This window comes from Heloderma suspectum, chromosome 2 (genome assembly GCF_057233095.1).
Source record: "Heloderma suspectum isolate Gila_16-S chromosome 2, 16-S_ref, whole genome shotgun sequence".
NCBI classification, from domain to species: Eukaryota; Metazoa; Chordata; class Lepidosauria; order Squamata; family Helodermatidae; genus Heloderma; species Heloderma suspectum.
In genome coordinates, this window is record NC_139459.1 from 346,137,336 (window position 1) to 346,209,424 (window position 72,089).

A 72,089-nucleotide genomic window follows, 5' to 3' on the forward strand; every position below is an offset into this window, starting at 1 on the left:
AAAGAAGTGGGGAAGAAAGTAAGGAGGAGACCCTAAATGCCTCCTGCTGGATTTCATCTTTTTCTTAAAAGCATTGCTTGAGATGTCTGCCACAGTTTTTGAGTGCAGCAAGGTAAGAGAAAAGGGACAAATACCATTCTAAACCAATGGAGGAAGGTGTTATTTTAAATATCCAGCATCATATATTTTAAGAAGCAATACGGATATTCTAGAGCAGGGTTGGCAAAAGAGAGATCTCCAGATGTTTGAGACTTCAACTCCTCAAAGCTGCTGCCAGCATGATCAATGATCAGGAGTGCTAGGAGTTGAAGTCTAAAACATCTGGAGAACTAGTTTGTGCCCACCCCTATTATAAAGCCCCAAATTTTGATTTTTCTGAGAAGGGAGGAGAAGACATTCATCCATAGATCCCTACCCCAGCCAGTAGGTCTCCAAAGACAACACACATTGGCTGCAGTTTCTCATCTCATCTGCCGACCACTGCTAAAGATTTCTAAGCCCAGCTGACTTCAACAGGAGGGTGTTACTTAAATGTGCTTAAACCAGATTATGCCCAGTCTCCTGAAGACTGTAGATTCTGTCATGCTTGGAGAGGGCAGAAGAAACATGTCTGGATTACAATTTCCTCTTAGCTTGCATACCTGCTACTGTAATGGAGAGCAGCAGGCTTTGGTGGCTCTAGGAAACTAAGGGCACAATCCTATGCATGTTTAGACAGAAAAAAATCCTACAACTCCCAGCAGGCATGCTGGGAGTTGTAGGACTTTTTTTCTGAATAAATATGCATGGGATTGTGCCCTAAAACATACTTTTAAAAAATGACAGTGGGATTTAGAAGCACCCTTGGGAATATAATAATAACTCAATTTTAAGAATCACGATTATAATCATGCCTAAAGGTCGAATACCACAAAGACCTGCATCCCTGATTTAAAGAACAAGAAGAGAGAGACAAGGTGACCCGCTCCCCTTCCTAAAGGTTACCCTGGTTAAAAAAGAAATTCAAGAAGCAGAAGGTGGCTGGAGGACATCCCCTTGATTAAAAATCGGGAGGGAGAGGCTTGTTTAGGGGGCTCTTCAGCTTGAATGCATTGGGTGGCCCATGACTGCAGAGCTGGATGTGGAAGGGACAAAGGCGTCCCCTTCATGAAACTGGGGGAGGTACAGGGTGGTGAATGCAGCCGTATTGTAGCCCTGGGGTGGAGGGGGGAGCTGGTGGTGGGCGGGACTGAGCCCAGGGGGCGGGGCTTGGAGTGGGCCATGAGGGAAGTGTGCTGGTAGAGCAGGGCCATCATATTCTTCCCGAGAGCCAGCTCCTAAGTTGCGCTTGCCCTTCTGGCGGCGATTGCAGAACCAGACACGGACAACCTACAAAGGGGGAGGGCAAACGGGGGCGGGGGAGGACAAAGACACACATATGTTATTGCCAAAGCAACTCTCGCCATCTACACACACGGATGTGTGCCAACACTCCATCGTAGGCCTTCTCGACATTTCTTATCTCCCCGGTCACCCCCAGAGAGGTCTGCAAGCCCTTTCTTCAGATGTTGCACCAACGGCAGGGGAGCAGAGGCACAAGCCTTCAAATCCCCGTATCTGGTGAGTGTCGCTGGGTGGCCTCGGGAAGCTGCACTCTCTCAGCCTCAGTTCCCATCTCTAAAATGGGAATAATTGGGGTTGGGGCTTGTCAGGCACTTTGCATGTTAAATTTGGGAGCTGCACATTATTTCACGGCTCACGTAAAAACATGACATTATAAAGAAATGAGAGAGCTGTGTGGCGTAGCAAAAAGGGGCCTGGCAGGCCAGGTCATCATCACCCTTCTGTCCCCAAGTGGTCCTGGGTGACTCACTTCTCTCCCAGCTTAACTAACCTCAGAATTCTGGTGACCATAAGATGAGACATCCCTGTATATGCCCGAGCTCCTTGGAACATACCTACATACCACACACAGAGATCGTCTTCTGATACTGGTATCTGAGCACTCCACCATGTGAGAGCAAGCAACAAGCACACCGCAGCATTAACCGAGATCTTAATAGAGTTCATTTGGAAACATCTCCTGCCCTAACCCAAATGCTGCATGTAGAGCTGATGGGGTCTAAATTAGTTGCAACTATCCAGAAATTATCTCAGGGGATCACTGAAAAAAACATCAACTCATAAGAACATAAGAAGAGCCCTGCTGAATCAGTCCAAAGGCCTGTCTAGGCCAGCATTCTGTTCACCGTGGCCAACAGTACTAGATGCCTCTGCAAAGCCCACAAGTCGGACATAAGTGCAACAGCACCCTCCCACTCATGTTCCCCAGCAGCTGACATACAGAGCGTATACTGCCTCTGAATCTGGAGGTAATATAAACCCATCATGAGTAATAGCCATTGATAGCCTTGTCCTCCATGTACTTGTCTCGTTCCATAGTTTAACTATGCACTTTGTAAAGAAATATCTTCCCTTGAATCTCCCACCAATCAGCTTCATGGGACGACCCCAGGTTCTAGTATTACAAGAGAGGGAGAAAAATGTCTCCCCATCCACTTTCTCCACACCATGCATAATTTTGTACACCTCGATCAGGTCACCCCTTACTTGCCTCTTGTCTAAGCTAAATTGTCCCAGACATTCTACCCTTTCCTCGTAAAGAAGTTACTCCAGTCCCTTGATCATTTTATTTGCCCTTTTCTGCAACTTTTCCAGCTCTACAATACCATTTTTTTAGATGCAATGACCAGTACTGCATACAGTATTCCAAGTTTGGTCACCCTGTAGATTTGTATGCAGGCAGTATGATATTGTCAGTTGTATTTTTAATTCCTTTTCTAATTATGCCCAACATGAAATTTGCCTTTTTCACAACAGCTGCACAATAGGTCAACATTTTCATCAAGCTATCCACCACAACCCCAAGATCGCTTTTTAAGTCAGTCACCACCAGCTCAGATCCCATCAGCATATATGTGAAGTTGGGATTTTTTGCCGTAACTTGTATAGCTTTACACTTGTTTACACTGAATGGCATTTGCCATTTTAACATCCATTCCCCCAGTTTGGAGAGATCATTTTGGAGCTCTTTGCTGCCCCTTTGTATTTTAACCACCCTAAATAATTACTGTCATCAGCAAACTTGGCCACCTCATTGCTCTGATCTAACTCCAGAGCATTTATAAACAAGTTAAAAAGCACCAGTCCCAATACAGATACTTGTGGGAGCCTGCTGTTTACATCCCTCCACTGGGGAGAATTTACCATTTATTCCTACTCTCTGCTTTCTGTTCTTTAACCAGTTATTGATCCATAAGAGGACCTCTCTTTTTGGAAGTCCAAGTAAACAGTGTCTACTGGGTCACCCCTATCCTCAGGGATGTCCTGAGACAATGAAACAGGCAAATTCAAAAAGGACTGAAAATTAAAAGCAGCAAGTAATAATAGTGACAGCATATAAAAGTCTATGATGCAGCCACATTTGGAATATTTTGTACACTTCTAGTATCCTCTTGGAGAAGAAAGAAGCAGAACTGGAAAAAGGTACAGAAAATGGACACTAAAATATAAATCAAGGAATTGGACCACCTTTCCTACAAGGAAAGGTTAAAGCATTTGTGGACTGTTAATTTAGGGACAAAAAATATGATTTAAAGGGGGACAGGATGGCAGTTTATACATTATGAAAGGCACAGAAAGGGTAGATAGGGGGATATTTCTACTAGTGCTGAGGTTCAACCCATGAAATCAATTGGCATTAGGTTCAAGAATCAGTTTGCTCAAGCCCCAACTACCGCATGGAGTTCATTCAAAGTGGTGATGGTGACAGCTTAGGTTAACCATCATAGCTAAATGGACCCTTCACATACAAGTGCATTTAGACATGTCTGAATATCAGATACTGAGGACAGTATCCTATCATAGAGGATAAGGCTACCAATGGCTACCAGTCAAGATAGCTATGGGCCACCTCCAGAACCAGATCAGCACATCTCTGAATACCAGTTGCTGGAAACCAACAGTGAAAAAAGACTATTTCCCTTCTGTCCTGCTTGTGGGCTTCCCATAGATGTCTGGTTGGCTGGACTAGAATGCTGGACTAGATGGACCCTTGGTCTGATCCAGCAGGGCTCTTCCTTTGTTCTTGTGACAAGCCATGAAGGAAGAGAGCAGGGGAAGTGGTTGCCTTCATGCCACCCTCGTGGGCCTTCAGAGGCACCTAGCTTAGTTGCTGTTGGAAACGGAACACTAGGGCCTTCAGTCTCATCCTGTGAGGGCTGGAACTTAGGCTCATACAGGCAAGATGCAACCATTTTAAGAGCCAGAAGCATTAATTCAGCCTTGTACACTTAAGAAGCTACAGACAATAAGTTAACAATAAGAACATAAGAGCAGCCATGTTGGATCAGACCTACCATCCATCTAGTCCAGCATTTTGTTCACACAGTGGCCAACCAGATGCCTGTGTAAAACCCATAAGCAGGACATGAGCACACCCTCCCACTCAGGTTCTCCAGCAACTGGTGTACATAGGCATACTGCCTCTGATACTGGGGATAGCATATAGCCACCACGACTAGTAGCCATTGATAGCCTTCTCCTCCATAAATTTGTCTAATCCTCTTTGAAAGCCATCCAAATTGGTGGCCATCACTACACCTTGTGGTAGCGAATTCCATAGTTGCAACTATGTGCTGCATGAAGAAGTCCTTCAATCTGCCGGCCATTTGCAATCCCATAGGGATAAAGGTATCCACAGCGTCCCAGTACTTTTTATCAATCTTAGCATGGAAAAGTGCCTCAAAGTGCTTTTCCCTTTGGTGCACTATGACAAGATTGCGCCCGTCGCATAAGGCATCAAGACTTTCTCCTTGCGAGGGCGAAGGCTTTGCTTCCAGGAGCAGCGAGGTGGCGGACACCGGGGGAGATGGCGCAAGAGGAGTTCACTCACATCCTTGTCCAGGCTAAGGTCCTCAGCAATCTGAGAGATCTCCTGCAGGTTGGGCTTGGGGCAGCGCTGAAAGTAAGTCTCGAGCGAGCCCCGCACGTTGTTCTCAATGCTGGTGCGCTTGCGTTTCCGGGCCTGGATCATGGCCGTCTCCATGGAGCAGAGTTGCTGCACAGAGGAGGAGAGCGGTGTTCGGTGACGCTGCTTGGAGACCCCAACCCACCGACCCCACCCCCATAAACAAGCCTTTCCAGCCTTTCACATTCATAGTGGCCACAAGGAGGCACTGGAAGCCTCAGTAACTGTCTTGTATCTTTCCGATGCTTCCATTCCTGAGGCCCTTCAAACAGCTCCAGGCTGTGCTCTCCTGCTCTGCTGTGGATCCAGCCAAGCAACATGACTACATCATGCTGATCTATACCCATTCTGACAGTCCATGGAGCCTCTTGTCTACCTCTGAAAGGTGTCACTAAAGCCTGTCCCTCCACTCTTCACCCACCTTTCCACCCAAGAAATCCCTACCTGAGAAACTGAAGTGATATGCATCCCTCTCTCTGCCTCCTTCAGACGCTCCACACTCCTCCTCCATGTCCCTCAAACACGGCTGGCCGCTCTACTCCGGTCCTCATCTAACCTCTCCACATGTCCCCTTGATCCTATTTCTTTGTGACTCCCAATTACCTTCCTTCCGTCACATCAACTGATTCAAAGTAGGCTTCAATCTCTCACATTCCCAAAAAACCCTTCCCCTTGTCACTCCTTAAATATTTCTTGATTGGACTGGATTTGTTCCCCGCCTTTCTACCAAGAAAATGGCACTCAAGGCAGCTGGAATACTGGCCGGTCTCGCTTCTTCCTTTTGCCTCCAACTCTCGGAGCTCTTCTTCATTTGCACCACCGTGATTTTCTCTCTTCCATCTCCATTCTTGAGCCAATCTGGCTTCCACCCTCACTCTGCTCAAACTCCACTCGCTAAGGTCACCATCTTCTCACCGCCAAATCCAGAGGTCTCTAATCTGTTCTCATCGTCTTTCACCTCTGCTACATCTGACCCAGTTGATCACTCTCTCCTGCTGGTCTCCCTCCATGCCTTAGGTGTCCACAGCGCCGTCTTTAGTCAATCCTCCTCCTATCTGCCAGAATGCTCGTCCAACATTTTTGTGGAGAGACGCTCCTCTTCTCCTCTCTCTCTGCTGGCGTCCCTCAAGGTTCTCTTCTTGGTCCCCTACTATTCCCTCTCATTGGGCAGTGTCTTCAAATCCCATATTTTAGTGCCACCCATATACTGATGACACCCAACTCTCTCTTCTCCTCCTCTATCCAGTTCCTGTACTTCTACCTACCCACCTGACATATGCACTTGGATGCCTCCATCACTGTCTCAACATGAGATTTACATTTTTACAAGTAGGACTTGTAACAAACTACTGCAATGTGGGGAGCTCCCATTCACTGTCCTGATCAGCCAGCCACAACAATCCATTCCATTCCTCCTCCCGCAACAGTCAATATTCCATGGTCACTTATTGGCTGTTGTGGGGGCGGGGATTTCCCCACTTGGCTCCCCACTCCCCACTAAAGTGTTTTTTTTTTTTTCTACTACTGCAAACCTTGGGCTCCCTGCTCAGGCCTCCTGTTATCTCCCCCTTTTGTGCATGGACAGTGCCCTTTTGGCTACAGAAGGAGCAGAACATGGAGAACTAAGATCACTGTTAGTACATATTATTTGTACGCTGCCTTTTATTTGATTTTAATCAATGGAAGGTGAGACATAAATGCCAAAAACAGACAGAGTTGGAAGGGGCCATTTAAGCCATCCAGTCCAACCCCCTGCCCAGTGCAGAAATCCAGTTTAAAGCATCGCTGACAGATGGCTGTCCAGTCTCTGCTTGAATACCCCCAGCGACGCAGAGCCCACCACCTCCCTAGGCAGTCAGTTCCATTGTCTGACTGCTCTGACAGTTAGGAAATTTTTCCTGATGTTAAAAGAAAATCCTTTACTTATTGATTGATTGCTGCTCCAGAAGCCTTTTTTGGGCTGAGATGCAGCATAAAAACACTTTAAATAAAAACATAAGGATCTGCCTTCCTGTAACTGAAGCCCAGTATTTCACATCCTATAGTCTGATGGGTGATAGACAACAGGTTGCAGCCATCTTTTATGTGACAACCTTTTAGGTACTTGAAAAGTGTTATCACATCCCACCCTCCATCTTCTCAAGGCTAAACATACCCAGGTCCATCAATCTTTCCTTGTAGGACTTTGTTTCTAGTCCCCTGTTCATCTTTGTTGCCCTCCTCTGAACTCATTCCAATTTATCTGAATCCTTCTTATAGTGTGGTGTCCAGAGATATATGGACTACTTATATTAACGTATATATTTGAAATTAAACTATTAATCCTTTCTCTCCCCCTCCGTGTGTGTGTGTGTGTTTTCCTTTTCCCTATAGGTAATGATTACTGTATATTGATATGTTTCATGATATGAATCCCCCGCTTTTGGGGGGCTTTTGTTTGTTTGTGGTTATTATCATTTGTGTTGGAAATAAAGGTGTGTTTTTTTAAACTGTGGTGTACACAACTGGACACAGTATTTGAGATGAGGTCTGATCAGCACAGAGCAGAGTGGAACTATTACTTCCCATGATTTTGAAACTTTACTTCTATTGATGCAACCTAAAATTGCATTTGCCTTTTTAGCAGCCACATCATACTGCTGACTCATATTCAGCTCATGATTGACTATAACTACAACATGTGCTATTGCCAACCCAGGTATCCTGCATCTTATACCTGTGAATTCCTTTTCTTTTTCCTAAATGAAGAACTTTGCACTTGTCTCTGTTAAACTGCATTATGTTATTTTCTGCCCAGTCTTCTAACCTATCCAAATCATTTTGAATTTTGTTTCTGTCTTCTAAGGTATTAGCTATCCCATCAAATTTTGAGTCATCCGCAAATCTGATAAGCATCCCCCCACCCTCTTCTTCCAAGTCATTAATTAAAATGTTGAAGAATACAGGGCCCAGAACTGAGCCCTGCAACACCCAACTTGATGTCTCCCTCCAGCTTTATGAAGAACCATTGATAAGCACTCTGTGAGGATGGTTCTCCAGCCAGCTGTGGATCCACCTAGTAGTAGTGACATCGAGCCCACACTTAACTAGCTTGCTAATCAGAATGTCATGGGGCACTTTGTCAGATGCCTTGAAGTCAAGATATGTTTTGCCAACAGCATTTCCATAATTGCTAAGGAAGCTACCCATTCAAAAATGACAGAAGATTAGTTGGGCAGGACTTGTTCTTGACAAATCTATGCTGGATTCTAGTGATCACTGCATTAGTGTCAAGGTGCCTACAGATACAGCACTTTATAATCTGCTCCCAGGTATTGATGTCAGACTGACTGGTCTACAATTCCTCCGATCTTCTTTTTTGCCCTTTCTGAAGATGGCCAAGTCCAAACCTATTTCCTCTCAAGTCTCCTCCTGTTTGGTCCCGCTCAGTGTCTCTTGACAATACTAGCATTCACCCTGCTGACCTTAGCTTCCTCCTCTCTCTCCTTTGCTCCACACATTCACCAAATTGTACCTCTTCTCCCTGGGCAGTATTGCAGAAGTCCCAGCTAACTTTCCTCTGTCCCTGCAACCTAAAAACCCTGGTCTGTGCTCTGCCCATCTTGACTGATGCAGCCTTCTTCTCTCTGACCTTCTATGCTCATAGCTCAGGCACCTCTATCCAAAACTGCACGGTCAAAATGGTCCACCTTGCTGTTCACTCTGAGCCCTCTTCAGATCCATTGCTGGCTTCCCATCCCTGTCTGGATCCAACATGGGCTCCTTGTCCTTACTGTTAAAGCTTTTCCACAGCCTGCCCCACCCTATCTTTCCGCCTCTGTTTTTCGTCCAACTCCATTCCATCACCTCTGCTTCTCCAGCTCTACCACTTTCACCTGACCAAAGGTTTCCTCATACTTTAAGTAACTCTACCCATTCCCATTTGCTGCCCTAGACAAATGGAACAGCCTTCCTACAAACGTGTACATGGTGCCACCTCCTTCCCACTCCTTCCTCGAAACATGGCCGTTGCCATATCATCCAAACCCACATTCCCAACTGTAACAAAGCTTTATGTCAGGAGTGCAGAACCTCAGGACTGGGAGTCAAAACCGGCCCACCTGGAATCCCAATCAAGCCATACCCCCTGGCCCCTGACCACCAATCATTGAAATGTCTCTCTTAAGGCTTAGTTACTGGCAGTGATCGCTCTAAGCTAAAATATGCTGGTGGTTTTTGTTATTTTGGGCTTGCTCGTTTTGCCTTTGGCCTGTCCACCACTGGAATGCAGCCCCCGAGAGCGTCTCGGAAATGGAATTTCACCCGTGGGCTGAAGGAGGTTCAACACCCTGTGTCAAGTAGATGTAAACAGTATTTGCACAGATTGCCCCTGACCTTCCCTAATTTTTGCCTCCCTCTGACATTTTCCCCACTATCTTTTGGCTGCAGTTTCTGTCAGTGTTGTTTTTATGATGCTTTTAAGCTGCACACCACACCAAGAGTCCCCATTACTGAAGGGTGGTTAATACACTGAATAAAAGGATAAATAAAAATATATATATATTTTAGATAGGAACCTCCTTGGGGCAGAGACCTGTCTCTTGTTGCCTAGGCAATTCTGTAAGGCACCATGTACACTGCTGGCACTGTCTCATTAATAATTCTATTAATAATTCTATTATTAATGATAATTATTTAGCAGCCCAAAAGAAGACTTCTCTCCAGTCTCAGGGACATGCTATCCATCCCCATTCTGGGAAAGCTCACCTCCTGCAAGTTCTCATTGCTGTCTGCCTCTTCTAGCCAGCGCTGGAGGAGCGGCTTCAGTTTGCACATGTTCTTGAAGCTGAGCTGCAAGGCTTCGAAGCGGCAGATCGTGGTCTGGCTGAACATCTTCCCTGTATGAAGGGGGGAAAGGGAGGAAGGAATTAGGTCAGGATTTAAGGACAAGAAATCTGATGGGGTAGAAACAGAAAGTGGGCAAAATTAACACCACAATCCTTTGAATGTCTACTCAGAAGTCAGTCCCACTAAGGTCAATGGGGCTTACTCCCAGGTTAACATGTATAGGATTTCAGCCTTAGTAGCTCAACTTAAAAATAATAATATTACATAACCCCTACTCGCATCCAATGCTTACCCTTATTTTGTTATTACTGGCACTATTAAATACCAATGCAAATAATTTTAGAGTTGGAAGCGTCACTGAAATCCAAAAGGCTTCCAATTTTGTTCCAACCAAAAAAGACAAGAAATAAGACTAGAATCTGTACTTCACTTTATCTCCTCTGCCTTACACCAACAAGAGCAAAATGTAAATTAAGCTTTTAGTCCACAGAGACCCTTGATAGGTGCATAGCCCCTGAAGGCCTATGGTTCTCAATGCAAATTAGAGTTACAGCACTGATTAATTGACAAGATCAATCAATCAAAATATCTGAGTAACCAAATGAGTGCCCAGATAAATCCGTCAGAAAATATCTTTGTATTAAAAACACTTTTAGAAGCTGCAGGCAGGCAGCAAGCACCATCTTAACAGAAGCATTGACCTATTCTCTCACACATCAGAGGAAATGCCTTCTAAGATAAAGCCTAGTCAACCTCTAAAGAATGCTTCTTACTTCGGAACAGTTGCTTTTCCTCATGTGTAAGATTTAATCAATAAAGCAACCCAACAACCAAGACTCATCCAATTAAATCAACTAAGTTTCATTTAACTGGTTGACAGGCTAAACATGCAACACTTTGCACTTTGGGAGAGTTTGCAACAATGCACATGAGTGTTATCTTGTTGTAACCTTACTCCTCCTGCAGCAGGTGGGGAGACCAGGACACAGAGAGTTGAGGCTTGCCCAAGACCAGCTAAAGAGATCAGAAAGATGAAAGATACAAACTGATTTTCTCAACCCAGCCTTCCCTGACCTGGCGCTCTGCAGATGTATTGGACTACAATTCCCATCATGCTGGGTGGGGTTGATGAGAGTTGTAGTCCATCACAACATGGAGGGCACCAGATGGAGGAAAGCTGTCTTAGCCATTACACAGCAGGGTTTTCCACCCCCAAATGCTTCTTAGAATTGAAACAGTACAATGCAAAATTCGGTTAGATCGTCAAAGCCAAATAAAATACGTTGGATTTCAGAGGAAAAACTGTTTTTAAAAATTCAGTTTTAAGGACTACAGAAAAAACATCTTTTGTTTTGTTTACACAGATTTTTTTGCAAACTTCATTTCTGTTTAAGAAAGTCTTAGGAGGCAAGGGTGAAATAGTTCCATACTGGAGCTGTTAATGTTAGTAAGGAACATTTTCTGCATAACTTTATCTTGGCTCTTCTGTGCACTATATTTCTTATTGTTTAAAGAACCTTTAATTATTGTAGGCCAATCTGAGCTTTTCCTTTCATGGTACAAAATAATACGTAATGCCCCTTAAAATTTATAGGACATTAAGCTTGCCAAACCTGATGGTTTACCACTGCTTTTCTGAAAACCCCATATCTGCTGCAGAAGGATTAAAGAAGGGGTGGGGGGAAATGAACATTCAAGGCTTTTGTGAACCAATTCAGTGTAGGGCAATTTACTGCTGAACACCTCAGCCATCCAACCCCAAAACAGCTTCCAATTCTGTTCCCACAAGAAAGAAAAAAGGAAAGCGCATGGCCACAAACTGACAAAGAAAGAGTAGGATCCTGTACTCCCCTATATAAACAAGAGCACAAAATTAAGTATTCAGCCCACAGAAAGACTTGAGGATAGCCCATGATGCAAGGCCTAGGTTCTTTTCCACCCACCTGAGGAAAGAAAAAAACACACCTCCATGCCTCTCTTCAATATTCCCCACCACCACCTGTTTGGGGCAGGGGGAGGATATTCCACACTGGTTTTGGAGGAGAAGAGGTCACTTGTTGTGGAGTATCAAGCCGCTCCCAGACTCCCCAACTCAACACCCTCTAGCTCCCTTTTGTGGTACCCACCATACAGCATACCCAGGGCCAGTCCCACATCTGCCTGAGTAAAGCCCAACGTGATCCTTTTGTGCTTCAGCTCCTTGGCAAACTGTTCCAGTTCCTCCGTAGTAATGGTCTCCTAAGGGAAAGCAGGGAAAAAGATGGCCTTATAGAAAAAAATAATAATCCTGGTTTCTCTGTAGGAAAACACATCAATAAAAAACCCATCACACATTTCTTTCCCAGAGACCCAGATTATTATATATAGCTCTCTCCCCAGGATGGATATACCTATATCCTAGGCATCCATACCCCAAAGCCTAAGCCATTATTCTTTCCTTCCCACCCACCATTCACAATCTCCTTCTAGGGTTGCCAACCAACATTCTGCTGGTCTGACCAGTGAAACAATGTTCCATCAGGTAACCAGTAAAAGCCAGAAAGCACCAGACTCTGACCAGCTCAGCTAGATCAGCAAGAGGCTTCTCATGGGCCCTACTCAAGGGCCAGCATTTTGCAAATTAGAAGTCATACTCCTTGCAAATTAGAAGTCAGCCACCCAAACAGCCTAGGATCCCTGGCTCTTGGTCCCAACGACTTCAATTTCCATTATGCTTCTCAGTCACAACAGTACTGGAACCCATGCCCCAAGGGATGCGTTCCTTGGCAGCTGGGCCGGCTTCCCACAGGTACAGATTGTTGTAATGGTAGAACAGTTCTTTCTAAAAGGACCTTGCCCCCTTGCCAAGAAGTATTGGAGTAAAATAAGGAAACTTATGGAAGGAAGCTTTGGATATCCAATAAAGCCTAGATCCATTAGTATTTGTATTAACACTCACAAAAGATATAGAGAACATTTAAAATTGGCAAGTTATACAGTAGCAGCTGCACACCTATTGTGTGTGAAATATTGGATGCAAGCAAAAGAACCAAAGCTAGATGAACAGATTATTCAAATGTGGGTGCATGCGGTCATAGCAAAATGGACACGTTATAGAAGACTCAGACAGAAAAGACAGAAAGTAGATTCATTTATGAAGTGCAAACCAAACATACAATTTTGCAATCAGAATTCTTTCTTTCCAAGTTTGTATCTCTGTTTTAAATCAATATAAAGGACAATTTCTTTGAGAGTTACTATAGAACTTTTAAGCCAGAAAAATGTGAGAGTCCCCAGTGTTTTTTACCTTTGGAACTGTGACTTTTTCCTCCGTTAAACCATTAAAAGTAAAGAGTGTGTGTGTGTGTTTGTATTCTTAATAATTAAGTTTTAAACAGACAAATTAAAAGGTCTGACACAGTAGTCACACTAGCTGGGGATGTGGAGTCCACCACATCTGGAGGGTGTCACGCTGGGGAAGGCTGCAGTAGAGGAACAAAGAAAGATGATTGAAGAGTGTGATTAGTCATCTAAGACAGTGGTTTTCAAAACTATCTACTGTCTGGGAACCCCTTTCCACACTGTCTGCAGAGCACCACCTGAATGTGACAGAAAGTTCTGGGGAGTGTTCTCAGGCATGCGTCCCACTTATGAAAGGCATCCACTTGTCTCCCCCATGTGAACACAGCATGATCCATGCAAGGGGTCTTTGAAGGAAGCTGGTCCACCATTGCTAGAGGAGCAGGTATAGTGGCTAGAGCTCTGGACTGGGGTGCTTCCAGTTAGGCAGCTCCTAGCGCGATTCAGTCATCACTGTGCTTTCACCCAGGGGTTCTGCCGTTGCTCCAGTCCTCCTCCTCCTCCAGGGGACCCTTCCCCTCCCTGGTCCCTTCAAAGGAAGCCCTTTTGCTCACAGGGGAATTAAAATAATTTCCACAGACGAAATTCAGGGTAGGAAAGGCAATGCTCCGAGAAAGAGAAGTAGCTGGTTTAAAGCAAGAAATATTTGTTTTCTCCTCACACAAGTGGCTCTCCAAACCTGCTGCAGCTATTACCAAACACACACACCCCCGCTCCATTCACTATTATTTTAGCAAGCTAGTTAACAGTTGTCAGGGTTGGCGCCAAATTTGGCAAAGCTCCCCATCACCATCACCATCACCAGGTGGCAGCAGTGAGGAAGCCACCCCCTCCGGGGCAGCATCAACAAAAAGTGAGCCCCTTGTTTTGGGTGGAGGCAACACATGAACTTACCCCTGCTCCCTTTCCCTTGAATCAGGCAGGCACTGGCGGCAGCAAAAAAAAAAAGCACCTGTAGTTGGGAACGAACGATACTGCTGGCGCCTGCCCTCTTGATTTCCCCACAATACCTCTGGGGCCCCGATGGAGCATCGGTCCAGAGTGACTCTCCATCAGAGCTCCAGAGACATTGTGAGGGAATTAAAATGGCAGAAGGTGCCAGAGCAACATTTGCTGGCTATGGCAGCTTTTAGGCTATTGACAGCCCTAGCTTGCCTCAGGGGAAGGGAAGGCGAGGCGATGTGGGCTTGGGTCACCAGTATGTCTTGGATTGGGCTGACCTCTGACTCGGGGCCTGATGGTAGTGACAAGAAAGGGTTCTGCATTTTTTTAAAGCATTAGACTGTTATAGCTCTCATTTATTTCATTAATATTTTGGTGTGTGTTTTAAATTTAATCATAGCAGGTGAAGCTTCTGAATGCCAGTTAAAAGATTAATTAAAAAAACCAGGGTAATAGAATGGTGCCCACTGCAAAGGGTATGCTGAATGCATGCTGGGTTGACAGGTTCACTGGCCTGAAGTGATTCCTCACATCAAAAAAGCCACCCTGTTAAAAAGATGGAAGAGTAACGCTAAGGACATCTACACATGTGGAGAATGCACTACTCTTCCATTCTTCTGAATAAAGCTGGACATTCCGTAGTGCGGTCTGATAAAAGATGGAAAAACACAAGGAAAATACAGGACAAGAGATTGGCGTGACCATCATGTAGATGTCCCGTAAAATGTGAGTGAAGAAAGCATGGCAATTCCTACACTAAACGCTTAGTGTGGAGACACCCAGGATTGAGGAGACCCAGGTTCAAATCCCCACTCAACCATGCTTATCAGGTGACCTAGGGCTTTCCTCAGTCTGGCTTTGGCCAGAAGGTTGTTGTCAGGATAAAATGTTGGGGAAGTGAATCCTGTACACTCCCTCTGAGCTCCTTGGAGGAAGAGTGGAATGAAAATGTAATTCAGAAGGAAACAAGAGTTTCTCATAGAGGCGCACCCCCACCCCCCACCCAAGTGATAGGCCCTTCCAGCATCCTGGTGAAGTTTCTCTATAACGCGGTTTCTCTATAACACTTATCTATGTCTTTAAGCACAAATTAAGCTTGGTCCCACCTATTACTCAAAAGGATGACGACGACAACAACAACAAAAATACAGTGAGATTTAGGGCCCATGCAGGTTACATAAACCCTCCCTCTTATCTGTTACAAATTTGCCAAAACAGATTAACGGTGGTGATTTTCCCTCCAGATGGCATCCAAAGCTACCAGTCTGTCACCTCAAGGACAAACCTACATCTTTCTTTCTAATTGTAAAGGCTGCTTCACATACTGCAAAATGGTGAGCGTGGATTTTTCCTGTAGCGATTCCAACATACACCCACCCAAATGTGCCAACACACCTGTGTCTGCTACCATCACAAAATGTCACAACACATCAAGAAGATAAAGCCAACACCACTCAGTTGAAACTGAATGCCAATATGTCTTTTGTCGCTAGACTTTCCGCAATAGTGATAGGCCTTCCATTTGTTTATTTTTGAAACCATCTTGTTTCTGCTATATATTAATATTACATATCTGAGAATGCTACATTTTCCCACTATTTTTATGAAAGAGAAAATGCTAACAAATGGTTGTTCAGTTGTTAAGTCGTGTCCGACTCTTCGTGACCCCATGGACCATAGCACGCCAGGCCTTCCTGTCCTCCGCTCTCTCCCGGAGTGTGCTCAAGTTCATATTCATTGCATAAGTGATGCTATCTAGCCATCTCATCCTCTGCCGTCCCCTTCTGCTTTTGCCTTCAGTCTTTCCCAGCATCAGGGTCTTTTCCAGGGAGTTTTCTCTTCGCATTAGGTGGCCAAAATATTTGAGCTTCAGCCTCAGTATCTGTCCTTCCAAAGAGCACTCAGGGTTGATTTCCTTTAGGATGGACTGATTTGACCTCCTTGCAGTCCAGGGGACTCGTAAGAGTCTTCTCCAGCACCACAGTTCGAAAGCATCAGTTCTTCGGCGCTCAGCCTTCCTTATAGTCCAGCTCTCACAGCCATACGTTACTACTGGGAAAACCATAGCTTTGATTAGACAGACCTTTGTCGGCAAGGTGATGTCTCTGCTTCTTACTATGCTGTCTAGGTTTGCCATAGCTTTCCTCCCAAGGAGCAAGCGTCTTTTAATTTCATGGCTACAGTCACGGTCTGCGGTGATCTTGGAGCCCAAGAAAGTAAAATCTGTCACTGCTTCCATTTCTTCCCCTTCTATATGCCAGGAAGTGATGGGGCCAGATGCCATGATCTTAGTTTAGCCTTTGGTTAATAATTAACTTTCCATAGTAGATCTTCTTCCTTCAGGATCCTCAATAAGGTACCTTAAATAAAATGTCTTACCAATATGCAACACATATTCGTAACATAAGCAAGGACCTACAACAAAATGTTGCAGTGCTTCCTTGGCCACCAAAGCAAGCACTTCTGTTCAGGTCTCCGGCCAGCCTGGAACAGCAGCCAGTGAGACTAGCTGGATGAGGGAAGGGAGTTTTTGGAGTGAGAGAAGGGAGGTATCCTCCAGGATATTATAAGCCAGGCTTCCCCAGCCTGGTGCTCTCCAGATGTTTTGAACTACAACTCCCAGGATTCCTGGCCATGCTGGCTGGGACCGATGGGAGTTGGAAGTCCAAAACATCTGGAGGGCATCAGTTTGGGGAAGGCTGCTATAAGCTATTATCCATATTGGTGTAATACCTTTATAGGTCCACTAAAAGTTCACAAAAATTGTGCAAGCTTTTTAAATCTTTTGATTAACTTAATAAAGGTAATACACTAATAGGGACTTTGGCCTGCTTGAGCCCCTAATAACTTACTGAAAACAACAACAAAGGTAAGAAAAATTCCACTCTCCAGTCCAATTTTTATGTTCTTTTTTTTCAACTGACACGCTCAATATACCTAGCCCTGGAAGCCCTCAGGCCCTTGTCAAGTTTTTTGTTTTTTTTTTTTACTTGTATCTTTAACTCTCTCTTAAATTTACAAACTAATACACTTCTGCATTCCTGGGGAGTTCCCACCCCACCCCCAAAGATGCTGAAACCACTCCCTTATTCTGGGGTGGCTACGGTTTGCTTCCAAATAGATAGGCATGGGACTACCCAACTCAGTATTGGAGACAATGATTTTTAAGTCTCATCTATTGACCAAATCAATCTGTTAAAAAGTCAGACATTTAAAGAGATTAAGAACCTTTAAATGACTGATAGCCAAAGAATGGACTATTCATTAGACCCAAGAGAATCAAATGGATTTTCTTTGAATCCTGGAAATACTTAACATCTATGAAGCGTCCTAATCCAACAGATCTCACTGCCTGCCCACCCTGAATCAGAAATCTTGGCTCCCACCCCACTCACATTATTCTAATCCATTAGATCTTTCCCACAGACAGAGCAGTCAAGCAAATACACAATCCCAGACTTCTCTTAACATTCTGGAATGTCATCATCTTTGATAAAGAGAGCATGCAGACTAGCATGCAAATACCAGAGAAACCGGACAAGTTTTCTATGGGGCTGGGTGGGTGGGGATAAACAACTGGTTATTTTAGCCTTGGGCAAGGTCTTCCCCATCAGAGTGGCTATTATCCAACTGGAATCAAGCAATGATTTGAGCATTCCCAGCCTGATGGCCCATCAGAGCTAATCACAAGATTCTCAGAACTTCTTCCTGCAAAAAGAGGGCTGAGGAGCCAGGAGGACTCCTATTTTTCTTAGAACACTTTGATTTTCACAAAGGTTTCTGGTTTCAGAAAAGATGACATCATGTCAATAGCAGTACACAAGTTCAAATGTTAACACCTTTTGTGCTGCTGAAAGTGCCATTTTTGCTGTGTTCTGTGAAGAGAAACAGCCATGCTTAGGAGCAACACCAGAACTGCCTTGCAAGATTGGGCCATCTAGCCCAACACCATCTCCAGCAGTACCTAGACATCCAGGGAAGCTTACAATCCAGGAACAGGGATCACAGCGACCCCCCCCCCCCGGCTTTCCCCAGCATCTGTCATTCAGAAATATACTGCCTGTGAACATGGAGGTCCCATTTAGGTATCACCGAAAGTCCTATTTTTCCTATAAGAATATAAGAAGGGCCATACTGGATCAGGCCTATCTAGTCCAGAACCCCACTTCCCAGAATGGGCAACAGGAAGCCCACATGCAAGACATGGAGTACTTATATCCCATCTCAACCTATGCCTGAAGTGATCAACAACCGTCTTTAACATCGCAACCTAACTCCTGGGCAGGACCGGCACCAGGGGTTGGCATCACTGGGCACCTGCCAAAGCCTATGCCTTAGCAGGGGCCCTCTGCCAACACCTTTTGCATTGTGGCTGCTGCTCCTTGCTCTTGCTGCCTTGTTCACTTGCCCTCACTAAGCAAAGCAAGCACACAAGCAGTGATAAAAAAGGGTAGAAAGAGCAGTAACCTCTGCACACTTTGTTCTCTCCATCTGCTGTGGACTGGACACAGAGGGAGAGGTGGCAAGGAGGATGAGGTGGGTGCACTAGGTAGTGGGGCACTGAGGGCACCCAAAGGCCCTCCAAAACCTGGAACTGGCACTGCCTCTGAGAATATGCCAAGCCCCTTTTATAAGCCATGCAAAGCCAGCGGCCGTTGCCATACTACATGGCAATGAACTCTGCAGGGTTTGGCTGGAGGCCTTTATGTGGAGGAGGCCGGGCAGCCATCTGTTGCAGACGCTACGGATTTCCTGCATTAAGCAGGAGGTGGACTAGATGGCCTACAAGACCTCTTCCAACTCTACGATCCTCCATGCCTCTACAGAGAAAATGACAACAAACAACACACGTTTAGAGCCCCATCTAGCTGAGAGAAAGAGAAGAAATACTCAGCCTGCTCATTTCTTTTTAAAAACATCAATATATGCCACATATAGGTGGCACGAAGAGGGGAAAGTGATGGTTCAACAAGATCCCACACACATATAGCCATAAAGCAGTAGATGCCCCAAAAACACTTTGTCTACTTTGTCAAAACCACACTTCTGTACCTCTTACGGCACATTAGTGTGCCTCAGTACTCAGCCTGGGAAACGCAGCTCAAAGATACATTTTGGGCAGGTTTGCACAAGCAAGAACACAGGGATCACATCTGCACTGTGTGCACACATGCAGCCCTATTCAGGCATACGTGGAGAGGGAGCCGGGGCTGCGTGCTCCAGCCCTGGCCCCTCCACTCCCAGCCTCCCCATGCTGACAGCAAAGGTCTGCAAAGGAAATGTAACCAAGTTCAAGCGAATGCTCTGTGTGATTGGGAATAAGGCAGGGTTCCCGACTGCATCTGCAGAACTTCCCCATTAATATGGGGAGGATGGGAGTGGAGGGGGGGTCCCTTTACACAATTTAAAAACTGAATGCCTGAACAGGGCTTTTGTGCATTCCAGATGAGTGCTGCCCAACTGCAGAAAGACAACTTGGACCTGGTAGAGCTGGCATGAAGCATTTTGCCATAAAACAGTACTGTTCCTGACAAATGCTCAAGATATCAGTAGCCTTCAGTCTTTTCAGATCTGGGACAAAGCTTTTGCTCAAAACATGTTTCTTTTGTGTATATTGTCTGTTCTTGTATTTTTATGTAAATGGCTTTTAATCTCTGTATATTGTATTTTTAATGTTTTTAATCTTTGTATACCACCCAGAGAGCTCCAGCTATTGGGTAGTATAGAAATGTAACAAATAACAACAACAACGGAACCACTTCTTCACTTTTTCACCATGTAAGTGTATGGCAGTAATATTGCCAATCAGCTCACCTTAAGTCAGGCTATGACCCCAGCAGTGGGTCCCAGACTGTTGGTTCAAGCCCAATGAGTCAGAGGTCATTTTGAAAAACAGAATCCTCCATCCCTCCTTATTTATTGCAAGAGATTATGAAATATTTTTGTATTTATTTAATATAAGAACATATGAAGAGCCCTGACTCTCAAGTTCAGCACCCTGTTCGCACACTGGCCAACCAGATGCCCATGGGAAACCCACAAGCAGACATGAGTGCAACAGCACCCTCCCACCCATGTTCCCCAGCAACTGATCTACAGAGGCATAATGCCTCCAGTACTGGAGTTAATATGTAGCTATCATGAATAGCAGCCATTGATAGCTTTATCCTCCACGCATATGCATTTTTACCATGCTCTTCAATCAAAAATGGATCCCAGAACGGTTTATACAAGATAAATAAAAACAGTTTCAAAATAAGGCAGCCCCTTCCTGCAACCTTACAATCTAAAAGACAGGACGCTGGGTGAGAGCAGAGATAAACAGACTTAATTTACTCCACAGCAATTCTTCTCTGAAGGAACAACATGGAAGCTTACCGCTCAAGTTAATTTTCCGACACAAAAAGATACGTTCTGCAATGTTCCTTTTGCAAGAACAAACAACCAAGTGCCTATCTGTACATTCACGTTTCCAGCAGGCCTTCTCTCCCCCACCCCCACCCATGCTATCTAAGGAGAGGTGGGGGAGAGGTTAAGAGAGAGAAAACTTTCTCAGTGGTGGAGCCCCCGTCATGGAATTCTTTCCTTAGAAAAGTCAAATCTGGCGTCTACATTATGGTCCTTTTGGCACCAGACAAATGTCTTTTTTATTTGACTGGTCCTTTAAAACTTAATTTTTGGCCTGCTGATTGTTTTTATCTGGCTCTTTAAGATCTTACTATCTTTTTAGTCTTTTGTATTGTATGATTCTTATCTCTATTGGGGAGAGCAATCCTATGCCTGCTAGACTGTGTCTAGGCGGTCATAGGGTTTTTTGGTTTTGGAGAACTGTACTCCCTGCCCCCTCCTCGCAGCGGCACAGTTCTTCCCAGTCTCCATGCTTCTAAGAGCAGGATGGAGCAGGCAAAAAGGGGGGATTCCCAGGGGCAGGGAGGGGAGGAGAACGTGGAAGCGCTATTACGACACCTCTTATGGGCCATCTGGCCTCCCTCCCTCCCACTCCGATGCCCCCAGTTCAACAGCAAAAATCAGCTGTTTGGCCACAAATGCAGGGCGGCCAGAGCATGGAGAAGAGGATCCTCTCCGTGCTCTGCCCGCCCTGGACTTGATAGTCAGTCCCCTCCAAGTGATCCCTTCATGGATCACTGCCTTGTTGTGGCGAAGGGGCTTGCGTAACTCAGTGAAGCCATAAGCTATGCCGTGCAGGGCCACCCAAGACGGACAGGTCATGGCAGAGAGTTCTGACAAAATGTGGTCCACTGGAGAAGGAAATGGCAACCCACTCCAGTATTCTTGCCAAGAAAACCCCATGGAACGTATCACAAGGCTAAAAGAGATGACGCCGGAAGATGAGCCCCTCAGGTCGGAAGGTGTCCAATATGCTACTGGGGAAGAGCAGAGGGTATTTCCAAGTAGCGCCAGAAAGAGTGAAGCGGCTGGGCCAAACCCGAAAGGACACTCAGCTGTGGATGTGTCTGGTGGTGAAAAGAAAATCCGATGCTGTAAAGAACAATATTGTTTAGGAACCTGGAATGTAAGATCAATGAATCAAGGTAAGCTGGAGGTGGTCAAACATGAGATGGCAAGATTGAACATCGACATCTTGGGAATCAGCGAACTCAAATGGACAGGCATGGGCGAATTTAATTCAGGTGACCATCATATCTACTATTGTGGGCAAGAATCCCTTAGAAGAAATGGAGTAGCACTCATAGTCAACAAAAGGGTGGGAAAAGCAGTACTGGGGTACAATCTTAAAAATGATAGAATGATCTCAGTACGAATCCAAGGCAAACCATTCAACATCACAGTAATTCAAGTCTATGCCCCAACCACTGAGGCCGAAGAAGCTGAGGTTAATCGGTTCTATGAAGACCTACAACACCTTCTAGAACTAACACCAAAAAAAGACGTCCTCTTCATCATAGGGGATTGGAATGCTAAAGTAGGAAGTCAAGAAATCACCGGGATAACAGGCAGGCATGGCCTTGGTGTACAAAATGAAGCAGGACAAAAGCTAATAGAGTTTTGCCAAGAGAACATGCTGATCATAGCAAACACTCTTTTCCAACAGCACAAGAGGCGACTCTACACATGGACGTCACCAGATGGTCAATATCAAAATCAGATTGATTATGTCCTTTGCAGCCAAAGATGGAGAAGCTCCATACAGTCAGTAAAAACAAGACCTGGAGCTGACTGTGGCTCAGATCATGAGCTGCTTCTTGCAAAATTTCGGCTTAAATTGAAGAACGTCGGGAAAACCACTAAACCGTTCAGGTATGACCTAAATCATATCCCTGATGAATATACAGTGGAGGTGAGGAATAGATTTCAGGGATTAGACCTGATAGACACAGTGCCTCAGGAACTATGGACGGAGGTCAGTAACATTGTTCAGGAGGCAGCAACGAAATCCATCCCAAAGAAAAAGAAATGCAAGAAAGCAAAGTGGCTGTCTGATGAGGCTTTACAAGTAGCTCACGAAAGAAGGGAAGCGAAAAGCAAGGGAGAAAGGGGAAGATATACCCAACTGAATGCAGAGTTCCAGAGAATAGCAAGGAGAGACAAGAAGGCCTTCTTAAATGAACAATGCAAAGAAATCGAGGAAAACAACAGAATGGGAAAGACTAGAGATCTCTTCAAGAAAATTGGAGATCTCAAGGGAACGTTTTGTGCAAAGACGGGCATGATCAAGGACAAAGAAGGCAGGGACCTAACAGAAGCAGATGAGATTAAGAAGAGGTGGCAAGAATACACAGAAGAACTATACAGGAAAGATCTGAATGTTCCTGATAGCCATGATAGTGCGCTCACTGAACTTGAGCCGGACATCCTAGAGAGTGAAGTCAAGTGGGCCTTAGGAAGCATTAGTAACAATAAAGCTAGCGGAGATGACAGTATTCCAGCCGAGCTATTTAAAATCCTAAAAGATGATGCTGTTAAAGTGCTGCATTCAATATGCCAACAAATCTGGAACACTCAACAGTGGCCACAAGACTGGAAAAGGTCAGTTTACATTCCAATTCCAAAGAAGGGCAACGCCAAAGAGTGTTCAAACTACCGCACAATTGCGCTCATTTCACATGCCAGCAAGGTGATGCTCAAAATCCTACAAGCTAGGCTTCAGCAGTATGCAAACTGAGAACTACCGGAAGTACAAGCTGGGTTTAGAAGAGGCAGAGGAACTAGAGATCAAATCGCCAACATTCGCTGCATCATGGAGAAAGCAAGAGAATTCCAGAAAAACGTCTATTTCTGCTTCATTGACTATGCTAAAGCCTTTGATTGTGTGGATCACAACAAACTGTGGCAAATTCTTAAAGTGATGGGAGTACCAGACCACCTTACCTGTCTCCTGAGAAACCTGTACGAGGGTCAAGAAGCAACAGTAAGAACCAGACATGGAACAACCGATTGGTTCAAAATTGGGAAAGGAGTACGACAAGGCTGCATATTGTCACCCTGCTTATTTAACTTATATGCAGAGTACATCATGAGAAATGCCAGGTTGGATGAATCAGAGGTCGGAATTAAGATTGCCGGGAGAATTATCAACAACCTCCGATATGCAGACGATACCACCCTAATGGCAGAAAGCGAAGAGGATCTCAAGAGCCTCTTGTTGAGGGTGAAAGAGGAGAGTGCAAAAGCTGGTTTGAAACTCAACATTAAAAAAACTAAGATCATGGCATCTGGCCCCATCACTTCCTGGCATATAGAAGGGGAAGAAATGGAAGCAGTGACAGATTTTACTTTCTTGGGCTCCAAGATCACCGCAGACGGTGACTGTAGCCATGAAATTAAAAGACGCTTGCTCCTTAGGAGGAAAGCTATGGCCAACCTAGACAGCATAGTCAGAAGCAGAGACATCACCTTGCCGACAAAGGTCCGTCTAATCAAAGCTATGGTTTTCCCAGTAGTAATGTATGGCTGTGAGAGCTGGACTATAAGGAAGGCTGAGCGCCGAAGAATTGATGCTTTCGAACTGTGGTGCTGGAGAAGACTCTTACGAGTCCCCTGGACTGCAAGGAGGTCAAATCAGTCCATCCTAAAGGAAATCAACCCTGAGTGCTCATTGGAAGGACAGATACTGAAGCTGAAGCTCCAATATTTTGGCCACCTAATGCGAAGAGAAAATTCCCTGGAAAAGACCCTGATGCTGGGAAAGACTGAAGGCAAAAGGAGAAGGGGACGGCAGAGGATGAGATGGCTAGATAGCATCACGGATGCAATGAATATGAACTTGAGCACACTCCGGGAGAGAGCGCAGGACAGGAAGGCCTGGCGTGCTATGGTGCATGGGGTCACGAAGAGTCGGACACGACTGAACGACTGAACAACAACCCCTCCAAGGTAGCCAACTATCCCGATAGGATTGCGCCAGCTTTTTCTATTTTCTGCTAGCCACCCGGGGGATTTCTGCTGAAGAGTGGTACATAACATTCTAGGATAAAACAAAAGCAAACCTTTTTCCCTTTAGAAAATGCTATAGAAAATCTGTATATTTATGTACTGTTTGTACCCTGTATGCTGCTTTGAGAGGATTCTGTCCTTAAATGCGGCCTATACATCATTTTAAATAAATAAATTTAAATTATTTAAATAAATTTTAAATACCTACAAAATAAATAAAAAATAGAAGTGCTAGCTATATATTTAGGATTTCTCAAAACTTTCACAATTCAGTGTTATCAATAGTTAGTCAAATAACTACAGAAAAAGGAATAGTCATTCTATGTATTATTTATTATATGACGCCTATTTCAAAAATTATCTAGGCATCATACAACTGAAGTAACTTTTAATGGAAGCAAACTTGGCTGAAAACAGTGCCCCCCCCCCTACAATTGGCTGACAGGATTATGACATAATGGTTCAGCTCCCTCCAGCTGAAAACATCTGCCGCTCTTGAAGTGGGTTCAACAGACAGACCCATGAAGCACTAGAGAGCAGCATGCCCCACACCCTGGAATCTGTGCAGTAATAATAGTGCCAAAGCACATGAAGAGTGCCTTTCCTTCATCACCAACAACTACAGCCTGTCTCCATACACTTAGGGTTAAAGAGTAAAGATTCCAGGGAAGATGGCACCTCCTTTTTAAAAAAATGGGTGTGGGGGTAAGAAGATCACTACCTAACTTCAAGCACTGCTCCAAGTCTCTCTGGTACCTTTTTGGGGCCCTAACTGAAGTGCCGCCCAAGATGAGGATTGGTTCCCTTCCCACCAGGACTGAGCAAGCAAATAAATGGGAGTTTTCAGTACAGCCACCACTGCCCTCTCCACGCTATTCCTGGACAGGCCTATTGTTCTGCCCCCATCTCCTTTGGCCCTCCCCACAGGAGTTTCCCCTCTGCAACAAGGGAGACGATAAGACTCCAAACACACATTAAACCAGGCTTCCGCACCTGGCACCCTCCAGATGTTTTGGAGGACTGCAACTCTCAGCCATCTGATGGGAACGGCACCGCATTTGGAGGGGAAGGCGGCGTTAGACTATACATGCCCTCTCGTCTCATTCAAATCCAGCAGTCCCTGTCCCATATCCTGTTCCCTACCTTCTGCTCTCTAGCAGCCCCCTTCCAAGGGTCCCTAGAGATGGAGCTAGGGAAAGACAGAGTTCCTCAGTGTCTCACCCAAATCAGGACTGCCAGTTTCTTATCCTCAAAAGGCTTTTGCTGTGTCAAAGCAAATTTTGTTTGGCCTACAGCAACAGACAATTGATCAGGAAAGGCAGGGGAGACACAGTGAGAGCCCAGCTCTGTAGAAGTATGTAGCTGGAGGTTGGAACAGAACCTCCATCTTCCATTTACCTAGGACAACTCACTCACACATCTTAAAAGCCCGACACAATTTGGGGGCTTGACAGGTGACAGAAGAGCTGTCAAAAATGGCAAGAGAGAGAAAGAAAATTCAGCTAGATAGCTTGTAGAATGGTCAGCAGTGGTCGGAAAAAACAGAATACTGACATCATAACCCGGTCGGCCAAAAGGAGGGCGTTTTCAGCATTCCCTGTTGCCGGGCAAATTTTATCTGCCTTGAGCACCATTTTCTTGGTGGAAAGCCAGGGTATAAATCAAATAAATAAATGCTTGTAAACTAGTAGCAACAAATTATTGTTTATCTTTTGGGTATGAAACTGAATGCAGTGACAGGATCGAAACTGCAATGTGAGACTTAGGAGGGACCCCTTCAGAAACAGCAAAGCGAGATACACACAACGGGTCTCTTGTGTTCTCCCCTCCCCCACCGGTGCCGATATCTTCAAGTTGGATAGCTCTGGGTTCAGCTTTCACTGCTGATAAGCTCTCTCGCACCCAGTGAGGAATGTGACATAACACTTCATCGAAACTGAGAACACTCCTTTTATCCCTTTTTTTCTTTTTTAATACAAGTATGGAATCACCTCTGGAGTGGGCAAGATAAAGAACAGCTGCATAAGTTAAGGGGGTGAGGCCCTCAGATTGGTTTGAGATTACTGGGGGAGATTTTAGCATGACAGCCAAGTATGCATCCTTGTTTGAACCAGCCCCACAGAGGATTGCCACCTCAATTTCTGGCCCTGCTCTTCTTGCCTAGTTTCAAGAGCAACTTCAATAGCAGACGTTAGGCAGGTGAAGCCTTTTCTGGCACAGAGACCAATGCCATGGTGCTGTTAAAAAGGCACAGCCAAAAAAGTGTTACTTCTTTATGGTATTTTTATAGGCCACCCAACAACACTGTTCTCTGAGCGGCTCACTAACATAGAATACAATGTCATAAAATAAATTGCAGCCACTTTCGCAGCATGGTTAAAAAATACACAGTATGTAAACTCAAATCTTTAAAATCACAAGATTTTTTCAGGCCTGGGAGAATTAAAGTGTTGACCTGGCACCAAAATGACCACAAAGAAGGAGCCAAGTGAACCTCTCTGGGAACAGCATTCCACAATTAGGGTGCCATGAATGAGAAGGCCCTCACTCAAGGTCAACCTTACTCAGGGCCAATCCTGGTTTCCCAAGTTGCGGCAGCATTCAAAGCCAAATCCCCAGGCCAGGATACGTACACTGCCTCATAGTACTCGAACCATCACAACTGATGAAGAAGACAAAACGTTTGATTCCTTGGCATCCAACTAGTAAGCCTGAACCCTGACTCAAAGAAATTGAGACATATAAAGAGAAAGCCTTTATCACCAACACACCCACACTTCCTGACTTTATTTTTCCAACCCATGGAAGTTGGGGGACCCTCTAGATACAAAGTATACTGGTTTGTACAGGCCCAGTACAGACCTTGGGAACTTGGGTTTGTACAGACCTTGGGAAGCTGAAATAACCTAGAAATTCTGTCATTCCAGGAGATTAAGAAGAGGCCACTGCCACAAAAACATGGCGGCTGCCAATGGGGGCCATAATGAATTTCTGTGGTGGCTACAATGTTTGCTTGTTTTTACCCATAATGCTTCAGAAAAATGGAACTTCCAGGGATCATGTTCTGGCAAAGCTAAGATGTCAGAAGCAACTGTGGCTGCTAGAGGCCCATCAGTCAGCACCCTGCCAAGGGTCCGCCTAATGGGAGTCTTCCCTGAATTTGTAAATTAAAAGGAAAATACATATTTTAAAAAAAACACAATCAAAGCTCTGTGAGGTTCCAGGATGTACAGAATAGGCCAGTTCACAAAACACAATCTAAGTAAAAGCTGAAATGGGGGGCACGCTGAAGTCAGTGCATCCACACTCTCCTGCTCATCCCCGATAGCCCATGGGTTGTTTAACCCATGGACTGTTGTGTTGTGTGAAACATATCAATGTGGAGGGCATAGAGACTAGATTTGGAGTACCTCATGTCATTGACTGGAGAGATAACTACTGGATTTACCTTAAAATTAGAACTCCTGTCTTTACCTTTTGTTGGGAGACATGGGTAGCACATGCTGCTGCCCAATTACAGTGGATTTGGGAGATCTTGAAAGAAGGATCTAAAGCAGGAGTAGGCAGTGTTTGAGGGCCATGGGCACATTTAGCAATTTGAGAAACTGTCATGGGCACCATGACAAATGGCTGCCATGGAAGGTGTGGCTGTTCATAAACCTACCCAAAAGACTGGGTAGAAGACAGAGGTGGGCGCCGAGTCAAAACACACTAAGTAACTCCTTTGAATCCACAGTTTTCAGTACCAATGGAAACCTATTTCACAGCAATTCCAGCTGCTGCTAAGAAAATGTGTTAATTTTAAAAAATTGGAGGGGTAATACACCTTGGCAGGTTCCAAGAAAGGTGTCCAGGGGCACACTGGCACCCACAGGAGCCACATTGCCTAAGCCTGATTTAAAGGAACCAGAAGTCAAGAATATTGTGCATCTCTATGGGCCAGTCTGCATGATTGTTGCAGCCCACCATGGCTTATTGAAGCCAAAGTGGGCTGCGGTATGTGCTGGCAGCTATTTTAAATATTCAAGTCACAGTGGGCAGTTGCTGTGGCTTATTGTGTCGTATAAGCCCAGTGAGGGTGGCTTATGTAAGTATTAAATAACTTAGGGTTAAATAACCAAGGGTTAAACAACCCTCTCATAACCTGTGGGCTGTCTTAGGATTATGCAAGAGTTGTTTAACCCGTGCATAACCCACCCTCGCTGAATTCGCACAACACGATGCATAACCATGGCAACCAGCTGCTGCAGCTTGAATATTCAAAAGGGTAGCTGGCATGCACCATGGGCTATAGTGATTGTATGAACCCGGTCTAGAAATTAAGCCTATGGTCAAGGGCAGTCTTGTCATAGAATGTCAGTTTTTTAAAAAAAGAAGAGGGAAGGAGAGAAAGGGAATTGCTGTGCTTGAGCCCATAAGAGTTTATGGTATCCTTGAGCAGTAAGGTCTGAGGGGTGTTCACCATGAGATTAAAGATCTCTCCTTTCCATCAGCAATAAACCACTCAGGTTTTAGACTGGCAGCCACCACTGAACTTGAGCCTTTTAGCACAAGAAGGAATGGTTTCTGGAGAATGGGCAAGGTAAAAGAAGCGGGTGTCTTCTGCAAGCCTCAAACAATACCAGACTCCTGTGCCAGGAAGGCTGAAGCCCTAAACAGGAACACCCTTGCTATGCAATGGAGATGCACTCTAACCTTGAAGGTTCACCTTGCCTTCTCTATTTCTTTCTGCATCGGTTTTGATTTGTCTTCAGTTGTTTAAAATAAATTGTCTACCCCAAGCAGAACTCAGGGATTGGATAGGCTAAAAAAATCTAAATTCTACCTTCACGTCAGGTAGCACGTACAGAGTGAATTTCCCTTCCCTTATTAAGCAGCCACAGTCTGCTCCTCCACACATCTGGGACTGAGGAACAGGGCTCCCAGCTGATCTGGAATCTCACCACTTTTAAGAAAAATACACCCAACCTCCTACTTGTATTGTAGAGAACACAGTCTCCACCCTTTCCAGTTACAACCATCTGCCTTAGATACCAAAGTGTGTGTGTGTGTGTGCGCGCGCGCACGCGTGTATGCAAGGGTAGAACTGCTGAGGGAATAGGGTGGGGTGGGGAAGACGATTTCTCTCCAAGTTGCAAAAAGGATGAAATCCAGACTACTGCCCCAGGAGAAGTTCTCAGGAGACAGATGCTCAGGCTGTGTCAGCAAAATCCTTTATTCTTGATTGCGTAACTTTGATAAAACTCCAGTGATGACAGCTACTGTAGTCAAACCTGTTTGCCTAGAGTTTGCTTCCCTTTGCCTTCTTTTGTGCTGAAGTGGCTATCTCATACCCATTCACATCTGAAAAGGATATTAGCCAACTCTGAGAACAAGAGAGAGCGTGCAGCAAACATAGCTAACCCGATTCACGAGAAAAAACAAACAAGCCCATATCCACTGTTGGACAATACCTTTATTTGGACCAACCAAAATCCCACAAAACAGCGTGAAAGCATTTGAGTTCTCCTGACCTCCTTAGCAGGCTAGGAGGTTCCAAAAAATAGAAAAGCCCAAAAATTAGGCCAGATATTGTGCCCATGAGGTCTGCAGTTTAGGCCCAGCCTCAAGATGGAGATAGAAGTTGCTTTCGTGCTGTTTCCCTTAGAAAGACTATAGGCTTACACCGGGATCTGCTTTGTTTCTTACCAGCACCTTGAGGCCCACCAATTGGAAGCAGGTGCGAAACAGTGGCTCAAGAAACCAAACATAGAATTACAGAACAAGGTGCCTCTCCGCATATGCTTAGCCCAGGAATTTGTTCTCAGGACCAGAACTTGTGCTCACACACAGATCTACTCCTATTCCCCATCCCACCTCAGCTGTTGGTTTCAGCAGACTCATTTAGGATGAAAAAAGGCTTTTTCTGTTGTAAAGCCACTGGGAGTCAGAAACCCTTGCTGATCTACTGTAAATCACATGGAGATATGCCAAGTAGATCTCAATCTGCCTTCTGCCTGTCCCAGCTCCCTAGAATGCTTGGAAGATAAAATAACCAACCTACTACTTTATCTCCCAGCAGCAAGTAAAAATAAGTATCAATGGCAAACTCCCAACTCAAAATGTTTAAACCCTTCAGTGGTAAGAAGTTTTACTGTGAATGCAGAGAAAAGGTTAACTGATATGGTAGGGGAAGCCCAGACCGCGCCTAGCCGGTAAATATTTTAACATTCTGTTCACATAGTGACGGTATGGTAGGTAGGTACAGAGCAGTGGCTGGTGGGATTTCAACCTACTTTGCAAGCAAAAGCCCAGATTTATCAACCCTCACATAAATGCTAGCATTCTTCATAGGCAGCGCAGGGCAAAAAGAAAGGCCAAATAAAAGGACTAAAAGTGTACAGTTTGAAGTGGAGATGCTCCTTTTATTGTATAAGTTCTTAGATTGTGGATGGGGAGGGGAAGGGAGAGTCACAAATGCTGGGGAGCCATGCAGTACTGGCAGATGAGCACTGGCTTGAAGATCCTCTTTGAGAGCCTCATAAGAATATAAGGGGGAAAGGTAGCTGTGTTGACCATAAGAAAAATTCCAAAATCCATATTAGTGTAATACTATTAGGCCAACCAGACTGGGCTAATATTAACATTAACTCCAGGTTGGTTAATATAAAGCCTGCCTAGCTTCTCTCTGTGCTCTAGTAAAAGTGGCCAGTGTGCTTCACCTAGCATGTCTGAGTAACACTCGGATGTTATATTTTCAAAATCCAGGGTTTTCCTCTTTCTGGTTCCCAGTGATGCTAGGGAGCAGCTACAGGTCCAACTTGTAGCCATCACATGACCTGCAGAGCCTATTTGAATGTCTGCAGACTCTTCCTCTCCTGTTCCATCTCAAGATTGCAGTCTTGCAGACACCGTGACAAGATTGCAATCTTGCAGACACCATGACTTAAACACTGTTAGTTTCCCCTGCTCCCTTCCACTTGTGTAACATCTTCCTTGATTAAGAGTTCCAGAGATCTCAAAAGCATGCACACTTTTGGTGAGCTTTTGATTATCCTAGGCAAGCTCTACACCTTGTGTCATATCATTTTGATCCCATCGTGGTAACGCTATATCCCTCTTGCGCATTTATACCTCGTAGGACATACAATGACATTTGTTGCCGTATATTGGATAATGTGGAATAAAAAGCAGAAAATAACACTACAAACGTGGTACATCGAATGTGCAATGTACCCCAACAGTTATCAATGCATTTCAGTACTGCCAGAAAGCACTAGTGCAGATAGATCTAGCACTAATGAAGGTATTGCACCAATACGGATTTTGGAATAAGAAGAGAAGAGCAGCCCTGCAGGATCAGATGAGAGGTCTTTCTAGTCCAGCGCCCACTTCCCACAATAGCCAATCAGATGTCTCTGGGCAGCTCACAATCAGGGCTTGAAGGCAATAGCCCTGTCCCGCCATTGCCACCCCCTCCCAACAGCCTGGTATTTAGTAGCACAGTGTCTCTGAATATTGAGGCTCCTTATGGCCATCACCTCCTTTTGAAAGCCATCACCACATCTTTGACACTGAATTCCATAAATTATATATCCCAGCCTTCCCCAGCCTAGCACCCTTCGATGTGTTGGACCAGGTTGGGGAAAGCTGATCTGTGCACTGTATGAAAGCATACTTGCTTTGTCTGTCGTGATTTTACTGCCAATCAATTAGTTCTGTTGGGTGACCAGAGCTCATGGATGTCAATCACCTGTCAAAGAAATCTGTGCCATGTGGACATGGGCCAACCGTAATGTTTCTGATACAAAGACCTTTGGTTTTAGAAAATTTGACCATCCCAGTGGGTCATGCCAAATTTCCATTTTCGTGTTCTTTAACACAAATGGAAATGCAGCCTGTAACAATGATGACTGGTTTCATACAAGCAGACAACAAGAGACGCTGGTAGAACTGATGGAATAGAAAAGACCTATGCAGATGCTTTTTCCACCCAAAGTCTTCAGGCCTTTGCAACAGCCCAACACACGTTATATCTTCCCAGAGATATCCTTGGAATCAACAAAATCAAAATTCATAAGGAATCTCTACAAGCAGGAGCATTGCCCCAAGTGTATTTCCCAGGGGCCTAAGTGTCCTTTTTCCTCTGCTTAACTGGCATGCAGGGGGCAATTTTCAAAGCAGGTAGTAGCTGGGTTGGGAAGGCTCAGCCCTCCCCTCCCCACACACCAAAATCCCCCCTGCATGACAATTAAACTTAGAAAAAGCTTTCCATTGGTGTCAATAGTTCCCACCCACCCCCCTTAAGCTTAATTTCCATTCAGAGGAGGGGATTTCCAGGGGGTAGCAGTTGGAGAGGGAAAGGTTAACCTTCCCCTCCCTGTGTGCTGCTGCTCCCCAAAATCTTCCCTCCACATGGCAATTAAGCTCAGAAAAAAACACCTTCCATTGCTGCCAATGGAAGCTTTTTTTTCTAAGCTTAATTCTATGGGTGGGAGAAATTTTCCTCCAGGACAGAAGCAAAGAAAGAAGGGGGAGAGAAGTACGTTTGTCCGTATGTGTGCCATCTGTGAAATTTAAGTAAGCCCAATTATTTTTGAATATGCATATATAGATATAAATTAGAATGTGCAAATTTTATGTAGATTTGAATCATAAGGGGCTGAGCCCCAAATCTTTTAAGTGCCTAGCAATACCCTGCCTCCAAGCAATAAGCCCATCAGTACCTCCACAAGCTGAATAATAAATGGGGGATCATACAATCATAGATTTGGAGGAGGACTTGTATTGTAGGCCATACAGCACAACCGCCTGCTCGATGACAGAAATCCAGAGCTACAGCATACCCAACAGGTGGCTGGCTGTCCAGCCTCTGTAGCCCACCACCACTCTTCTATGAAATTAGTTCCATTGCCAAACTGTTCTTACTATCAAGGAGTTTCTCCTAATGTTCAACCAAAATCTACTCTCCTGTAACTTAAGCCCATTAGATTTAGTTCCACTCTCTGGGGCAGTAAAGATAAAATATTTGCTGTCTTCTATGTGGCAGCCCTAAAACATGAGCCTTCTGCCTTCTGTTTTGCAGGCTAAACATACCCAGTCTCTTCCACTTTTCCTTGTAGGACTGCTTTTCCATACTACTGACCATCTTTGTTGTCCCTCTCTGACCCCTTTTCCATTTGTCTACATCCCTTTTAAAGCATGGTGCACAGAACTGGACAAAGTACTCTAGATGAGGTCTGACTATTACAAAGTAAAAGTAGAACGATTATTTCTAGTAACTTGGAAACTATGGTTCTATTAATGCAGCCTGAATAACACTGCTGACTTGCGTTTAGCTTGTGACTGACTACAGTCCTGAAATCCTTTTCACTGTAGTACTGCAAAGCCAGGAATTTGCCATCCTATACCTGTACATTTGATTATTATTTTTCCTAAATGCAGAATTTTGTATTTGTCTGTTGAATTTCATTTTGTTTTGATCGCATTTTCCATTCCATCAAGGTATTTTTGAATTCATTCCTGCCTTCTGAGGTGCTGGCTACCTCCTCCCAGTTTTGTGTCATCCATAAGCTTAATGACTCCCTTCACTCCTTCATCTAAGTGTGCCTTTCCCAACAGTGCCCTCCAGACATTCTGGAGAAGAAATCCCCTCAGCCCTGCCAGCATGGCCAATGCTGAGGGGTGATGGAAGTCATAAACCAAAACATCAGGAGGGCAACATATTGGGGGAGACTAATAGAAGTCACTGATAAAAAAAAATGTTCAAGATTACTGAGGCCAGGGCAGCGTTCTATGATAATCCACTCAAAACCTCCCTCCAGTGGTGAGGAACCATTGATTTGCTCTTTTTTAGTGTGGTTTTCCAATGAATCCATTGGATGGTACCATCATTGAGCCCAAACTTAACCAGCTTGCTAACCAGGTTATCATGAGGAACACTGTCAAATGCTTTGCCAAAATCAAGTTAAGTTAATTCCACAGCATTCCCACAATCCATTAAGCTGGGAGTCATCAGAAGGTAGACTGGGATATACTGGTAGCTCTGCAGTAGATCAGCAAGAGTTTCCAACTCCCAGCTGTTTAACAAAAGCAAGAACAAAATGGTGTTTGCCACCTAAATTAGGTTGCTGAAATGAAGAAAAGCTTGGCTAACCAGGAGTGTAGTTTTATGTTAAAGAAATGTGAACTCAATTGAGTTCTGGTACTGGAAACAAATTCCCAGGCTAGGCCCAGAATGTGCTCAGAGGCATCTTGTTCTTTTAATCCTACATCTTTTATGACTGGCTGTGGTTGGTGGATCTTGGGATTCTAGTAAAAAAACAGTAGATCCAACAAACCTGAAATCTACCTGCCTCTACCAGCTAGTAACCCAATCAAAAAGAGAGAGAGAGAGAGGGAGATGAGAGAGATAAGATTAGTCTGGCAAGATTTATCCTTGACAAATCTATGCTGACTCCTACTAGTCACATTGTTACCAAGATGCTTACAAGTTGACTCCATTATAAGTTCTAACAGTTTCTTCCCTAGTATCAAAGTCAGACTGGCCAGTCTGTAGATTCCCAGATATGCCTTTCCTGCTATCTGAAGAAGGTTGAGACAACATTTATCTCCCTCTAGTCCTGTGGCACCTCACCTGTTCTACAGATGTCACTACAGCCTTGTTTTCTCCAGCCTATGGCTCAAACAAGATTCAGTAGGATCATGGTGACATTATCTATTAAATTTCCCCAATGAATATCTAAGTATAATGGTGGATCATCAAGGCAGCAGGCCTCGACACCCCTACCAACCCCATACATTTCTTCGACTTCAGTAAAGAGTATTTGCACGAGACGATCTACTGAAGTTTCCTAAATCCAGGAGCTGTTTACAACTTATCTCCATATGGCTTCAACATCATCCCCCTTCCACAACACATAAACCTCAACCCATTACTTCATTCGAGATACTCTTCCCCCACCTCTTCCACCCCATAACAGGCAGCTAGTTACGCCTTCCATTTTACTATCCTGTACCCCTACCCAAGGCAAGCCAAGTTATTTTGGCACCTCCGGCAGAAAATCCCACAAGCAGCTCCCAACCTCCCTGGCAGTAAAAATACAGCAATAATAAGTTAAATAACGATTTGCTGCTATTTCATGACATGCCAAAAACAGCTGCCTGAAGTGGCCACCTCAGTCTACACCCATCTATTGCCACCTTATCTCTGCCCTGGTAAAGATTTCCCGGGACCACTATATTGACCACTATACTGAAATCCTCCAAGTACCAATGCATTGCCCTTGGAAAGAAAGGGGAGGGAAGCAACTGTTAAGTCTGAAAGCCATTCCTCATAGCCTAGAAACCATTTCCCTTAACACCAATTTGAGAGAGTGGGCCATGGAGCCAAAGCAGATAATTCTGTGTATGCTGAGAGAAACGCCCTCTGCACCTGCTCCAGGGTGCTTTCTTCCTCATTCATACCACAAATTCCAGGTATGGGAGCAAGTTCCAGAGCTAGGGACCTGTGAGCCATGACTCCTATTAAGGTCAGGATTTACATCTGACCCAGTGTGTTGCCAAACACACAAGATTATGAGCTGTTCCCATGCAGTTTAGGATAAGAAGATTGCATTTGGTCCATCCTATAACAGAAATCCAGCTGCTGAAGCAATTTATAGATGCTCTGAAAAATGATTACCACAGAAACAGAAAAGGTACAGAAAAGGGCGAAGAAATTATTAAGGTCTTGGAGCATCTAAAGCATCTTTCCCACAAAGAAAGATTAAGATGTTTGAGGCTTTTTAGTTAAGAAAAAGAGAACTGAGGAAGTGCAACAAATGTTTAAAAAAATATGGTATGGAGAAAGCAGGCAGACACCCCCCACACACACCCTCTCTTTGGGCACAATCCTATGCATGTTTAGACAGAAAAAGAAGTCCTACAACTCCCAGCACTCCCCAGACAGGAAAGCTAGCTTGGGAATGCTGGGAGTTGTAGGACTTTTTTCCTGTCTAAACATGCATAGGATTGCACCCTTATAATACTTAGAACTCTGAGTCACCCTAAACCAGTAGTTGTCACCTGGCCACAAATTCCAACAGTTAATGATGATTCACATAAAGAAGCTCTTCCTTTTGTTATTCCTGAATCTGCTGCCAAACCATTGTTTGGCAACAGATTCAGGACTGGCAAAAGGAAGAGCTTCTTTATGTGAATCATCATTAACTGTTGGAATTTGCTGCCACAGGATGTGGAAACAAGTAGTGTTTTAGATAGGAGGAATTAAGTTATGACGGATACAGCTGTTAGCCATGACAGCTAGATAGAACCTCCCCATATGGAGACAGTCTACCTTTGAATACCAGTTGCTTTGGGGCAGAGTGGGGAGAAGGAGGGCTTCATGCCCTGTCTGTGAGCTTAGCAAAGGCATCTGCCTGGCCACTATTGACTCCTTGTGAAGAAGGGTGGGATAGAAATCAAATAAATAAATAAATGAATAATAACAACAAAACAACAACAACTGATACGACAACATATATCTGATCCATCAGGGCTCTCCTGCATAGTCACTTCTAGAAGTATTACAAGCTTTCATAACTTAATTTCTAGAGCGAGAGGTACTGGGGTTCAAACCTGCCTAGAAAAATGAACATCTGATCTGGAAACCCTACATAGCAAAAAAGCAGAACTTATCATCATGGTGCCCCATCCATGCAGCGTGTACAGTCCAGTTACCATGTCACTTGAAGAACTAGAAAGATGACCAACAATCTGGCCTCCAAAAGTCAAGAGCGTAAGACATGAATCAAAACAGTTCAGGTTCAAATCCCTGCCTAGTTCTGAGTTTAGGAGATGCCCCTAAGGAAGTCACTCTGTCACAGATGTAGCTTATCCCTCTACAGAAGGGGCATATTAAACAGCCAACCTAACAAGGTTGCTGCAAAGCTGAATGAGGCAGTTTCCATAATGCACTTTGCATCCTAAAACACAAATACTAAATAATGGGTGAAATCCAACATAAGTGCAACGTAGAGTAGACCTACTGAAATGAATGGGACTTAAGTCAATCGTGACTAACTTAAGTCTCATTCATTTCTATGGGTCTACTCCAAGTCGCACTTATGTTGGATTTTACCCAAAGTGATTAAAAATAATAACTGTTATGTAAGATGCTAAAAAGTGAAAGGCAACTTTCACCCTGCATTGATTGGCTCCTCTTGTTTCCCTCCCCACATGCAGCAAGGGCTCCCATTTTTATTTTTATTTTTGCTGTGTTAGTCTGCAAAGTGCATTGCAAACTGACGATGCTGTAAATCATTAGAAAAGTGGCAACTAAACTGTGAAAGATGAGTAAGGAAATAAAACCATTAGCAGTCTTAAAAAATAAATAGGGAACATCCGCTTACTATTTCACATAATACTAGAACTAAGGGAGTCCTGTTGATGTTAATGGACAGGACAAACCCATCACAAAGGGAACAAGACGCAATCATCACTACACCACTGACATTAGGAACTTATTTACTCATTCTTCTAGCACTTCTCACATTTCCTTTTCAGTAATTCTCATCCACCCTTACAATCAACCTGTGCAGAAAAAAACTCCAACAGCTAAAAAGTTTTGTGACACCTTGAAGACTAATAAAGTTACTATGGCATAACCTTTTGTGGACTAAAGTCCATTTCATTGGGTGCATAAAGTGTTATCCAGATTTTCAAGTAAATATACACATGGTGGGCGGGGGGGGGGAGATTATAAACAGTGAGGTCTAAAGAAAATTAAATTAAGGACAGTGACAATTATGTTACAGCAAGCATGCCTAAAGCCATTCAAGTTAGACCACTAAGCCCAGACACCAAGGGGGGTCATACACCTTTAAACGCTAGCAGTAGTTCTCCTGTCACTGCAGCAGTATGACAGAAAAAGCTACAACAGTGAAGTGCGACCTTCTATACAGTTCTTAAACAGTGCAAGCTGAGAGGCAGCATCTGAGTACCAGATGCTGGGTCCTAAAAGCAACAAAGGAAGGGCTGCGCTTTTAGGCTTTCCCAAGCCACCGGGCTGGCTAATGTGGGAGCAGGGCTGTTCTTGCAGGCTCCCAGATTTAGATTCATCACAACTGTGTCTCCAGGAGCACAGGACAGGGGTCCCAGCTTATCCCACTTCATCCTGACTGACAACCCATGGCCACACAGTAAGCTACCTGTTTGAGGATGGATCTGAACTCAAGTCTTCTGGACAGAAGTCAAACATTCCCTCCTCAGCTTCATGCTCTCCACCCCAGAGTTCTTTCCAGAGTCAAGGTTTGAACCTAGAATCTCTCCAAAGCCAACAGCATGGGCCAACAGTATCACCGGGTTAAAACAAGCAGATCGGTCAGAATTCCTGGTTTTACATAGGTATGTAATCAAGAAGACATCTACAGATTCATAGAACTTAAGCCAATGTTCCCAAGCAAATTCACAGAACGGCCATTAACAATTAGTAGGAGTAAGGGCGTATTTCCTCTTGCTATGGTATGTCTAAATGGAAAAGACCGGGCTGCCGGAAAGCATTTTAGACCCTACACATCCTCTGTAGGTGAGAGTTACTCCAGATGGTTGGTTAAGCCAAGAAAGGCTTCAGAAGTCCCAAACATTTAAAGACTCAGGCTAGTACAATTTATCCCTTTGGGTCCCCCGGCTTCCCAGCACATACTGCCAGATCATATTTACTTACCTCATCTCCACTGCCACTTTCCTTGACTTCTCCAGAGGCCATCTGTCCAGTTGGGCTTCTGCTACCATCACTCTGGGGGCTGCTCTCAGCACTGCCCATCTCCTCAAGTTGGCTAGCTGGGCTGCTGGAAGGCTGGGGCTCACGGCCAGGTGAGCCAGCCTCCTTGCTATTGCCAGATGTCACACGGGCAGCGGTGGGAGGCAGATAGCAGCCTCCTGCCCAGGGGGGGCCATAGTAGGGCCCTGGTTGGTCGAAGTCTCGCTCCACCTTGATGTCTGGCTTGGGGCCTTGGCAGGCCTCCCCAGATGGAGGGACTCCATAAGTCCCCATCACCACCCCAGGGTGGTGGCTCCAGGCATCCCCACCAGCAGGAAAGGGGTACCAAGCTCGGGGAGCTTCCCCACCACCAGGGTGGGACTCCATCACCCCTCCCTGAGGCCCATAGTCAGGCTTGAATCCAAAGGCCTGTCCAGGAGTTGCCCCATTAAAGGCTTCAGGCAAGAAGCCCCCAGTTGTTTCATGGTGAGGGACAGCAGGGATGTTGTTGAGGTGAAGGCCTTGGACAGGGAAAGGGTACGGGCGGCCTAGTTCACGGCCCAAGTGCCCAGCCATGGAGGTTTCGTTTCAAAGGGTGAGGTAACTCAGGTGTCCAGAGAAGTGCAGCTCACACCTTTTGATCTGATGATACCCAAAGGAGCCTGGGAAGAAATTGGGGTGAGGAGGATCCAAAGGCTTCTCAAAATGTCTGTAGTGATGTTAACAGAGGGGAACCCCAGGCGGCCAGAAAAACCGTTGTTTCTCAGATCTCCTTCTTCCTCATCCAAACTTTCTCCAGACCAGTCTCTTCCTCGCTTCTTCAGGTCTTCACAGCTATCAAAAGGATCTGCTGCTCAAGAGGCCACTCAATACAGGTTAAAGCCAACTTTAGTCCTTCAATGAGGTTTGGGGTGAGAAAGTGGTGGGGTGAGTAAAGAGCTGAGGTAACCAGCTGTCCAGCAGGTAATCAAAAAGTGAGTGGGAGATCCCAGAATAAAGCTTCAAGTTCTCACCTAAAGCTGCAGTTGTCTTGACAAAGAAAAAAAGGAAGGGGGGGGGGAAGGATGGAAAAGACCCAGGAAAAGCGAAGTGCAGGGTGGAGGTGAGGAAAGCTTGCAGAATATATTAAAGGCACTTAGCTCCAGATTGCAGCAAGGGCCAGTACAAGAGGTCCCCAACGGAAACAGAAAGCTCAAAAGGCAAGAAGATGAGCCCCAAGAACACCCAAAGAAGGAGGAAAGATCCCAAACGTCCTACAGAGATAGAAGGAGGAGACAAATTTTTCCCGACAAACCCAAACGGTTGATTGGTTTGAAAGGGCTTCTTGAAGCCATCCTTGAAGTTGGCACGCCCCCCCCCCCAGCTTAAAGTGGCCCTGACCACTCCCCTTCTTCAGGTATTGGCCAAAGGGGAGTGGGCGTCGGGCGGGAAAGAGACCCCACCCGCCTCTCCTACCTCTTGGGCATGAATCGGCCTCCGGCTCCTCCCCACTCATAGCTTCAAAGCTCAGTCAAGGTTGGGTTCCAATGGAGCCTCTTCCCCGCCCCACCAAAGCCGTGGCCCATCAGCTCAGCGGGCTGAAAAGCACCAGCCATTCTTGCAGCCCATCGCGGGCCCATTCAGGCCTTGACAATAGATCTCAGACCTACCCTAGGGGGGAAGAAAAGAGGCTGGAGATCGTGTATGTGATGGCTGAGAGGGAGGGGAGAGGATTTGGGCGAGCGACAGAGGGCTTCAAAGCCAAGGGGGAAATGAGGGAGGAGACCAGAAGGCTCAAAAGAGGGGACCACAGAGGGGCCACGATCCCCTCGGGTGCACGGGAAAGGAGGGGGGCCAGTGCCAAGAACAACACTTGGGGCTCCTGGGAGGGGGCTATTGGTTAGGCGAAAAAAACTACCGGATTACTGGGTTCTCTAGGAGCCGGGGGGGGGGGTTAATGTTAGTTAATTAATTAATTAATTAATTATTAACAGTGGTCAGTAGTACTTAGCACTTCGCTTTTGAGCTTTCAGCTACCCTCCCCTTATCTCAGAAATGCCATCATTTCTAGGGTTTGTGGGACCTAAGGTCGTCCCCTCTTTTTTCTTTTCTGGAAACGCTCCATTAACTGCTGAGTAGCAGGCAGATATTCAACCAGTAAAGTTTTCCATCTGGTTCCACCTCCATTCTGGGGAAATGGCTGCATCTATTTGGTGTCTACCTGTCACACAGCTGTTAAAGGCACAGGAACCTTCCCAGGGAAAATAATGGTGGCAACCCTATGTAAGAGGAAAGTGGGGCTTCCCTTTACAGTCCTAGGGGAATCAAATGCTAGAACACGTGGGTTCCTTGGGGAGGAGCTGGTACCTACGGACAAGAGGTGGGGATACCAGAATAACAAGGCCCTCTGAGAATTTATGTATTTATTAGGTTTATATTCTGCCTTTCCTCCATAGAGTTGAAGGCAAGGTACATGGTCCTTACAACAACCCTGTGAGGTAGATTAATCTAAGAGATGGTGATTGGCCCAAGGTCACCCAATGGGCTTCATGGTGAAATCAAGATTTGAATATGGATCTTCCCAGTCCTAGCCCAGCTCTGTAACCAATCTGGCTGGGACTACATATCAAATGTAAGAACCTTTAGACCTCACATGATATTGGTGACTTACAGCCTAAACCTCTGGAGTTTGGGATGTTTAAACCCATTAACTTAACTGCATATGATTGGGCACTTTGACTGCCAATCTTTAGGGATCTCCCACTCCTACCCCACAGTTTTTGTTCAAATTAAGAGTTAATTCACTTTATTAAGGGCACAATCCTATGAATGTTTAGACAGAAAAAAGTCCTACAACTCCCAGCATTTCCAAGCTACCTTTCCTGTCTGGGGAATGCTGGGAGTTGTAGGACTTTTTCTCTGTCTAAACATGCATAGGATTGCACCCTAAACTACTTAGAGCCCTGTCCTAAGTATATTTACTCAGAATTAAATCCCATGCTGTTCAATGGGTCTTACTTTCTGGTAATTTAGGATTGAAACTTTCAGCTGCAATCATATCCACACTTACTTGGGAAGAAGCTATTTCAATGGAACTTACTGCTGAATACATACAGCATTAGGTTCTTGGTATGATCCTATGCATGATTACTCAGATGTAAGCACCACGTTGTTCAATGAGGCTTACTCCCAGGTAACTGTGCACAAGTCTGCATATTTACAGGCAAGCCTATACATGTCTACTCAGAAGTAAGCCCCACTGAGTTCAGTTAGTCTTACTCCTAGGTAAGTGTATATAGGATTGCAGGCATAACCCTTTAGCAAATGTGTTTGGGGTGGTATTGCACTGTATGTTTATACGGTGCTTTTCCTTCCAAAAGGAAGGCCAAAGTGACTAAGTATACCAAAAGACAATAATTAAAAAAGCAAACAGTATGGGACAAAAAAAAAAAAAACATGCCGTGATGACTTTACAAAATCAATTCAACAGCTCAGGAGCAAAATTAAATTAATAAATATAGTACGACGTTCATACACATGAAATCAATACATTTCTACAGTACAAACATTTCAACTGCATTTGTGAAGCCCACTCTTTTGCATGTAGACAGAAGGAAGTTCGACTTGAGTTCAATGGCCTTTACTCCCAATAATCTTGTGCATAGTGTTGCACAATGTTATAGTTTATGGCACATTCCTGTGCAGGTTTACTCCAAAGTAAATCCCACTAATTTCAATGCTCAGTTCATTTAAGTGAATACAATTTTCCTTATAATGCAGAAAAGAATGTAATTTAATAAAAAGATGATGGGGGACATGATAGAAGTTTATCAAATTATGCATTAAGTGGAGGAAGTGGATAGATAGGCATTTTTCTGTGTCTCCCATAATACTAAAGAGCTTGGGATCTTCTTCCCAAATAACCCCTACAGAAATACATACTTACAGTCCAATCCTATACATGTCTACGCAGAAGTAAGCCCCACTTAGTCCACTGGGGCTTACTCCCAGGAAAGTGTGCACAGGATTTTAGCCTGAAAGATGATTCTCACAACTGAAATCAGCCTGAGCTGCACTTTGAGTTACACTGAGGTTATGTGGGGCCTCTCAGGACACAGGCCTAATCCTGCAATAAGCTCTTGAATTTTAGGGTAAAGGTGAGAATAAATCTCTGAGCATATACAGAGTGTCTTTGCAGTTGAGCATCCACATCTTGACCCACACTTCTAAGACTGGGAATATACTTTTTTTTAATTTTAGGAATAGACTTTTTTAATAATGAAAATCATACTGCTCAGAATTACACCCACCTGCAAAAACATTAGAAAAACACCACTCTTATCAACATTCACTAATGAATAACAAATTATTATTCCTCTCTCACTTACTAATATAATACAAATTTACAATATATACATCAATCACATTAGCAGAGATGTAGCCTTCTCCAACTACAACCAGAACTTCATTTTGTTGGAGGAAGTCTCTCCTTTTCATCCTTACTAAAGGCTCTTCTCTTTGCTTGTACAAACTGAACTTTCCATATTATACAAATGTTCTGTTTAAACTTCCCTGTTCCTTTGAATCATTAATATTAATAACACAAACAAATTGATTAACCTAGCAGTAGACCATGGGATGTTCCATAATTCCCTTATAGGACTTTGCATGTCTTTTACTTATTAAGATTTGGGGAAGTGCTTCCAAGTTACAGGACAGGGCCTCTAAGCCAGTTTGAACTCTGACATCTCTGATTTTATCTCTCACCCTTTGTCCAAGAAGCCCCATACAATGGGGGGTTACCCCCATTTTTATCTTCACAACAACCCTGTGAGGTAGGTAAGGCTGAGGGAGAATGCTTGGCCCTGGTGGTTTTACTGATCCATGGCATAAAAATATTGTAAATAATACAATTTAAAAAACGAAGCCCTGGGTTGATAACTCTGGCTGTGCTGCAAAGTAGGCATGTATGTCTACCCCACACTAGCTCTGATTATACCATTGCTTAGGCACAGATCTATTTTTAAATACATGACAAGGTAACTTTTTACATACACCTCATAGGTATCTGCAAGCTGCACAGTTGGTCTGACCCTGTAATACAGAATACTTAATGGTCAAGGTGTAATGAACTCGCCACCTGATCTAGGCTCAGTTTTAGACCTATTAACTGACCATCAATTCTAGCTGAAGCCAAGAAAGAACCTCTCTCACTTTCCCGGCTCCTAGCATACCTCATTATGAAATTGATTATTAATAGCCTCCATTATAGTATAGAATATATAATACTGACAGAGGCCCCTTGTCAGGTTTCAGGGAGATAGAAGATTTCAATAAGGGAGGGTGGGGACAAGATTAACAGCAAAGTCCAACTGCCTGCTCTTCACTATATTCAAGATTCAGATTGCCAAAGTGCAGCACATTTTAACAGCATTTGCTGTGTAGCCCAATCCCATTCATGATTACTCAGAAATAAATCCCCCTCTGTTCCAGTAGTTCCAAGGAAATGTACATAGGAGTGTTCCTGAGGAATAATCTCCTTTGGACTGTTAATGCATTAAAAAAAAAAAGCTCACAAAATAACACATCTTACAAGGTACACTATGGATAGGATTATGTTATATTGTTTTATATGGATTGTTAGCCACCTTGGGCTCCTTGCAAGGAAGGGCACGATATAAATATAAATAAAATAAATACATAAATTATATCTCAGATATCAAAGATCAATGGAACATTCCTTTTGTTTGTTTGTTTTTTAAGTTTCACTGCCCAAACAAGAGTTACTGTCTATGGCAGTGTGATGAATGGATTGTTTATTGTGCTAAGTGTCAGTTTTTATTCCTTATTCCTGTTTTGTTTTTGGGTTTTTTAGCAAAAAAGAAAAAGTTTTAAATGCTAGCATCTCCCTTCCCATCACTATAACCTTAAATCCCTTGGAAATTGCCCAATCCTTCCCAGAGGGTTCAAAGATTCTTATCCTAACCAAGACACACCATTGCCTGTCAGACATTCCAGTCCTGTACCTGATTGGCCTTCAGTACGCATCAGTGCCTATAAAGTGATAAAAACACAACTGATGGCTGAGAGATAAAACCACAGGAGTCAAGTTCTCTCCCTCTTTTTCCAGGCCCTTCCTCCCCTTGCCCCCAGAGGTGTCAATGCTCTGGAACTAGGACAATGTATCAAAGGGCCTTCAGTGCCCATTGTCTTGCAAAGGGAGCTGTCAAGTTATCAATGGCTCTTGCCAAGGCCTTGATGGCTCTCCCGTGGGGTTGGTTTCCTGGAGTCCTATTCTCTCTGGCCTACTGGAGTTGCAGCCCCCCACAGCCCACCTCCAAAAGGACCCATCAGCTTCCCCCAACAATGAGGCATTCACACCTCCCTATTCTCTCTGACAGTGCCCCCTCCCCAAATTTACCCAACTGTAGTTGTAAACAACTTCTTCTACTGGCTGTATGGTGGAAATCAAGGTCATCTGATCCCACACAAGAACACACACACACAATACCTACAACACCTATTTAATAAGTACCTATTTAATCTTATGTTTCATGTGAGCTGGTGGAGACTAGTGGCTAAGATACTGAGTCTTTGCCTTAGGCAAGCCTCTCTCTCTCTCTCTCAGACTCAGTCTAGGGGATAATACTGCTGATGTACCTTACAAGGATGTTGTAAGGATTAGAACTCCATAATGCCTATGAAGCACTTTGAAACTTGAAAGCACTCTTTGACTACAATTGACTGTTTCAACTGCATGACAGTCCTGAGTGCTGACATTCTGGAAAAACATAAATATTTGTATGGAGATGGAGCAAGTTGCTGAGCAAAGATTAATATGGATGAGCATATGCCATCAGAATGTGGAAATGACCCTCTAAGGCCTAAGTGAAAAGTGTGTGTGTGTTGACAGTTCTTTAAACTTGGTTATCTGGCTTGCTCCAAACGATAACAGCAACATGCTTGATCAAAGAGGACAAATGCTAGGACAGGCATTACAGATATCAGTTGTCTGTAGTTATGTTAGAAGGGATTATTCCATTAAGGAATATTTTCCTTCCCCAGCAGAAGGCTGAGGACTTTATATTTGTATAGCACAGTTCACCAATTGAGGATCATGCCTTATGGCAGCCTTCCCCAGCCTGGTGCCCTCCAGATGTGTGCCTTATGGCAGCCTTCCCCAGCCTGGTGCCCTCCAGATGTGTTGGGCTGCAACTCTCATCATCCCCAGCCAGCATGACCAGCCAGTTAGAAATGATGGGAGATCTAGTCTCACACATCTGGAAGGCACCAGGTTGGGGAAGACTGCCTTATGGGATGCTAAGCAGTCAAAGACTGGATTCACATGACCACAGAGGGAAAGTAAACCACAGTGGCTTATTTTCCCTCCTCACGTGTGCCGGGTGTGAGCCACCTAATTAGCATAACTACCCTCACCGGGCATATGCTGTCATGATGCCCAAACCCAGGTCAGGTGGTTTACAAACCACCCTGAAACCCATGGTTTGTTCTAGGGTTGCAGGGTGGTTTGTTAACCACTCCAACCACCTGTCTTTGATGGGTTCGAACATCACGACAAGCCATGGATTGTGGTATGGGCGGGCGGCCATTTTAAATATTCAAACCGCAACCATAGCTTGTCATATCATACCCAACAAGGGAGGCAGAACACAGCTGGTCGATATCAGACATCTTCCCAAATTCACAAGAAACAGTGATACTAAAGGGGCTTTCACCACATTTGAAAGGACCTGAAGGTCCTACTTTGAAATACCCAAGGAAGAGCACATGAAATACAAATAACTGGTGGATTAAAAGAGTTATGGCATGTGTTCAGAGCATGACAATGATGATCTTTTTAAAACCAGCATCAGAACCCACTTTGGATTAACAACTTAACAGAGCTGTTCAGGGCTCTGAAAAAAACATCCCTCTGAGACTTTCTGTCAGACAGGGACCATTTGGAACAGCTTTTGACACCATGGTGGCAAGGCAAAGAAGCCCCATTTTTCCAGTGCTGAGGGCCAGAAACTTTATCAACCTATACACGTGGGATGATTTATTTTATCCTGACCTCCGGATCTGTAAAAGGAAGCAGACAGCATCGCCCACAAACAGTTGCCAAGGCAGCAGGAACAGCAGCAGACTAAGTGACACTTCTGTGGAAAGCCCAAGGAAGCAAGGCCAGGGGCCCTACCATTAAGCAAAGAGAGTCAACTGCTGCAGGTGGCATATGCTGAGGGGCGGCAGAGGCAGCTCCCCAGTCATTTCTCCAGCGCGCCCCCAGCCATTCCCATTTGTTGGAGGACAGAGCTATGCATGTCACATGGCCTGCCCTGAACACCCAAATCTAGCCAGTGTTGAAGTAAGATTCAACTGCCAGTCCAGTCAACTTCTGTACGTGAAGAGGGGGGGGGGGTATCCTTTGCCTCAGGCAACAAAATGTCTTGGCCAGCCCTGCAAGGAAGGAAACCTTTGGAAGGGGACAGCGTTCTGAAGGACCACCCTGCAACTTGGACTACAAATCCCAAGAGCCCAGCACCATGGTTCAGCAAACATACCAGGAAAATGGGTGAGTGAGATTACTTTTTTCATGGTGGGGAGAAGGGACATAATAAAACTGATTGCTCCAAACAACAGGAGGGCAATCAGACTCTTTCTCAACCTCAGCCTTGCAGGGGTTGAGAAAAACTTGCCTCAGAGACTTCAGCCCTTCCTGCTATACCTGTCAGCCTTGCTGCAATTCCATCTAACCAGGAGCTAAGCTTAAAGCCACAGCCTAGCTTAGTGGCAGTTTGTCTGTCTGGTTCTGAGGCTGTTCCAGTCAGGCATCAGGTGGAAATTATTCTCAGTGGAGGGATACAGAGGGGATGGAGAGACACAAGTTGAATATAACCTGTACCAAGGAAGACTTTATTGCTCCCATGGCAAGCAACTCTAATGAGAAAAGGAGTCCAAGAAGGGTGGGAGTTTTTTTAAAAAGGAAATTCTAAAGGCACAATTACAAACAATTCCAACAAGAAAAAAAGGTGGAAGACAACAGAAGAAGCCAGTGTGGCTTCACAAAAAGCTTAGAGATTACCCTAAAACAAAAAAGGACACATAGAGGAAGTGGAAGGAAGGCCAAGCTACGAAGGAAGAGTACAGGCAGGTAGCACAGAATTGCAGGGATGGTGTCAGGAAGGCTAAAGCTGAGAACGAGATGAGGTTAGCAAGGGATGCTAAAAGCAACAAAAAGGCTTTCTTCAGATACATGCACAGTAAAAGACAGAGGAAAGAAAGGGTGGTTCAGCTACTCAGTGAGGATGGCAAAATGATAACAGATAACAAAGAAAAGGCAGAAGTGTGCAATTCTTACTTCAGCTCAGTCTTCTCCAGAAAGAGGGTCTATGACCCCCTCTGGCAAAGGCAAACTACAGGCTGAAGGGGCAGGACTGCAGCTTGAGATTGATAAGCATATGGTCAAGGAACACCTAATTCCTTTGAATGAGTTAAAATCTCCAGGACCAGATGATCTCCAGGGCATTCTAGAGTAATAAAGGAACTGGCAGAAGAAGTCACAGAACCACTGTCTTATTATCTTTGAGAAATCATGGAGGATGGGTAAAGTGCCAGCTGACTGGAGGAGGGCTAATGTTGTTCCTCTCTTCAAAAAGGGCAAAAAGGAGGAACCTGGGAACTACAGACCAGCCAGTCTGACATCAATCTCTGGGAAAATTCTGGAGCAGATTATAAAGCAATCAGTCTGTAAGCAGCTTGAAAACAATGCAGTGATTACTCAGAGCGAACACGGATTTGTCAAGAACAAATCCTGCCAGACTAATTTGATCTCATTTTTTGATCAGGTCACCTCCCTTGTGGACTGTGGGAATGCTGTGGACATAATATGCCTTGACTTCAGCAGAGTTTTCAACAAAGTGCCCCATGATATCCTGATTAGCAAATTAGATAAAAGTGGGCTAGATGAAACAACTATCAGGTGGATCCACAGTTGGGTACAGAATCAGACTTATAGAATGCTTTTCAATGAGATCTTCTCAAACTAGGGAGAGGTAACAAGCAGGGTACCACAGAGCTCAGTCCTGGGCCCAGTGCTCTTCAACGTTTTTATTAATGACTTGGAGGAGGAGGTGCAGGGAATGCTTATCAAATTTGAAGTTGACACAAAATTGGGTGGGATAGCTAATACTTTGGAAGACAGAACAAAATTCGAAGTGATCTTGATAGGCTGCGGTGCTGGGCAGAAAACAACAGAATGAAATTTAATAGGGATAAATGCCAAGTTCTGCACCTAGGAAAAATAAACCAAAAGCACAGTTACATGATGGGGGATACTTGGCTCAACGATACTACAAGCGAGAAGCATCTTGGAATTGTTGTAGATCACAAGCTGAATGAGCCAACAATGTTATGCGGCTGCAAAAAAGGCAAATGGTCTTTTGGGCTTCATTTATAGAAGTATAGCTTCCAAATCCTGGGAAGTACTAGTTCCCCTCTACTCAGCACTGGTTAGGCCTCATCTTGAGTACTGTGTCCAGTTCTGGGCACCACATTTTAAGAAGGATGCAGACAAACTGGAGAGGGTTCAGAGGAGGGCAACAAAGATGATCAGGGGACTGGAAACAAAACCCTATGAGGAGAGACTGAAGGAACTGGGCATGTTTAGCCTTGAGAAGACTGAGGGAGGATATGATACTTGAAAGGCTGTCACAGAGAGGAAAGCCAGGATCTCTTCTCGATCATCCCAGAGTGCAGGACACAGAATAATGGGCTCAAGTTACAGGAAGCCAGATTCCAGCCGAACATCAGGAAAAACTTCCTGACTGCTAGAGCAATACGACAATGGAACCAATTCCCTAGGGAGGTAGTGGGCTCTTCCACACTGGAGGCATTCAAGATGAAGCTGGACAGCCATCTGTCAGGGATGCGTTGACTTAGGGCATCTCTACACCAGCCTAAAATCCTGCATTTCAAACGGGACTTTCTGCTTCCGTTTTAAATGCAGGATCACAACGGACTCCCTTTACACCCGCTTCCTTCCCCCCCTTCTCCCCTTCCTTCTCTCCGTATCTGAGTCTTCCATTATCTTTTATTGATCTTGCTCCTCTTCTTGCCGTTTTAACTCTTTTGACAGAGGAAACAAGCAGAACACAACAGGGGTAATTTGATAGATCATTATCTGCAATGTATTTAAAAACGGAACAAAGGGTGTCATGTAAAGAGCCCGCAAACTTCCATGAAGTAGCAATCTGAATTGCAGAATAAAAGCTCCATGTGAAGGAGCCCTTAGATTCCTGCACTGAGAAGGGGGTTGGCCTCGATGGTCTTATAGGCCCCTTCCAACCCTACTATTCTATGATTCTGTGCTCTAGCCACGAGAGTATCAGGAGAAACCTGACCTATCAAGCCCTTTGGGAGTGCACCCATAGAATTTCCTCTTGCAAAAATTAGGCTAGCCTATCAGGGTTGGGAAAGGACTCGGAAAGTAGCCAAACATGAGCTACGAACACCAATCCCCTTTGGAAATAATGTGGTGTGGCAGGCAGCTTTGCCTGCAAGCATCAGTGGAACACCTTGGAGGCAGTTTCAGCCACAACAACTAGGAAGAACCCTGTTACTCAGTCGCACCTCACTGAGGACCAGAGCCAGTGGTACCAGTGCAGAGGTTCCGGTTGCTGATGCAGCACCTGGGGAGCTATAGTAGCCAAGTCAACAGGATTTAAACATACTCAGTGATGTGACAACAGCATCCAAGGTATCTGCAAAGGAGCGGACAAGCCTTCCCCACACCCTCCAGGAGGTGTGGAAGATGCGGAGCTCTGGAAGTATCAGCGCTCAACCCAAGCAATCAGTTGGAGGCCGTCAGTACATACACCCCTGCGATGATGCCTCTACAATCAATGGACCAAGCTGCTCTGCAGTGAAGTGGGAGAAAGCCGAAATTGGAAATCCTTCCAAAGATGTGGTGCTTCCGGAAGAGACCTTGGCTCCGGAACCAGAGTGCGTGCGTGCTTCCATGAATGCCAGTCTTACCTGTCTTGCATTCTGAATGTGTAGATCTTTGCAGCTACTGAATGCTGAAATGTGAAGCTAGCACAGTTGTAAAGGATGTGGATGATTTTAAAATGGTACTAGAACTGGAAGCTTGGCACCCCTGGCTTCTCCAGTGCTTTCTTCCCAGAAGCTAGTTTCTCCAGAACTTACCGGCATGCAACACTGCTTTGCCTCCTTTAAGGGCTTTTCTACATGAAGCATTTATTCTCCACTTGTCATTCCCTACTCGCAGCTGTTTAGGGTTTTTTTTAGACAAGGTTGTGACCCTCCGGTTTTGCTTCAGTGCCTAAAGAATGCTATCGGCAAATTTTTTAGAGCAGGAGAAATGTGTGTTTAATTGTAAAAATGCTTTTTTCACTTGTTTCACTGTTACTTTCTGGTAAGTTGGCAATCAGAGGAAAGTTAGGCTGTGTTAGTAAATAGTATCCCCCACCCCCCAAAAATACAGAATCAGGAAAACACACAAACATTCAGACATTTCCATTATTTGCATTTCTTATTTAAAAAAAAAATTAATTCGGTTTGTTGTGAATCCAACCAAGGTCAAGGTTTGAGCAGGTGAAACAGGCTGGGAAAGAGTGATGTAAGGAGACGGAAGTGCCTGGGGGGAAGATACTGGAGACAAGGGAACAAGATCCTGTCTTCAAAGACCTTATCACCTTCCCTACCTGCCTGCCCCTCAAGGGCAGGCGGGTAGAACCTTTCATAGCTGCAATACCAAGCCATTTCCAGAGGGGTAGCCATGTTAATCTGTTGCAGCAAAAGTGAAAAGTTTCTACTGGCAATTTAGGGTGCAATCCTATGCATGTTTAGACTGAGAAAAGGCCTATAACTCCCAGCATTCCCCAGCCAGCCTTGCTGGCTGCCAGAGAACCTTGCTGGCTGGGGAATGCTGGGAGTTGTAGGCCTTTTCTCTGTCTAAACATGCATAGGATTGCGCCCTTAAAGACTAACCAATTTATTCTGGCATAAGCTTTCATGGACACTGTCCACATCATCAGAGACAGAAATCAGCAGAAGAGGCATAGAAGCCATAAGAGGGAAAAATATGCTGGCAATCCATAAAAGGAGGGTTTGTCATTTTTGCTTGTCTCCCTTCTGTCCCCTACATGACAGCCTTAAGGACATGCCCAACTTTACCCAATTTGACTTGGGGGCATGCATGGCTGGGTGTGTATTTAGGAGCAGTGATTCGCTAGAGGAAGTTTATGCAAGTACATGAGTGCCCAAAGGTGTGGTATGCTGCAGAGGTTTCTTTTTTTATATATATATTTTTATTTATTTTATTTTTATAAATGAAATAAACCATACCAAAATTACCAACAACCTAATCTATACTTCAATTTCCCTACAGTACAATATTCTGATAAGGACACCACAATAACAAAGAGAGAAGAAAAAGGAGAAAAAAAAGAGAAAAAAAGGGAAAAGAGAGGAGGAAAGGAAGTGAAGAAAAAAGAAAAATTCCCTCCCCTTCCCTCCCCCTCTCCCTCCCCCTTAAACAATTGAGTTTAAACTCCAACACCCCCCGGCCTCCGATGCCATTCTATTTTAAAACTATATCTATAACATTAACAATCTTACAGTTTAATAAACAACCTTACATTTCTATATCATATAATCAATCTTATATCAAAGAAACAGATCTACAATTCATTCCCAAAAGCCTATATTATTAGTTTATTTAGATATATATAGATATAGATATAGATATAGATATATAAAATTATATAATAATAAAACTTAATATAAACCTTCAACCATCAATAATACCTTTTATACTAGATATATTATCTATTTTAAAATAAAAAATATAAAGAAAAGCAAGAAAAAATAAAAGATGAAAGAGAGTAAACCAATATAAATATAATCATTTATCTTCTGAATTAACCTGGATCGTGTAGACTAAACACAAGCAGTTAACAAAGCTTGTTTAAAGATTCCAGTTCATGGGGTTGTAACAGAATTCTCATGCATTTTTACATTCAGCCATGCCTCCGCCATTTCATAATTTAGAAACTTCTTCATCTGACCTTCAGACACAATACAAAGTGTAGCAGGATATTTTAAATAATATTGTAAGTTCATTTGTTTTGCCATATTCTTTGCTTTGATTAATTGCCTTCTTTTATTCACCACCTCTTTGATGTAGTCTGAAAATAACATAACTTTATCTTGTTTCCAGGAAAGGCTTCCAGCCTCCCTTGCCAAACGCAGGATATAATTCTTTGTGGAGACTTTTGCAAATTAATGTATGGCTGTGAGAGCTGGACTATAAGGAAGGCTGAGTGCCGAAGAATTGATGCTTTCGAACTGTGGTGCTGGAGAAGACTCTTACGAGTCCCCTGGACTGCAAGGAGGTCAAATCAGTCCATACTAAAGGAAATCAACCCTGAGTGCTCATTGGAAGGACAGATACTGAAGCTGAAGCTCCAATATTTTGGCCACCTAATGCGAAGAGAAAACTCTCTGGAAAAGACCCTGATGCTGGGAAAGACTGAAGGCAAAAGCAGAAGGGGATGGCAGAGGATGAGATGGCTAGATAGCATCACCGATGCAATGAATATGAACTTGAGCACACTCCGGGAGAGAGCGCAGGACAGGAAGGCCTGGCGTGCTATGGTCCATGGGGTCATGAAGAGTCAGACACGACTGAACGACTGAACCACATGTAATCAGTCCCTTTAGCATTTGGCACATGAAATGCCTGCTCAATATCAAGTAAATAATCAGATGGAATAGGGAGTATCTCATGCAAAAGTTTATCCACAAAAATAGACAATTTTACATCATTAGGCAGATTTTTAATCCCAGTAATACATACATTGGATCTTTTTGTGAAGGCCTCCAGTTGAGAGATTCTATTAGAGCTATTTTTAAAACAAATTTGAGTTGTAGTTTCATTTCCTGCCACTCTGTCTTCGAGCTCATTAATTTTCATCTCCATTTTTTTGCCGTGACACATTAATTAAATCTACAGCTCCTTGCAGGGCAGTAATGGAATTTTTGATTAAATCCAACCTTTTGACTTGTTCCGTAAATTGCGAAGATAAAGTCTTTATCAGCGTAAATAATTCCCTATATCTTCTGTTTTCAACACTTTTGACACAGAGGATGCGCGGGGAGTAGATGCCAGCTCCCTTCTCCTCAGCGCAGACATGTTTCTCTCAAACAGATCTTACAGGTCCTCAGATGTTCTCAAATATTGTTAACATTTCTTAAATCATCCCTCAGAGGTTGTTGATCTTTCTTGAAGTATATATTATTATGGAACACATCAGCCCTGTTTTCTCCTATGAAATAGGAGTCTCATCACAGCTTTTTGCGTTGGTAAAGCTCTGGGGAGATAATCCTGGAATCCAGCCCCCCCACTATCTTGAGGGGGGTATTTTTCTCCAAAATGTTGTCCAGATGCCACCTTACCCTCCCTTTAATTCCAGGGGGAGATGAAAAGGTTTTTCAACCTTTTAAAAAGCTGTTTGAGAAAGCTCCCACGGAGAGCCCATGAGAAGCTGCCAGAGCGACATCAGTCCCAGCCGGAAGTCTGTGCTGCAGAGGTTTCTGACAGGTACAAAGGCCCAGAGTAACTGAGGCAGATAGGAGAGAGCCAGATGCTCTATAATCATGCGCCAGACATAATCTGACACATATCTAGACACATCATTGCTGTCTACTATGGCAGACACATGGATAAGGAAGTGTGTGTACCTGTGGGTGAATGTTCTTATTGGAGAAGGCATCCCCCCAACATTTCACAGATTAAAATAGGGCCACACTTGTAACATCCCCAATCTTCATCCAAAGGATTGCTGCTCAAGCCTCCTCCCTGCCACCGTTGACAGATTGCTGAATGCTCGAGGCAGTTCCACTTTGTCTCCTGTATGCTGTATTCATGCACCATACAACAATCCACTCTGCCAGTTCAAATGCCAAAGCAACTCTAGTTTCTTTTGGTTAAAAATACATTACAAAAATGTAATTGCCTGACAAAGTGTTATCACAGCTAAAAATATACCTCGGCAGCTACAGTCTGCGCAGTGCACGGTACCTTAGCGTTCCTGTGCATTGCATGTGTTTAAGAACATAAGAAGAGCTATACTGGATCAGACCAAGATCCATCTCATCCAGCATTCTGTTCACACAGTGGCCAACTAGCTGCTCATGGGAAACCCACAAGCAGAATATGAGTGCAACAGCACCCTCCCGTCCATGTTCCCCAGCACCTGGTCTACATATAAAATTTCTCTCACTAAGAGTTTCTACATGAGGCTTCTGCATCCAGATTCTTTGTGGGATTAAGATCGGTTCCTTTACATGTGTTTTTTTCTGAGGGTTTTCTTTCTCTGCCTTTCTATATGTTCCATTACACAACCACTAGGTGGCACTGTGGTATAGCAGAATTGCAGAAATACATGAGGGTTTCATGCCACCATTCAAGATATACCAGACTTTCCTTGTTAGGGGAAAAAAACGCTGTAATTGTTGCAAAGCACGGGGGAGGCCCTAGAGGATGACAACCTCATGTAAAAGACCTGCAAACTACCATGAGTGAGGAATCACAAGCACAATAAATGCCCTGTCTAGAAAGGTTCTAAAACTCCCTCTTATATACAACTACTTAATGTGCAGGAACCCTGCACAGAAACACAAGAAGGAACATTATTTGTTCATCCAGCACAAAATATCATCTACTCCAGTTTTCCCCTGCCTTGTGCCCTCCAGATGTTTTGGAATACAACTGTACTTATTATTCTTATTCTTATTATTAACTGACTGGCAAATGGTCTTCAGGGTTCTCAGGCAGAGAAGGTCCTTTCCCATCACCAGTTACCTGGCTGTTGTTGTTTGGTGTGTGTTTTTAAACTAGAGATACCAGGGATTGAAGCTGGGCCCTTCTGCATGCAAAGTATGTGCTTCACCAGTGAGTGATGGTCCCATTCCCATTGTGTTTGGTTACCCAGTGTATAGCTGCGGAGGCGAGGGTGGCAAGCTTGTTGTCCCTTTGCAGAGAAGCTTAGTGTGGTGTCGCTGATAGGGTATTGGATTTAGACTGGGACTGGAAATGAAAAATCACTGTCCAGCAGAGAAGTTCATTGGTTGCCCTTGGGTCAGTCACAATGTCTTGCTCAACCTCACCTACAGTCAGGGCCAGAAATATTGGAACAAGGATAACTGTTTTGGCAGTTGGCCTCTGCACACCACCACATTGAAGTTGAGAGGAAACATACCCAGATGGGAGCAAAGTCAGGACTTTCAGCTGTAACCCAAGCAGTTTGACAAAAGTGGGGCACCACCCATTCAGGAAGTACAGCCAGTGGCAGACACACACACCCATCGTTGGTGGCTTATAAGTAATAGAACGAATGGCTGACAAGCAGCTGCATGGCCAGGTGTGGCCTGTTTTCTGAGTGCCCCATGACCAATCAAGCAGATAAAAGGACTGGAGGTGGTTCTGAGTGTTACATTTGCATTTGGTAGCTGTTCACTGGAACTCCCAACATGAGGTCCAAAGAGGTGTCCATGCCAGTGAAGGAGGCCATCATTAGGCTGAGGAAACAACATAAACCCATCAGAGAGATAGCAAAAACAGTGGGAGTGGCCAGCACAACAGTTTGGAACATCCTGAACAAGAAGGAATTAACTGGCAAGCTCAACAACAGCAAAAGGCCTGGAAGACCACGGAAGACAACTAAAGTGGATGACTGCAGAACGCTGCTCATGGTGAAGAGGAGCCCTTTCACAACATCTAGCCAGGTCAAGAATGCTCTTGAGGAGGTAGGCATGTCATTGTCAACATCTACAGTCAAGAGACGGCTTTATGAATGTAAATACAGAGGCTTCACAACAAGGTGCAAACCACTGGTAACGCTCAAGAACAGACAGGCCAGATTAGCCTTTGCCAGCAAACACCTAAAAAAGCCTGCCCAGTTCTGGAATAAGATTCTTTGGACTGATGAAACCAAGATTAACTTGTACTAGAATGATGGGAAGAGAAAAGTATGGAGAAGGAAAGGAACAGCTCATGATCCAAAGCATACCACATCATGTGTCAAACATGGTGGAGGCAGTGTTATGGCATGGGCATGTATGGCTGCCAATGGAACCGGGTCACTGGTGTTTATTGATGTCCTGAGTGCTGATAAAAGCAGCAGGATGAATTCTGAAATGTATAGGGCTATACTTTCTGCTCAGATTCAGCCGAATGCTGCCAAACTGATAGGATGCCGCTTCATATTGCAGATGGATAACGACCCAAAACATACAGCAAAAGCTACCCAAGACTTTCTGAAGGCAAAGAAGTGGGATGTTCTTCAATGGCCAAGTCAATCACCTGATCTCCACCCAATAGAGCATGCTTTTTACTTCCTGAAGACAAGACTGAAGATAGAAAGACCCACAAACAAGCAGCAGCTGAAGGCAGCTGCAGTAAAGGCCTGGCAAAGCATCTCAAGGGGGGAAACTCAGCATTAGGTCATGTCCATGGGTTCCAGACTTCAGGCAGTCATTGACTACAAAGGATTTTCATCCAGGTATTAAAGGCGATTCTTAAGTTTGAAATGATGTTGGTTTGTTCCATTATTTATGAGCCATCAACGATGGGTATATGTGTATGCTACTGGCTGTACTTCCTCAATGGTTAGTGCCCTACTTTTGTCACACCCCTTGAATTACAGCTGAAAGTCCTGACTTCGCTCCCATCTGGGTGTGTTTCCTTTCAACTTCAATGTGGTGGTGTACAGAGGCCAACTGCCAAAATAGTTATCCTTGTTCCAATATTTCTGGCCCTGACTGTACTTCACAGGTTCATTGTGAGGATAAAATGAGGAGGGGGAAGCAGGAATCACATAACTTACCATGAGCTCTTTGGAGGACACCTGGGATGATGAGGATAAGAACATAAGAAGAGCCATGCTGGACCAGAGCAAAGATCCATCTAGTCCAGCATTCTGTTCACACAGTCGCCAACCAGCTGATGACGAGAAACCCACAAGCAGGACATGAGTGCAACAGCACCCTCCCATCCATGTTCCCCAATAACTGGTGCACATAAGCATACCTCCTCTGATACTGGAGGTAGGTTATAGCCATCAGGACTACTAGCTGTTGATAACCTTCTCCTCAATGAATTTGTCCAATCGCCTTTTAAAACCATCCAAATTGGTGACCATCACTACATCTTGTAGTAGCGAATTCCATAGTTTGACTATGTGCTGTGTGAAGAAGTCCTTCCTTTTATCAGTCCTGAATATCCTGAATATCCTACCAATTAGCTTCATGGGATGACTTCACTGGGTTCTATTATTATGGATGCATGTGTACCAGAGGCAAGACTTATCCATCACCTACCCACCCAAAGATGTACATTTTATTTTAGAGATGGGGCGGAGTGGGGGGAAGAGAGTTCAAATCTGAACAATGACAGCTCTAGTAATTCATACTAATAACATTTTAACAAGGTATCTACCCAAGGCATGCATGCATACATACACATGTGTGCACGTGCATGCACACACACACACATACACACACGGACAGTGATGTACCAGAGACAGTTATCAGAAAATAGGTGCTATTGTCAATTACAATGAACAGGTAAAGCATATGAGAAAGTTGCACCTTGGGCTTTCTTCTTTATAGGGATGAGGGTCTGTTATATCATGAGGAGTATCTGTTGTGGGAATTAGGGGATGTTCCCAAACTGTACAGTTTATTAATTTTGGCATGGTCCCTTAGCGATGCTTCAGTCTCTCGTTTCACTTTCCATTCTGTTTGTTAGTAGTTGTGTTACTTCTGCCCAGTCAGGAATCAGAAGAAGCGTTGTTGTTGTTTATTCGTTCAGTCGCTTCCGACTCTTTGTGATTTCATGGACCAGCCCATGCCAGAGCTTCCTGTCGGCCGTCGCCACCCCCAGCTCCCCCAAGGTCAAGTCTGTCACCTCCAGAATATCATCCATCCATCTTGCCCTTGGTCAGCCCCTCTTCCTTTTGCCTTCCACTTTCCCTAGCATCAGCATCTTCTCCAGGGTGTCCTGTCTTCTCATGATGTGGCCAAAGTACTTCAGTTTTGCCTTTAATATCATTCCCTCAAGCAAGCAGTCTGGCTTTAATTCCCAGAGTATGGACTGGTTTGATCTTCCTGCAGTCCAAGGCACTCTCAGAATTTTCCTCCAGAACCACAGTTCAAAAGCGTCTATCTTCCTTCGCTCAGCCTTCCTTATGGTCCAGCTCTCGCAGCCATAGGTTACTACGGGGAATACCACTGTTTTAACTATGCGGACCTTTGTTGTCAGTGTGATGTCTCTGCTCTTCACTATTTTATCAAGATTTGTCATTGCTCTCCTCCCAAGAAGTAAACGTCTTCTGATTTCCTGGCTGCAGTCAGCGTCTGCAGTAACCTTTGCACCTAGAAAGACAAAGTCTGTCACTGCCTCCACGTTTTCTCCCTCTATTTGCCAGTTATCAATCAAGCTGGTTGCCATAATCTTGGTTTTTTTTGAGGTTTAACTGCAACCCAGCTTTTGCACTTTCTTCTTTCACCTTCGTCATGAGGTTCCTCAGCTCCTCCTGGCTTTCAGCCATCCAAGTGGTATCATCTGCATATCTGAGAATGTTAATGTTTCTTCCTGCGATTTTAACTCCAGCCTTGGCTTCATCAAGCCCGGCACGTCACATGATGTGTTCTGCATACAGGTTGAATAGGTAGGGTGAGAGTATACAACCCTGCTGTACTCCTTTCCCAATCTTAAACCAGTCTGTTGATCCGTGGTCTGTTCTTATCGTTGCTACTTGGTCATTATACAGATTCCTCAGGAGGCAGACAAGATGACTTGGTATCCCCATACCACCAAGAATTTGTTATGATCTACACAGTCAAAGGCTTTAGAATAGTCGATAAAACAGAAATAGATGTTTTTCTGAAACTCTCTGGCTTTCTCCATTATCCAGTGGATATTGGCAATTTGGTCTCTAGTTCCTCTGCCTTTTCTAAACCCAGCTTGTACATCTGGCAATTCTCATTCCATGAATTACTGGAGTCGACCTTGCAAGATCTTGAGCATTACCTTACTGGCATGTGAAATAAGTGCCACTGTTCAATAGTTTGAACATTCTTTGGTGCTTCCCTTTTTTGGTATGGGGATATAAGTTGATTTTTTCCAATCTGTTGGCCATTCTTGTGTTTTCCAAATTTGCTGGCATGCATCACCCTGACAGTATCATCTTGCAAGATTTTAAACAGTTCAGCTGGGATACCGTCATCTCCTGCTGCCTTGTTATTAGCAATGCTTCTTAAGGCCCATTCAACCTCACTCTTCAGGATGTCTGGCTCTAGCTCACTGACCACACTGTCAAATCTATCCCTGATATTATTATCCTTCCTATACAGATCTTCCATATAATCTTGCTACCTTTTCTTGCTCTTTTCTGCTTCTGTTAGGCCCTTGCCATCTTTGTTTTTGATCATACCCATTTTTGCCTGGAATTTACCTCCGATGTTTCTAATTTTCTGGAAGAGGTCTCTTGTCCTTCCTATTCTATTACCTTCTTCCGCTTCTGCGCATTGCTTGTTTAAAAATAATTCCTTATCCCTTCTGGCTAACCTCTGGAATTTTGCATTTAATTGGGCATATCTCCCCTTATCACTGTTGAAGAAGCGTTGCCTTGCCTCTAATAAAGTTTTAAATTCCTGTTCTACTTGGTGTTTGTAGAATTACTACAGGCCTCCCTCCACTCAGATCCACCTTAACAGTTGACTTCTGTCACTCAAATTGTTGGGTGAAAGAGGGGAGGTCTAGTGGAGCAGTAGTCAGTAATTTCAGAGAGTGTCATATCACTGTCCTAAGATGGGGAAAGAGTTGTAAAGGTGGGAGCTAAAAGGGGCCATTGCAAGGTGGATAATAAATGCACTTGAGTTGCCAACTAATCAGGAATCCAGTTTATTCTGGCCAATTGTTATTTTTATTTGGCTTTGGGGCTACTTGCCAGGATGCTTTGTGAGTAAAAGCCAGCTTTGGGAGATAACTTTGTTTTGATTTTGTTTAACATTTCAGATAAAGCAGTTTCTCTCCTTAAACTAAGCTATTATAAAATGAAATCTGAACTTAAGATAAACACATTTCTTAACATTTTACTTTCAATTTTTTTATACTTTTAGGGTGCTTTTCTTTGTACATTATGGGGATAACATCTTACAGCACAATCCTATACATGTCTATTTGGAAGTAAGTCCCACTGAGTTAAATGGAGCTTATTCCAAGGTAAACAGATACAGAATTGCAGCCCCAGTCAGTGATCATACAGTACAGTACTTTCTGACCTTATATTATGTCTTGATACTGGGAGCCAGGGACTAGCAAGTCACAAGAGGTGTTATCCACTGATTCATCCAGACAGCCTTTTACTCCCGTTTCACGTAGAGTAACTATTTGATCTCAGTAATTGACTCAGTCAGTACTCTATTGGAAATCAACATATTTGTATCACTATAGCAAACAATCAGTGTGCTCCTTTACTTAGGAAATATCTCAACAATAAATAGAATTTTTTTATTTAATTATTGAACTGACCTCCCCTCCACCCTTGGTGATTTAAATCACTTATTAAAACACCTTGGTTTAAATCAAAGGTGGGGAACCTCTTTTCAGCTGGAGAGCTGAATTCAATTTCACAGAAGCTCTCAAGGGCTGCATTCCAGTGGTGGGCTGGGCCGAAGGTAAAGGGGGCCTAAAATAAAATACCAGCCTATTGTATCTTAAAGCTATTATTGCCAGTAATTGAGCTTTAGGAGAGGCGTTTCAACCCTTTAGCATGGGGAAAAAACTGCACAAAAGCCAGGAAACCACCAAATGATCTGTGGTCGGGGGGGGGGGGGGCTGGATATCTGGGCCCCTTGGGAGGGATGGTTTGGGACCCTAGGAGGGCCAGATTTGGTCCTCAAGCCTGAGGTTCCCCACCCCTGGTTTAAATCAACCTACCCTAGTGTGTGTGCTTCCCCTATAGCCACCATCTGCAGACCTGTGACATGCTGGCTGGGAATGATGGGTGTTGTAGTCCAACACATCTGGAGGGCACCATGTTGGGGAAGGCAGATTTAATTGTTCAATTAAATTAATTGATTAGAATTTTTGATCCCCCTTTTTTTCACACAGGAGGAAATGCCTCTTCTACAATATAAACTCACTATGACTTTAAGACGATGGCTGCTGTGCCATATGCATGCATTATCTTAAAAGAAAGCATGCTTTTTGCTGCAGAAGAATGTTTTTTAACCACATACAAATTAAATTGATCGATTTAATCAATTTAATGGATTCAACTAAAACTCATGCGATTAATCATATACATTTTAATTAGGTGATAGCCCTCCATAACATGCAAGCTACATGGAATTCTCAGATTCCATTTAAAGTTGCTAAAAACTGCACATGTGTTAGCCATTGCTTGCATACACGTGCACAGGGAGAAGAGATCTAGTTTGTGCCACACATGTAACATGTCAATAGATGAACAGATTTGACACAAGCCAAGGGAGTTTCTTCTGTGATGGTTCAAACTCGCATAGGCTGTGGGAGTTATCTGACCCTCTTGGTCCCAGCACATATAGAATCACAGAGAGAATGTACAAACACCAACCCAGTCATATGCTGTGGGGGCTGTTGCGGTTCATGTGTCTATCACTACAACATTTATGTACATACTGTGCTAGCTTGTGACACATATAAAGGTGACCTGCGAGGCACAGACCTGGCACACACATGGACCTCTGACAAGGAGCTCCTTGCACAAGGGGGGGGGGGCTTCTAAACATACCTGGAGCTCCTACATGAGCAGGGCTTCTGGATTCACTTCAGTACCCAGGCAGCGCCATGCCTGCATCTGTTGTTGAGCTGATCAAGGATGCCCATTAGCATCAGAGCGCCATGTGCACATGGCGACTTGCATGGAAACTTGGATTTAGACTGCTCAAGTTGAGGAAAGGAAAGGACCATTCGATGGATGTACCCTTGTGTTTATAATGAATCCATTCTTTGCTGGGTCCCACCATTAGTTAGTATGAAATGATGGTGCCTAGAACACATTCCATATCCTCCTACAGAGTGCACGGGGAAGAGAGGCAGTGGTGAGCAAGCTGTGTTTTGTGAAGCTCGTCTGCCATTATTGATCTCCTCTTTCAGGATAAGCTTCCTGAGAAGTTTCCAAAGCCAGGATTCCCCTGAAGATGGTTTAAAGACTGGTGGGTGAGTCATGTTGTACGGTGTTAGATTATCGTTATGCAATAGAATTTAATATTCAACAATACTCGATATTGAAAGCCAGGACTGCAGAAGGCCCTAATCCATTTTTGGTCTTCTAATAGACTGGCTGGCTAGAGAGGACTCTGGGAAGCAGAATCTAGGAGTGCTTTGACAGTATGCTTGTATGGATCTAGAGAGCACACAACAAAGAACTTGACCTGTGAGCTGGAAGCCCTTGGCACAAATCATAATGCCACCATGAACTCACTGGCTGTCCTTAGACAAGCCTCTCTCTCCCTCTCCCTCTCTAAACCTTTGAGAGCCCACATCTATAATAATAAAATAGGATATATTTCTATTTGCACCTGTCACTGCTATAGCTCCAGGACCGTGAAACCTAGAAAGCTGAAACTTGGCATGCAAACTAAGGGGACCCCAGGTGTGCCCCCCAGGGTTATTTGGTTTGGAAAAGACATTAATTAATTGTAATTAATTTAAATGTGTCCATGTGTCTGTATCCTGCAATAACAACTTCAGTCACTAGGTGGCAGCCTTCCCTAACCAGCACATAGATTTGCAGTAAACACAATTTGAAGCCAGGGGAAGATTAGTAGGCTGAAGGACAGAGTTATAGAGCTTCCCCCTCCCCTGTGGTCTGGGACAGCCCCCTCCCTCAGGCAAATGGAGTGGACAGATCCCCCTTCAGGGGGCTAGAGGGGTACATAGCATGGCAGGGTCCGTGCCAAGGGGTGCTAGTGGCTGTGCCTTCACTCAGATGGGGTAAGCACACTGTGTGCAATGCTGACACCTGCGTAACTTTGCTTGGAGGCTTCGCTGTATCAAACAAAAGACTATTCCAACCCATGAGAAGCTACGTCCTTTTGCTAGTGTGTAATATGGGTATAACGTTGGACTGCATTCAAGGGTGGTTGTAAGAATTTCCAAAAGGATGTATATGAAAGTTTTTCAGGACCTAAGGAAAAAAACACTATATATAAATACTATGTATTATATTATTATTGGTCATCAACCTGATATCCTGCCAGTCCATTCTCCATCAACCCACACTACCTAAGATCAAGCTTCCACAAAAAAAGCAGCAGCAGTGAACAAGCAGTATCTACACCAGCATGGCAATGAGTGACTCAAGCAATTGAGCCAAGTCAGGTGCTGCAGGAGAAGATAATATACAAAACATTTCATTGAGACACATCTACAGTGCTATTATGTGCAGTATATGGATTTCAGCCTACATGTGGCTTCCGAAACACCGACAGCCACAAGATTAGAATGTGGGCAATGCATGAACAAGGGGGAAAGGCAAAATGCAGGGGAGAGTCTGTCAAGCTTCTTACATGTACAGATTCCACATCCTAGATAGACATGGAAGTAGGTAGTTGTATAAACATGATGACATTCATGTACATATAGGGGAAAGCCTTGAACACAGAATTCCCTAGTCCATACAGGGGCTTATTAGGCATCACAGCAAGGGAATAACCTATCCAGGTGACTTCTCCATATGCCTTTTACTGCCAAGACCCATTTTTCTTTGACTTTTAATCTCATGTGGGCTCATTGTTAGAGGGATGTTGATTTGAAGCAGATCTACAATAACTGTGTGTTTGGTAGTTATAGCAATGCGATGCTGTTGCTTTAGGTCTCGTTGATTGTGATATTTAAATATTGAACAGTGCCTTGGGCTGTTTAAAAGGGAAAAAAGTTACTAAATCATATAAATACATAAAATGAAATGAAGTCCATGTCCCCAATTCAGTTGTGCTTGCAGGCAAATGGTCAAGCATAACAACTGGTGATGGTGGATATGAAGGCATGCAGCCTTCTTTTGTTTCAAAAGATGCATTCAGCCAGTTCAACAGGGCCCAGAAGAGCATTGCTATACTGTTAGGGACAGGGTCGGCCCTACCATTAGGGATGGGTGAGCTGACCACCTACCCAGCTGACGTTGGGACTCATCATGAAAGAGCAGCAAGTTGTTAATTATCTCTTGAATTATTATTATTATTATTATTATTATTATTGAATTTTGACTGCCAGGGATGGGGAGAGGGGCGTCTGGGATTTTCTGCCTCAGGTGCCAAAATAATTTGACCAGGCTTGGGTATTGTGTGCCTTGATTTGGGGGAGGCACCTTCTGCTTCAAGGTAGCCAAAAACTTTGGGCTGGTGTATTTCTAAACCTGCATATGTATCCATATTAGCTCTACAAGAGGAAGGCTGCTTCTGCTCACAGAATACTGATGGGGATATACTTCTAAACATGCATATGCATCCACATCAGCTATGCAAGAGAAAGGCTGCTTCTGCTCACACAGATTTCTCAAGCTGGACTAGGCAAGGCAAATGCTTTCAGGTGGAGAATGAATGGAACCAGGAACTTGAAAAAGGGTCTCTAACAAAAACAGAAACACCAGGGATGTGAGCTCATTGTCAGGGAGATGTTGATTTCTTACCCCTTTTAAACTATTACCAGAGAATTAGGGTGGGATGATAGGAAGAGGATGTAAGTGATACAGCTGCTGTCTTCCTTCAACACAGCAGAATAGACAAATGGCACCTAATGGTGCAGGAGCTTTTTGTGAGTCTCTGAACCTTCTCTACATTAATCCAGGAGGTATAGATGTGGTTGAGAAAAAGAAGAAAAGAAAGACTGCACTTAGGGAGGACATCGGTGCAGGGTGGAGGTATCAAAGAGAGGGTTGTGGATTTCCATCTCTCCGCTCTGTGGAAAGAGAAGAGGGGAAGATATCAATCAAGGCGTTCTTAGAAAGAAGGGAAGAACATTTCTAGTGGCCAGTCCATGCATGCAGCAGAATCACATGGTACATTTCCCCCCCCGTGGGCTATACCATTTACAGTTGCAGGTGGCAGAATCCTATGTTTGAATGTGTCCCTTTAAAGGGGGTTGGGGGGAGAAACACCTCTTATCAGTGGAGGCTGGTGGCTCCAATTTCGGTGGGGCTGTGAATCCATTCTGGGTTTCAGTCAGAACCAGCCAGAACCCTAAAGGAGCTATCCAAGGTGCTGAACCTACTCTGAGCAGATGGTTGAGCACCTTGGATAGCTCCTTTAGCATTCTGGCTGGTTCTGACTGAATCTCTGAATGGATACACAACCCCCTGAAATTGGAACCACCAGCCTTCACTGCTCCTTATGCATATAACAACAACAACTCATGGCAAAAGATTTTAAGCTAGCTTTCTCCCTGACCTACTCATTTTCTATGTGCAGTGAGCTTTTCCACACACACCCCACACTCATAAGACAGCCTTTAAACATGTGATTTCCCTCCCTGCAGTGTGAATGGTATAGTCCAGGAAGAAACGTCACCATGTGACCCTGCTGCATGTCTAGACTGTCTCTAGCCTCACTTTCTGACATAGGGTCTCCCAAGTGGAATATGGGCCTGGGGCAGATTAAAAAGAAAGTCAAGACTAGGGTGGCCAGACTGAAACCTGGAGGCTCTGTCTGTGGCCTTGAAGAACTCAAGGCTAGAGATATATTGACAGCAATGAATCCTCCCACTCCAGTGCTCCAGCAGTTCAGTCATTCAAACATCCCTTACACTAGTGCAGGGATACTAGGAGCAACCAGGACAAGCGCCAAGAAGCCAGTTTTTTGCACAGCTGCCCCGTGCGGTGAGCCACCAAGACTATTGGTCGAAGCATCTTCTCAGGCAGTGAAGGGTACGGTCCTGGAGAGACTCACCCCTCCCCTGCCCCCGGCTGGACAATGACTCTCCTTGCCAAGAAAGGTTATATAAGCTTCCTGTTCAGGCCAGGGCCGGTGTTATTATGGAGCACCTGTCAAGGCCCACATTCCAAGAGGAAGCCCGGTGCCAATCCCTGAAGCCCCTCTGGCCCTGCTGTTCCTCCACTTGCTGTTCACCTGGCCCCTCTAAGCAAGTGAGTAGAGATAGGAGGATAGGGAGGGAGGAGGAGCCTCCGTTCACCTTGCCCTCTCCTTCTGAGTGGATTGAGCCTAAGGAAGAGGGCAAGCAAATAAGCAGTGATGATAGCAGCGAGTGTAAAGCAGGCCCAGTGCCCCCTCAGGGACAGGGCCCACTGAGGACATCTTGCCCAAAGGCCCCACAAACCTATTGCCTGAGCAATGAGAGCCTTTACTGGCTCTGGCCTCCTGGCTTGTTCTCTGACATCCCAAGTTGTTCTCTGGTTCCACCCTAACCCCACCCCTCCCCACCCTAACCCCACCCTTTCTCTCCCTCTCACTCATACATATACACACACACACACACACACACAAACACCTGGCTTCAACCCTTGGCTTGACTCCCTGACTCCTTCTTGACACCTGGCTTAGCTCTGACAAGCGGGCAGCTTGCTACAACAGGCAAGGGTGGCTCTGGATTTCATGGTCTTATGGGGGTCCCTCTCAGCGTAGATGGTCATGTGCATTACTTCACTGACTTCAAAATGTCATAAGCCAGCCTTCCTGCATTCAGGAGCCCTCCCGCTCATTCTGCTGGATGTATTCCTGGCAGAACCACTGACTAGCCAGGACGTTCTCCTGCACTTTCCCTACTGAAGTGAATGGGAGCTGTGTAAGAGCATGGCCGTCTCCCGCTCCATTCAGGAAGCCCTCCCAGTGGACTCATCCTGGTTCTGGCAACCCTAGTCAGGTTGCCACATCTAATATAACCACCACCACCCCTACTCAGAGGGCGAGACCACTGATGCACCCAGGGGTGGCCTGTCAAGGGCTCCTTGGAGGCCTCTCTCAGTCTAATCCAGTAGCCAAGTCCAGACACAGACAAAGGGATTCCTTTCAAAGCTTTATTCTTCTTTTACAACTTAACAACTCTACCGTTAGCAACTAGATCTGAGCAGCAGAGTACCTATGCCCTAAGTTGGAACAGTTGGTCCCCGTTTGAAAGGGAATTACTGGCAGACCCCTGAACTTAAGGACTAGGGAGAGTCCCTCCCCTTTTCCCTTGGATCCTCTGGGCGCAGCTGTTGTTTGCGCGCCAACCGGGCACTACGCTTCCTTTCTGCGCCCTCCATTTGGCGCCGCTCTCTGCATCGGCGCCGCACGTCCATCAAGTCTGCTTCCCGCGCTCTGTCACTCCCTGGACTGCTATCTAAGCTAGGAATGCTGGTGGGAAGAATCTCCGTCAGCTGTTGGCCCTGGGAAAGAGGAGCATGCTCCTCTCCCAGGAGCGACTGCTCTTCCTCAGAATCAGAACTACTCTGGGATTCTATGGGCTCAGTGTCCACCCTGACACGGCCAAAGACAGGTTGCTGTCTGAGACAAAGGACAAAAGCCAACTGGACTGGCAGTTGAATCTTCCTTCCACATTGGTGATGGGACAGCATCCTCCACTCCACCTGAAGAGAGCTAGCTAACAGGAAGCACGCAGCAGGCTGTGTGGCACACAGGTCTTTCCTCTAACACCTTGCTGCCTTCTCCCAGCATCTGCTGCCTGAGGCAACTGCTTCCCTCTGCCTAATGGTGGGGCCAGCCCTGGACGCACCTGTACCTCCCCCCTGCTCCTTTCCCATCAAGCTGTGCATTTCAGACCAGTGTGGCAGAAGAGGAAAACAGGTGCACGGCAGAAAGGTGCCAGCAGAGTGACCAGCAAGCTCCAGCAGACATCTCGAATAAGAAAGCCAAGCCGCATACGGCACTCCAGAGCAGTAGATCTGGTCACCTGAAGTTGAGTGCAATTAATTTAACCATGTAAGCCATTAGAAATTCAGATAGCTCAGATTAATCCCTTCCCTGCCACCATCCTCCCCAGGTACACCTGAAGCCTGGTTGCTGCATCCAGCTCCTCTCTGTCTTCCCTTGGGCAGAGGAAATTCCAGCAGTCCTGGTGGGGAAGGGAGGTATATGCTACCTTAGAGCAATGCTGTGTGCCAGAGAGGTAGAAGCAGCCCCAGTGTTATTGTACTGCATTATGTAAGCTACCTTGGAGAGCATTTGGCAGAACAGAAATCAAATAAATACATATAAAAATACCTCATAAGAAGAGCCCTGCTGGATCAGGCCAAGGGTCCATCTAGTCCAGCATTCTGTTCACACAGTGGCCAACCAGCTGCCAACCAGGAACCCACAAGCAGGGGAACCCAATCGCCTTTTAAAACCATCCAAATTGGTGGCCATCACTACATCTTGTGGTAGTGAATTCCATAGTTTAGCTATGCGCTGTGTGAAGAAGCCCTTCCTTTTATCTGTCCTGGATCTCCCACCAATCAGCTTCATGGGATGACCCCACTGGGTTCTAGCATTATGAGAGAGGAAGAAAAATGTCTCCCTATCCACATTCTCCACACCATGCATAATTTTGTACACCGCGATCTATAAATCAGCAAGACACTTGTTGATCTTGTTTAAATGAAAGCTGACATTTTCAGGAGAAGGGCCTGGAAAATCATTGAGGAGGGCAGGTCCTCACAGCACCTTTTGGGAGCCAGCTCTACCATTAGGCAGAGTGGGGTGGCTTCCTCAGACAACAGTTTTGGTGTGTCATGAAGGGCAGCAAGTGGTTAATTATTTAATTTCTTGTAAATTCTGTTTTTACAGCCAAGGATGGGGAGAGGTGCTTGTGGGATTTTCTGCCTCAGGTGCCGAAATAACTTGACTGGCTTTGGATACTACGCACCCTGATTTGGATGGGTGGGGACCAAGTTCTGCTCTGCCTCAGGCAGCAAAATGTCCTGTGCCAGCCCTGGCCTCCCTTAATTGTACAGCACAGACTCCAAGGCAGATTCATACGTACCGGTGCCAGTCCTGGACACTCGTACACGGTGTAATCTTCATTTTCAGTCTCTGACTCTGTGGAGAGCTGCACTGCAGGTTTCGGGGATTCTCTACTGGGGAAGGAGACAACAATGTGAGGTGAGGGATTTCAGCAGACAGAATTCGAATCCTCTTCCAGAAACGTCCTCCCTGCCCCAACTCTGCATTTATTCTAAATCACTAGGCCAGCTATCTCTGTCTCCCTGAAACACACACCATCTTCTCCTTCCGTTGCTCTTCAGGGCCAGCCCTGCCATTCACCAGGGGTAAGGAACCTGATTCACCCAGTACCATGGGGTGGAGGTGATGTTGAAGGCAGGAACGTGCAACTGAATGGTGCTGCAAGCCTTTTTAAAGTGCTGGCCCTAGAGTCGGGAAGTTGGGGGGGTGTCTGCTTCAGGTTGTGAGATTACCGATCGATCGATCTTATTTTATAGTCCCCCTAACGAAACCTTCTCTGGGCGGCTCGCAACATAAAAATATTAAAAATATACAACAATGTAATAAAAAATACAGTAAGATCAAATGCAGGGTCAAAACAATGTGAAATAAGACCAGGAACAAATCCAAGAAAACAGAGAGCAAAAACCAGTAAAGCGAAAACTGGTAACTGCTACGACTTGATTTTAAAGGCCTGGGAAAAGAAGAAGGCTTTTGCTAGGCGCCGACAAGGCAATGCAGTAACTGCCAGGTGAACCTCTCTATGGAGGACATTCCATGCCCATCATGCAACTACTGAAAAGGCCTTTATCGTCTTTTACTATAGCCACCTGTTGTAGCACACTTGGTACGGGCACTCGAAAGAGATCTGGCCCTCTTGCTGTTGGATTGAAAGAGCTGCCGTAGACTTGGGCTATGACATGTATCCAATTAACTGGTGAGATTAGTGCACTGAAATCGTTTTTTTATCAGTTAAAAAGGTGTTCCTCAATTAACTGGTCAGCTCATTTGAAACGATTCTAACTACAAGCATTTATAAAAACTGCAGATGTGACAGAAGGGGGAAACACCTCTTTTCAGAAGGTGCCGGCTGGGACACAGGTATCATCTAAAAAACAGAGGGTGCTTGTTTCAGTAAAATGAATGTTTTTCTTCCTCATGTGCAAATTTATGCAGATTTAATTTAATCAACTGCCTAAAACTAGGATGATTAAGGGTGCAATCCTACGCATGGCTGGCTGGGAGAATGCTGGGAGTTGTAGGACTTTTTTTGTCTGAACATGCATAGGATTGTGCCTTAAGATTTCTTTAACTGGGTGACAGCCTTATGGTATACTAAAGAAGAAATTCTGTTGTAGACAAACAACTCCCACATAGTAAAGCTGTTACTAAAACTGTATGACTTCGGACCGCAGATGAAGTTCTATAAGGTGGGGTGTGGGAACCTACTGTGTTCTGTGCAGAAAACTAGCATGAGAGGGAGAAAAAATAATTAGAACCTCTCATGCATCTAGTTTTATATGCACATTGTCTTGTTGTTGTCTTGTATATACAGAGCAGCATTTAATCCTGAAATTTCCCACCTACATTCTGAAGTGGTACAGTCCACAATCAGTTTTATGTGGTGAACTCTTTGTGGAGACAGCCCCTCCACCAAACCAATGGTCTATCTGGATCAGATCTACACTGGCAGGCTCTCCAGGGCCTGAGGTCTTTCACAGGTCACCAGAGATCCTGTCACTTGAGATGCCAGGGACTAAGCCAGTGTCCTTTCCTGTCCTCTGCCACTGAGCTGTGGCCCTTTCCCTTCCTGGTGATAGCACACCACCACCACCACCACCCCACACACACACA

The 72,089-nt window shown here is 44.7% G+C and overlaps 2 protein-coding genes across 2 annotated transcripts in view; both read right to left on the reverse strand.

Annotated features, from left to right (window-relative positions):
• Positions 1-1,077: 1,077 nt before the first annotated feature.
• POU5F1 (POU class 5 homeobox 1) lies at positions 1,078-39,827 on the reverse strand. Its single transcript, XM_084830531.1, has 5 exons — positions 39,216-39,827; positions 11,962-12,073; positions 9,755-9,885; positions 4,934-5,098; positions 1,078-1,368 (listed from the first exon to the last, which is right to left on the reverse strand). Exons 1-5 carry the CDS (start codon positions 39,825-39,827, stop codon positions 1,078-1,080), a joined length of 1,311 nt encoding a protein of 436 aa, XP_084686657.1.
• A 26,193-nt stretch (positions 39,828-66,020) lies between these two features.
• The window catches only part of LOC146355361 (neural proliferation differentiation and control protein 1-like), a 17,797-nt gene continuing 11,728 nt past the window's right edge, over positions 66,021-72,089 (reverse strand). The window contains exons 8-9 of the mRNA XM_084829878.1: positions 70,276-70,369; positions 66,021-66,258 (exon numbers count right to left, since the gene is read on the reverse strand). Of these exons, the coding sequence (XP_084686004.1) occupies positions 66,193-66,258; positions 70,276-70,369 (160 nt within the window). The 3' untranslated portion in view covers positions 66,021-66,192. The remainder of the gene's footprint in view (positions 66,259-70,275; positions 70,370-72,089) is intronic.

Coding starts and splice junctions, on each gene's coding strand:
- POU5F1 (XM_084830531.1), bottom strand. CDS start 39,827: ATGGCTGGGCACTTGGGCCGTGAACTAGGCCGCCCGTACCCTTTCCCT. Junction 12,074..39,215: donor AAAGTGGCAGTGGAGATGAG/GTAAGTAAATAT, acceptor GCTTTCCCTTAG/GAGACCATTACTACGGAGGA. Junction 1,369..4,933: donor ACCTTAGCCTGGACAAGGAT/GTGAGTGAACTC, acceptor CCCCCTTTGTAG/GTTGTCCGTGTCTGGTTCTG.